This window comes from Apteryx mantelli, unplaced genomic scaffold, assembly GCF_036417845.1.
Source record: "Apteryx mantelli isolate bAptMan1 unplaced genomic scaffold, bAptMan1.hap1 HAP1_SCAFFOLD_63, whole genome shotgun sequence".
Taxonomy (NCBI): domain Eukaryota; kingdom Metazoa; phylum Chordata; class Aves; order Apterygiformes; family Apterygidae; genus Apteryx; species Apteryx mantelli.
Window position 1 is genome coordinate 573,081 of NW_027118792.1, and position 71,738 is coordinate 644,818.

The 71,738-nt window shown below is 48.3% G+C and overlaps 3 protein-coding genes across 3 annotated transcripts; all 3 read left to right on the forward strand.

Annotated features, from left to right (window-relative positions):
* The first annotated feature begins 29,666 nt into the window (after positions 1 to 29,666).
* On the forward strand, positions 29,667 to 32,447 carry LOC136996635 (olfactory receptor 14C36-like). The gene is made up of 2 exons (XM_067317523.1): positions 29,667 to 30,208; positions 32,132 to 32,447. Exons 1-2 carry the CDS (start codon positions 29,667 to 29,669, stop codon positions 32,445 to 32,447), a joined length of 858 nt encoding a protein of 285 aa, XP_067173624.1.
* Positions 32,448 to 40,800: 8,353 nt separating this feature from the next.
* LOC136996653 (olfactory receptor 12D1-like) lies at positions 40,801 to 41,697 on the forward strand (the record flags this gene model as incomplete). The annotated part of the gene is made up of 1 exon (XM_067317542.1): positions 40,801 to 41,697. A coding segment is annotated over exon 1 (897 nt), but the record flags the coding sequence as incomplete, so codon positions are not given.
* Positions 41,698 to 53,784: 12,087 nt separating this feature from the next.
* On the forward strand, positions 53,785 to 55,063 carry LOC136996646 (olfactory receptor 4E1-like). The gene is made up of 2 exons (XM_067317534.1): positions 53,785 to 53,796; positions 54,140 to 55,063. The coding sequence occupies exons 1-2, from the start codon at positions 53,785 to 53,787 to the stop codon at positions 55,061 to 55,063; spliced, it is 936 nt and encodes a 311-aa protein (XP_067173635.1).
* The last annotated feature ends 16,675 nt before the right edge of the window (positions 55,064 to 71,738 follow it).

Here is a 71,738-nt window from a genome sequence, read left to right on the forward strand (position 1 = left end):
TTAGCCATGGTAAGGGCTGTGAAGGCCACCGAAAAAATAGCGACCCAACAGAAAGTAATCTTAAGAGGGCCCTTCCACATTTTAGATGCTGTGAAATGAGGAACACCACCCCCTGAAGGTATAGCTCAGAGACAAACAGTTCGTAAATGGTATGCATATCTATCAGGAATCCAAGATAGCCTGAAAATAGAGGAGGGACCAGTAAAGATAACCAAATACCAATTACCCCTAACTAGCCTTGTACCAGAAACAGTACCAAGCTACCCAAGATCTCCCATTGCAGTAGCTGAACCACTCACTGAAAAGTCTGACCTAAATGGGGTATGGTTCACCGATGCCTCTTCACATAGGATAGCCACGGGGTGGCAATACAAAGCAGTTGCCTTAGAAATAAGCACAGGCCATACGATAATAGAAGAAGGCAATGGCAGCGCCCAAGTAGGAGAACTCAAGGCTGTCCGACTTGCCATAAGAAATGGAGCAACAACAGTGTATACCGATTCATATGCAGTATTCAAGGGGGCCACAGACTGGATAGGATTCTGGGAATGTAATAAATGGCAAATAAATAGGTGCCCAGTATGGCAGCAAGCAGACTGGGAAGAGTTGTTGGAAGAAGGAAGGAAACGGTCTATTGCAATAGGGTGGGTGAAAGCCCACAGCTCAGACGGAAGTCTGGCAGCTAAATGGAACGGGATAGTTGACAAGTTGTCGAGGGTAAGAGGAGTAACAGTAAGCGAAGTAGAGTGGGACAGAATAGGAGAATGGCTACATATACAGCGAGGACATTCAGGGGAAAAGGATTTAGTAAAAGAAAGTATAGCTCGAGGATGGCCCATAGATATAACAACTGCACGACGAATCATAACAGCCTGTCCTCAGTGCCAACTAAGATTAAAAAGGGATCATCCAGAACAGCAAGCTCCACTACATATCAGTAATAAAAAACAATTATGGCAAACCTGGCAGATTGATTATATAGGGCCTCTTAAACCATCAAGTGGGAGAAAATATATATTAGTGGGAGTCGAGGTGGTCTCCCGTCTCCTCCGAGCGACAGCTGTCAGAACTGCGAATGGAGAAACTACCATTAAGGTATTACAAGAATGGTTCAGTGTATTACCGGTACCAAAGGAAATACAAAGCGATAATGGGACTCACTTTACAGCCCGCGTAGTACAGGACTGGGCGACACAAGAAGGGATTAGTTGGACATTCCACACGCCCTACTATCCCCAAGCAAACGGGATGGTGGAAAGGGCCAATGGCTTACTTAAAAGATATGCTCAAGTAGAAAAAGCGAGTTGGGACCTACGCATTAACCATGCTGTGCATCTACTTAATAATCGATGGGGAACATTCGGTAGTCCCAGAACCCAGGCCTTTTGCCCTATCGATACGGGCATCGTTAAGGATAATCCTGACATTGATCCTGCACGTGGTAAACCAGGACAGCCTGTGATGGTAAAACTACCACAAATTGGAGTAGTCCCGTTAACATTGTCTAAACCCCGAGGACCCCTTGCATGGGAAGCACTTGATGCCACAGAAAAAACCCATCGAATCAGTTCTCGGTGGATAATTCCTGATTATTAACCACTTATTCCGAGGCACCCTGCCTCGAGGAAAACCTAAATGTGTTCTCTTACAGGATACCATGTGGAGACTTGTGTTCCTACTCCAGACGGCCCTGGTGACAACATTGATCTCAAACCCATGGGGCAGCAATGTCAATATTTGGGAAAAGTTAGCTAGAGAAATACTAAATACCACTCACTTTTGTCTAGAAGGAGGAACTTCGGCGGCCCAAATTTACACCACATTCAGTATTGGGTTCCCTATACCCCTAGAGACAGTGCAAAACAAGGCAATACTAGCAAATTTCAAAGTAACTAATACGTTTAATCAGATGTCTCGATGGGGTTCCGCCACAACACAGTATAACAAAGCAATGATAGAAATTAAGGTGAAAGGAATGTTTCCTGCAGTTGAGTGTGCTATGATGGTAAATTGTACCAGCAAAACCCGACTGTGCCACAATTTTACGGAAGATGGGCCTCCTCTTAAATGTAATCAAACAACCAATGTAACCTTTAACTATGCACATATTGTGCTCCCTACAGGAATGTTTTGGCTATGTGGGGTAAAAGCTTACTCCTACATTCCAGCCAATGCTACTGGTGGCCCCTGTACCATAGGTCGCTTGAGCATCTATATGCCAAGCAAACAAGAGATTGAGGAAGTAGCTGGGAATCAAACACGAAAGAGGAGGGAGGCCTCATCCCTCAGCCCTGAATGTAATTCAGAAGTAATCTTATTCTCAGCATCACAAATCTCAGCTGCAGCATTCCTTACACCTGGGGTGGGAGTTGCTATGAACTATCAAGCTATAAAAAAGATTGCATGTTCTTTAGCTAAAACTATCAACACCACTTCTGCTGCCTTATCAGCAATGCTTAGAGATGTGCAAGCCTTGCGTGCCGGTGTATTAGAAAACAGAGCGGCAGTTGACTATCTTCTTTTACGACACAACCATGGATGCGAAGAATTCAAAGGCATGTGCTGCTTCAACCTGAGTGACCATTCGACCCTGATTGAAGGGGAGATCACAAACCTTAAACACCTAGCTTTGGACATTAAACAGCATAATGATAACGGGTTTAATTGGCTGCAAAAATTGTTCTAAAATTTCGGACTGTCTGTATCAGCTTGGCTCGCGTCGGGCTTACAAACTGTCATAATAATTGTACTCATGATAATCATTATATGTATTGCTTTTGTCTGCTTGAAAGCTTTAATATTACGCACAATCTTTGCTAAGGTAAATGCTTTAAACACAGGCTACTTGCCTTTGCAACAACAAGATCAAACCCATGATTGTCCTTGAGGGGCAAAAAAGGGGGGGGTGTACGGCTGTGACTCTGGTCACGGGGTGGACTGACGGGCGAGTGAAGAGTTAACAGGACTGAAGTTTGTCAATTGATACGCAGAAGAACTGATAGCACAAGAGCTGACGTGCACAAAGCTGCTGAACAGAGGACTTAACAGGACTAAAGTCGTCTACCAACCGATATGCGCAAGGATTGATATGCGCAAGGCTGCGGAATGGCAGCATTAACAAGACTGAAGAGGTCTGCCACCTGGAATCTGCACGGACCCCCGGGGAGGGAAGAAGCAATACGGAGGTGTTGTGGTCTTGCCTCGCTAGCAGGGTCCCCCCAAGCAGACAAACAAACAGTCCTGTGATTGCGAAACTTGCTAAAAGTCAGCAAAAGCAGTGTTTGCCCAGAGCCCCAGCCGTATAAAAAGAGACTTGGGAGCTAGGAGAGTTTGAGCAGGGACAGGAACGTGACCTGACCATCCTCTCCGGCTGGACCGTGAGTATCCCCCCCCCTCCCCTTTTCCTGGGACGCTGGGTTAAGGTAACTCCTCGAGGTTGAGAGCCCTCTCACTAGGAGAGTGAACAAGAAAGCTTTCAAGTAGGGATAAGCAGTCCTTCCAATTAATAACGCAGTAATCGACGGTTTCAGGTTATCCTTTCTAAATTAGTAACTGATGGTTTTGTGTTATCCTTCCTAAATTAGTAATCGCATTATTTTAATGGATGTTACTAATCCAAGAACTTGTGTGAGGAAATAAACATCTTTTTTATTATTATTATATTACTGTCTCAGTCGTTGCTATCGAACCTTCATAGCATGACAGCGTGACAAGGTTAGATGAGTGGACAGTGAGGTGGACTGAGAACTGGCTGAATGGCAGAGCTCAGAGGGTTGTGATCAGCGGTGCAGAGTCTAGTTGGAGGCCTGTAGCTAGCGGTGTCCCCCAGGGGTCAGTACTGGGTCTAGTCTTGTTCAACTTCTTCATCAATGACCTGGATGAAGGCACAGAGTGCACCCTCAGCAAGTTTGCTGATGACACAAAACTGGGAGGAGTGGCTGATACACCAGAGGGCTGTGTTGCCATTCAAAGAGACTTGGACAGGCTGGAGAGGTGGGCAGAGAGGAACCTCATGAAGTTCAACAAAGGGAAGTGCAGGGTCCTGCACCTGGGGAGGAATAACCCCATGCAGCAGTACAGGTTGGGGGTTGACCTGCTGGAAAGCAGCTCTGCGGAGAAGGACCTGGGAGTGCTGGTGGACACCAAGTTAAGCATGAGGCAGCAATGTGCCCTTGTGGCCAAGAAGGCCAATGGTCTCCTGGGGTGCATCAGGAAGAGTGTTGCCAGCAGGTGGAGGGAGGTGATTCTCCCCCTCTACTCAGCCCTGGTGAGGCCACATCTGGAGTACTGCGTCCAGTTCTGGGTTCCCCAGTACAAGAGGGATGTGGCACTACTGGAGGGAGTCCAGTGAAGGACTACAAAGATGATTAGGGGACTGGAGCATCTCTCTTATGAGGAAAGGCTGAGAGAGCTTGGCCTGTTTAGCTTGGAGAAGAGAAGGCTGAGAGGAGATCTTATCAACGTGTACAAGTATCTGAAGGGAGGGTGTCAAGAGGATGGGACCAGACTCTTTTCAGTGGTGCCGAGCGACAGGATGCGAGGCAACGGGCACAAACTGAAACACAGGAAGTTCCATCTGAACGTGAGGAAAAACTTCTTGACTGTGAGGGTGACAGAGCACTGGAACAGGTTGCCCAGAGAGGTGGTGGAGTCTCCTTCTCTGGAGATATTCAAAACACGCCTGGATGCAATCCTGTGCGATGTGCTGTAGGTGACCCTGCTTGAGCAGGGGGGTTGGACTAGATGATCTCCAGAGGTCCCTTCCAACCTCAGCAATTCTGTGATTCTGTGTGATTCTGTGGGAGTTTGGGATATAACCAGAAGAACCAGCCCCCAAGTTCAACCAGTATGCCTTAAGACAGCCGTCAGGCAAAGGGCTTTGGACACAGGAATATGGAAATGATTCATGGTAGAATTAATTTGGATTCATCTCAAATACTATCAAGTGGTCGATGAAGTCAGTCGATAGGGAGGAAGTAAGTAAGTATAACACCGAACAAACACACTGGGGCAGAGGCTAACTAGGTTATCCATAAATGGGCATGCAGCAGGACCACGAGGAGGTGTAGCCTCTGCAGCTAAGCCCAGCTAGCAACTATGGCCCTGTCTTCAGAGAGTCATAGTTACTCCCGCCATTTACCTGTGCCTCATGGAATTTCTTCCCTTTGACCTTCAGAGAACTGGGCACAAATCACATTGCATCAACACCTGCCGTGGGCCTTCGCGATGCTTTGTTTTAATTGAACAGTCGGATTCCCCTGGTCCACACCAGTTCTAAGTCAGCTGCCAGTCACTGGCCAAGGTGGGGCGCCAGCCTGGGGACCCTGGCTCCCACCCTGTTGCCAGCAGCCATTTGCGTGCTGGGATACCCCCCAGTCCCCATGGATGGGTGGAGGAAGGGGGGCGGTGATGGCTGCTAGGGCTTTGTGGGGGGAGAAGGAGCAGGTGGTGCCCGCTGCTGTTCACATATAACTCTGCTCCACTGCGGCCTTCAAAGCTCTCCTTTGAATAGTTGCAACTACCATCCAAGATCTGCACCTGCGGCAGCTCCACCCGGGCCCGCGCCCCAGGCTTCAAGGCGCACTGCAGTGGCCCTCCTACTCGTCGCAGCGTAGCCCGCGCGGCTTCGCATCGCCGGCAACAGCCGGGTATGGGCCCGACGCTCCAGCGCCATCCATTTTCAGGGCTAGTTGATTCGGCAGGTGAGTTGTTACACACTCCTTAGTGGGTTCCGACTTCCATGGCCACCGTCCTGCTGCCTATATCAACCAACACCTTTTCTGGGGTCTGATGAGCGTCGGCATCGGGCGCCTTAACCCGGCGTTCGGTTCATCCCGCAGCGCCAGTTCTGCTTACCAAAAGTGGCCCACTAAGCACTCGCATTCCACGACCCAGCTCCACGCCAGCGAGCCGGGCGTCTTACCCATTGAAAGTTTGAGAAGAGGTTGAGATCGTTTTGGCCCCAAGACCTCTAATCATTCGCTTTACCGGGTAAAACTGCCGCCCGCGAGTGCCAGCTATCCTGAGGGAAACTTCGGAGGGAACCAGCTACTAGATGGTTCGATGGTTCGATTAGCACGGATGCTCATACTCCACCTCCCCAACGGAGCGGGCGAGACAGGCCGGTGGTGCGCCCTCGGCTCTGCCTCTGCCTTGGGATCCCACCTCAGCTGGCGCGCGCCGGCCCTCACCTTCATTGCACCACAGGCTTTCGAGCGAGCCACTGACTCGCGCATGTGCTAGACTCCTTGGTCTGTATTTCAGTTTGTGCCCATTGCCTCTCATCCTGTCACTGTGCACCACTGAGAAGAGTCTGGCCCCCTCAACTTGATACATGCCCATCAGATATTGATAACATTTACAAGATCCCCCTTAGCTTTCTCTTCTCCAGGCTGAACAGTTCCAGGTCACTCAGCCTCACCTTGCACGAGATGTCCTCTAGTCCCTTATTAATCTTTGTGGCCCTTCGCTGAACTCACCCCAGTAAGTCCAGCTCTTCCATTGTGCTGGGGAGCCCGGATCTGGACCCAGCACTCTGATGTGGTCTAACCAGTGCTGAGTCAATAGTCCCAGGCTGGGTTAATCCCTATATACAGTGTAATGCCCCTATACTCCAGAACCTCACAGACTTCTTTGTGACTCTGGAGTGGTTCTTTGGAGACAGTAATAGTGCAGCTGTAGCTGAGCTTGCCTTGCTGGAGCTCTGGCAGGGGACTCACTCAGCTGCTGACTATCCACTACAAGTGAGGAAGTTGGCTGGGGCAGTAGGGTGGGGAGAATGGCCAGGGTGGATCCTCCCCAGAGCCTGAGGCACCTCTCAGACCTTCCTCTTTCTGTGGACAGGCACCTCATGGAATGCCTGAGAGTGCAGTGGGACCCTTGGGGGAGCCCAGCCATGCTTTTCTTCACCTCCTCCCCCTTACCACTCCTTACTGCACCAGCAAATCTCCTGCTCCTACTGGTGCCAAGGGAGTGTGGTTGCAGGTGTACACCCTAGAGCCGCACCTCACCATACCCCTTATCATTGCCCTCCCTCATGGGCACACAATCCAAACCACTGCTCTGGTGGACTTGGGGGTTTGCCACACTCCTGTGGCTTCTGAGCTTGTCCAGAGTGCCCACAGCCTCACCCAGCCATAGCTGATCCCAAATATGGTCAGTGCAGTAGATAGGATGAGTCCCCGGGGGGTGGGGGTGGGGGTGGGGACCGTTGCCCATGAATCCATTCTTCTGACCACAACTATGACACCTGGACATTCTGAGATGGTAGTCCTGCCCCATCTGGCATACAGCCTTCTCTCCAGTCATCTTCAACTTGCCCTGGTTACAGAAGCACAACCCTAGACTTTAAAGGGAATGGGAATCCTTTCACTTCCCTGCAGGCAGGCATTACTCAAAGGGTGAGGGTAAGGGTCAGCCCTGGGATCGTCATGGAACTGCTCCCCAGCTACAGCACCCCACAGGGGTGGCTCTAGAAAGGCCTGTGTTTCTCGTGCCACACAACACCAACAGCTGTCTGGCTGCATGGCTGCCGTGCCTGTGTTTGAAATGAGCCCTGCAGTGACCTTCTGTAGGGCAGTGACCAAGCAATGGAACTGCACGAGGGTGGTACCAAATACAGCAACTCTGCATCCTAGCAGTGCCCTCATCACAGCACAGTCTTAGCCCCAAGGTTCCTGCCTCACTGCAACTTCCACTGGTGCCACAGACTGCACAAGGAATTAAAATAGGCATTCAGCAGAGCCCTGCTCCTAGTCCACCCAAACCCCAGCTGGCCTTTCATTGTAGAACCTGCTGTCTTGGACCCTGCCATAGGGACCACTGTGAGATCGGGTCCTCCAATGATGCCATGATGCACCTGCAGCTGGACATGGAGGGGGGCATCCGGGAACACAAAGCATCTGATTATCCAGGTCTACTGGTGACCCATGACACAAGCAGTTGTGACTGAGTGGATCAGATCCTGAAGCAATACAGTCTTTTCCTCCAAGATGACTGTGCCACCCTCTTCCCATTTTCGGAGTAAACATATAACAATCAGCAGACCCCATTTGTTGCTCAGTTAGGGTTCCACCCTGAAAGTCATCCACACCAGCACCTTCCCATCTACCTGCAGCTGCTGACCTGCTTGCACAAGTCCCAACATGCCCTCCTCATAACCCAGCTGGACAAAGTCAAAACCGCCTACAACAGACAAGCAGGAAGATAGTGTCACCCAGCCACAGCCTTTCCCACTGGTGATCAAGTGTGGCTTTCCAGTGAGCACATGCAGCTACCTGACCATCTGGCAAGCTGGACCATCACTGTCTGGGGCCTTTCACCATTGGTGACCAAATCAATGCAGTTACCTCCCACATGGAGCTCCCACAGTCCCTGAAGATTCACCTTGTTTTTCTGTCTCCCTCCTGAAGCCTAATCATCCAGACCCCTTCCACTGCCAGCTACTTCCCCACCTGTGGTCATGACACAAGGGCAACCACAACAGCAAGTGAGGTGAAGTTTAGTCTCTGAACTCCTCTGTGGGAAACTTCCTATCTCCTTGACTGGCACGGCAATGGACCTGAGGAGCACCCTTGGGTACCAGTGGACAAAGTGCATGCTGCAGCCAAGATCAGGGCTTTCCAGAGCAAGTTCCCCCTCAAAACACAGGCCCCTGTAAGGGCTGACGACACACACTGCTGTGAGGTAAGGCTGCTGTTAGGGCCCTGAGTGCAGTAGGAGGCCTTAATTGCCCTGACCAGCCTCACCTGGGGCCTCCACCCACTCCCTCTGACCAGGGCCTCCATTTCAATTCAGGCTGAGGCCTTCAGGCCTTCCTGAACTGTGTCTTAGGGGGTTCTGCTCTCACTCTCTTCCTGAAGTGCTGCTTGGAATCCCTGTGTGGACCTTGAATCGGGCCTGTTAATCCCACCTTTCCTGACTATCACTGGACTGTCAATAGGACCTGTTGCTGTCACTACCCTGCTCTGTTCACCTGCCTCTGGTGCCTTGGGACTGCACCCTAATGGTGAGGTCTTTGCTTGGCTTGCATTGTGGCTGCCCTCAGATCCTGGCTCACCTTCTCACTACTTAGATGGCAAGGCATTGGACTATTTACTCAACCAGGAATTAAACCATGGTATCTTTTCCAGGTTGGATTTGCTAGTTTTTCTCTCTACCCTCACAGACTTGTGATGATGTCATAAGAACAGTGCCACAATCTGCATTACCCTGTTTCAGTCCCAGATGAGTGAAGCCTGGTGCAATCAAAGCTATCTAGGAAAACCTGGTCTTCAACTCCTTCAGGTGTGTAATCTGTCCCTACAAATCTCTCCAGCCCAGTAACCAGCTATTAAGGCAGAAAGAGAGATGCAGAATGTTAAGCAAACTTAAGCATCTGTGTGAAGACTTTTGCTCTGCTTTAGTGGAAGGCTAAAGGTTCACTTAGCACACCTTGAACCTTAGACTTACTGATCAAATAGGCCAATAAGAAATCAAGAACCAACTATCTAATGCGCCTGGATGCAATCCTGTGCAATGTGGTCTAGGTGACCCTGCTTGAGCAGGGGGGTTAGACTAGATGATCTCCAGAGGTCCCTTCCAACTTCAGCGATTCTGTGATTCTATCTCCTTGAAGATTTAGCAAGAGGACTGCACAGAGCCCATGTCCTGAGGGAACAACCGTACATAGCACATGCCTAAGTCCTTTTGGATGCCTTCCTCCAGTACAATTGACCGGGTGAAGTTATCTTGGGAGTGGGTGATGCAATGTACTCTCCGAGCCTGTATATTTGGGATTGGACTTGCCAGCCGCGCAACCCCCAAGCCACCATCCCTAGCACTGGCATAAAAGGAGCCACAAGTGCTGGAAGGTAAGTGAAACCAGTTCTTCACTGCTGTTCTTATGGCCAAGTCAAGGGAAAGGAACTATATGGCCTTTGTATCAGAGTGATCCACTGAAGACACCAGTTGAGGGATCATGCATTTAAAATCTCCACCTTCTGTGGTGGTTTCCATGCCCCCTCCCCCCTCTGCTTCCCTCCCCCCCTTCATATTTACTAGCCAGGAGTGAAGTTTCTCTTGTAACTCCAATTTAGATAGGTCAACCCAAGGGTCCACCCAGAGGCCCAAATGCTTCTCGGAGTTGCCCAGTTCTATCATGTTCAGCTTCAAACTGCTCACTACCCATGGGTCACCATCACTGATAGTAGGCGAGTCTTTTGTGGTCCTAATGTAAAACCCATGGAACTTTTCACCTTGCATCCTCAGCCCTGTTAGTTTACAAAATTCCTCCACCACTCTGATGTTTCCTTGCATCCCATCCCAGGAGTCACTTAATAAAGCTAGATCATCTGTGAAGGCCACAGTTGGAACCTTGTTGCTCTTGTGCCAAAACCCTCTTCCCAGCTCTTCTATTCAGCATGACAATGGGTCTATTAACAGATTGAACAGCACTGAGGCAATGGCATCTCTGTTTTACTCTGGTGAGGATCTTAATACCATCTGACTGACTTTCCTTCACCTCCAGCTGAGTTGTGGTGTTACTGCACATATTGGTGATGATGCCTATTCCATGTTCATCAACACCTTTCTGTTTCAGGGCCTGAGGAATATGCTGATGACTCACCAAGTCAAGAGCTTTCACTAGAACCATGAAGACAACTCTCAGAGGCTTGTGTTCCCTTTTGGCATTTTTAATCAGTATCTGAAGCACCTGGAAATGTTCAAACACCTGGGGGCTGATATAAAGCCCCTTTGGCAGCTGTTAATCAGAGATGCCTTTGTCAGCCCTGCTGTTAAGATTCTTAAAATAGCCTCACATTAATCAACCTGATGGTAATGGGTCATCAGTTCTTAATATCTAGTTGTTCTACTGGGTCAGCAGATTTTGGCATTAACATAGTTCTGCATTCCTTGACCTTCTCTGGGATCTTGCTGGACACCAGCCAAAGATTATAGTTTTCTGCCAGCCTGATGCCTTGTGAGTCTTCTCTGATGAGATCCCTCAGACTTAGGCAGTCCAATACAGGTGCAGAGCTCTTATTCATTTCCATTACCTTTTTGTGAATTTCCTTAGCTGTAATCATCCATTTCTGAAAACAGAACTGTCTGCCTTTCCAGTGCCCAAAGCGTCACCAAGTTGACAAAGGGACTCACTACCTTCCACTTCTTCTTAGAGGTGACATATAGCTCTTCCAAGGGGAGCTTGCATTTCATTAACTCAATCTTATCTAAGATGATGCCAGCCAGTTTGCAGTGATCTAACTCAAACAAGCACTGGTATCTCCCAAAGAGCACCCATCTCACTCCCCTTTCTTTCCTCCATGTCTCTACTGACTGACCTTCCTCTTAACCATGTCTCTCACCAGACAGGATAGCCAAGCTTCAGGTGCCTCATGGAAGGCACCTGGGGCATTTCCTGGCCTTCTACTACCTTCTCAAAGGCCACTCTAAACTCAGAAGTAAGCCCATCTGCATGTACCCATTCTCCAACATTACTCCTCTACCAGATCTTAATCCCTTGCATTCTCCAATCCCCACTGGTTTCCTCTGTGCACTCTGGCAATCATGCTGCTTTTGCAGGGTAGAATCTTTAACCCTTGACTTAAACACAGCAAAACAGGGTTCAGGTGGGGATGTCTCAAGCATTTGCATGCAGGCAAGGAAGTGCCTACAAGATAAGGCTATGGGGAAAGCTCTTGCACCGCTCCCAAGAAATCGCTATGTTCAGATGCCTCTCTGAAGTGCCTGTACACAAATGCATGCAGCATGGGAAATAAACAGGAGGAATTAGAGGTCTGTCTGCAGTTACAGGGCTATGATCTCACTGTGATTCTGGACACATGGTGGGATAGCTCACCTGACTGGAATGCTGCAGTGGATGCTTACAGGCTGGTTAGGAAGGACAGGCCAGGAAGGCGAGGAGGAGGAGTCACCCTTTATGTGAGAGAGCAGCTGCAATGCGTGGAGTTCTGCCTAGGGGTGGATGATGGGCTGGCTGAGATCTTGTGGGTAAGGATTAAGGGGCAGACTAACATGGCTGGCATGATTATGGGCAATTGCTAAAGGTCACCTGATCAGGAAGAAGTGGATGAGGCCTTCAAGAGACAGCTGGAAGTAGCCTTGGAATCACAGGCCCTGGTTCTCATGGGTGACTTTAACCACCCTGATAGCTCCTGGAGGGAAGACACAGCAAGGCACAGGCAATCCAGAAGTCCATGGGCCCTGATGGGATGCACCCACGAGTGCTGAGGGAGCTGGCAGATGTTATTGCTGGGCCACTCTCCATCATCTTTGAAAGGTCATGGAGAACAGGAGAGGTGCCTGAGCACTGGAAGAAAGCCAGTGTCACTCCAGTCTTCCAAAAGGGCAAGAAGAAGGACCCAGGCAACTACAGGCCAGTCAGCCTGACCTGCATCCCTGGAAAGGGGATGGAGCAGCTCATGCTGGAGGCCATCTCCAAGCATGTGGAGGACAAGAAGGTGATCAGGAGTAGTCAGCATGGCTGCACCAAGGGGAAATCATGCTTAACCAACCTGATAGCCTTCTCTGATGGAATGACTGGCAGGGTAGATGAGGGGAGAGCAGTGGATGTTGTCTGCCTTGACTTCAGCAAGGCTTTTGACATTGTCCCCCATAACATCCTCATAGGGAAGCTCAGGAAGTGTGGGCTAGATGAGTGGACAGTGAGGTGGCTTGAGAACTGGCTGAAGGGAAGAGCTTGGAGGGTGGTGATCAGCTGCACAGAGTCTAGTTGGAGGCCTGTAGCTAGCGGTGTCCCCCAGGGGTCAGGACTGGGGGACACCACCCTCAGTTATTTTGGGAGGGCCAGAGCAGGAGTTTTCTGATGCCTGGGAAAAAGTAGGTGTTGCACCCATCTGCAAGAAAAGCATGAAGAAGGATCTGGGGAATTACAGGCCTGTCACCCTTGCCTCAGTCCCTGGGAAGGGATGGGAACAAATCCTCCTGGCAGCCATTCCTAAACACAGGGAGGACAAGAAGGAGATTGGTGAACCAGTATGGACTGACCAAGCGAACTGGTCAAGAGCATTGGACCATGAATGGCTTAATTCATTAATTCCCTGGATAATGGGATAGCATGCACTTTCAGCACACTTGCAGATGATACCTATTTGAAGGTGGGGGGGGGGGGGAGGGGGAATCCTTGAGCAATCTTACCTATTTCATCGTGCTTTGAGTGGGGTGTTTGGACTAGGTGATGTCCAGAGTTTCTGTGGTTCAATGAATCTTTCCTTTGTGAGCTGCATAAAGACAGAATAGGTAGAGGAAAAATAAAAGACAGAGAGGCAGAGCTACACATATATGTCAATACAAAAATAGAAGTTCCTCTGAACAGTGTTTCTCAACTCAACAGTTCTTCATTCTCCAATCAAGGTAGGAAGTTCATTTTGGTAAATGGCTATATATGTATATATATCTATATATGTTTGTGCGTGTATATATAGATCTCTCTATATATCATCATACAGAGAAGGTAATCAGCTTGCTAGTGCATGCTTATGGTGTTGTCAATAGAAACCTATGAAAAATTGATGAGAATTTACTTTAAAAACTCCCTTGAAATTCTGAAAATGAAGACTTTTTCAGCTATTAGACAGAGTTCCTTACTGAACAGATTTCAACTTTCTACTAAAATCTACGTTCTGTTGCACACACAGAGGTGGCTATTGCTGTCTGAGATACCCTGGGGAAGCTGCAGCACCCACCTGCGACTGGGAGATGTGACCCAGGACGTGCAGCAGGCCTTTGTGGCGCATTAGCTGATCTCTAGGAATGGTACTACAAGACATCTCGGTTGAGGCCACTTACTTCTCTCCGCTGACTAGAAAGGGAAGTCTAGTCAACTCAGTTTGACACAGACATCTGCATTGAAGATCTCTAACATTGAATGAGATCGGTCTCATCCCTGCCTCCACCTAAAATGGAGTCACATCTCATTTACCCTGCAGGGAAGGAGCAGGAGTGGGGCTTGATATTCTAGAGACCACTTTAAGAAGTCACTGTAACAGATATGTTGAGATGACTGCAAATCTGGCTATTCAAAATAGAACTCTACCCCCCCACACCCCCCCACCCTGGCCTCCAAGCTAGTCACCCTGCTTCTATCAGTTGAGAGAGTGCTTCCTCTCAGTCTGTGGAGGGTGACTCTCTCTGAACCAAAAGTGATGATTGGCATGCACAGTCCTGGGCAGGAAGTGCTTATGGGGACACTGGGCTCTGTGTATGATGCAAAAATAGGTTCTAATGGTGTAGGGCAGATGTACACAAAATGCCAACAAAAAATGAAACAACAAAGAAATTAAGAAAGAATATAGGAAGCAAAGGAGATGTTTTATTACACTTTTTTTTCTTTTTCTTTTTGTGTTCTTGTCCTCCTCCTTTTGTTCTCTTTTAATACATTGGACTTGGGGGTGGGGGGTGGGCTGTGATGTTTTTGTTTGCAAAGGAAGACAATTTTCAAAATTACGGTGGGTTTCAGTTACAGAAACACAGGCATCTTGGTGCCACTATAGACACCCTTTTACCCTCTGCCAGCCTCCAGCATCAGCTCCAGAGGGGCTCTCGTCTCCCCCAGGTCCTGCATGATAGCTGTCAGTCCCAGGGAAACACCTCAGAAACACTGGCGCCTCTAAAATTGGCACTAGATGCTTCATGTTTAGGAAACTGAGCTCTGCCTGGAAAGTCGGAGAATATTCCTCAATGGTTAAAAAAAAAAAAAAAAAAAAAGGTACATTTCACCACCTGAAATCATTGAATCATTTTAATAAAAAGTTAATGTTTTCCTATAGTGCCAAACTGGAAATTTCCAGGAAGCGCATTAACCTTAGGAAAAGAAATATTCATCTTCCCCAGTACTTGCATTACTACTGCTCTGTCTATTATACAGTGTTTTTATTCTAACTAATCTTTCATGTATTTCTGCACGTCCTTATTAAGTCGACCATTTCTAAAGTCATCTGTTCAGAAGACTACCTGGACATACCCATTAGGCATTGTCCATCCAGTTTTCCTCCTCCTGTTTTCTTTGTTCATTCAGACACATATCGGCTACCCAGCTGCTGCTTTGAATTACAGGGATTTTAAAGCGTGCCTCCTCTTTCAGTAGTTTGTCTAGTTTTCTCATTAGCCAACTCCTTAACTGTGTTTCTAACTATCATTTCCTATCTCTCTATCTAAAATACTTCCAGCAAGGTTATTCCCTGTGGAAAGTGGCCTTCAGTGGAGAAAATTTGCTCTTAATGTACAGCGGAGGGATGCATTTATTTTTTTTATTTTTTTTTATTTTTCACAGCCAAGACAAATCTTTCTGCATCCGTTTGCAGGTAGTTCTCTAAATAAAGCAGGTGGGTATTGATTCATATGAGCTGTAACATTCAGCTACAGTCTTCAGTGGAGAAAGGCTAGAAATGAAAAAGGAGTTAGTTGAGTCCCAGGTGGCTGAGAAGAGAAATGGAGGACCTGGGAGTGAAGATTGTCCATGCAGTGTCTGACCACAAGTACCCTCCTTTTCCTACATGTCTGAACTTCATTAGGAGACACTCTGGAGCAATGCCAGTAGTAGAATGTTGATAACACTTATTCTTCAAGCTGAAAAATGAAGAAAACAACAAAAGAATAAAGGAAAAAAAGAAAGAAACAGGGATCCTGCTTATTAAGTGCTCATTGAAACCTTCCTTTTTCAGCCACATTCCTGAAAGCTCTCCAATTAGCCACATGACACCTGAAGACCTGAAAACAATTATGGGAAGAGACATGGCTCCTTAGGGGTTTGTGTGTATGTGTGTGTGTTTAATGAGCCCTCTGGTGCATTTGTGCAGACACTGAAAGGAGATTGAACAAACCTCTCAAGAATTTAAAGTCAGAAGTCAGAAGCAAACTCAAAGGTTTCTTAGCGCATTAATGGGTCCCACCAAGGGCCATTACCAATGCAGTTGTTAATGGGAACTACAGACTGAAGTGCCCTTCCCTGGAGGCTGGCTAGAGTAGAAAATTAGAGGCACCACTTACAGTTAGTGAAAGAAACTGTACAGGAGGCTTCAATGCCAAGTAAGCCCTTGATATGCTTTGTCAAGCACAAATGTCCATCACGTCGGAAGGGTGATCTTTTCCCTCGCATGTTGCTCAGGGCTCTTCCTCAGTTGGGGAGTGGGGGGGTGGGAGGGGCAATGCCAAGTGCAGGAAAATGGTACAACACCTCCTGGGCTCCCTGGCAGATGAGAAGGCAACAAGGCTTCTGGAGCCTTAAGGAAATGGTGTCTTCTCGTAGGCCATGTTGGCAGAGACAGCAGCCATAGCCAAGGTGAGAAAGACCTCAGTTCTGTCAGGGGCTTTCAGCCTTGCCACCAGCCTTGGCTGTCGCCATCGCAGACATCCTCCACTGTCCCATGCCTGCTCCTGTTCCCCTGCAGACCTTAGCCACCTTACACACACACACACACACACACACACACACACTTCCCTTCTTTGTAAGGGATTACCATAACTATACCCAACTTAAAAATAAAGGGTGGACAGTGTGATAAAGTCATGGGAAAATGTCCTGGGGATAAAGAGCTGGGAGGAGAGGAGGTTGTAGAGGTTTGAGGTAGTCCTTTCAGGATCTAAGCAGGATGAACTTTGGAACTGAGGAAAAATGCAGCAGCTCTCAAAGATTTTGGAATTAGTGCTACTACCACTAATCACATTAACAGTACAATGTTCAGGTAGAATTTCTTCTTCTTCTTGATGATGATGATGTTGATAAACTAAAGCTCTTTAATTTTATTCCTGCCAGTCTCTTACTTCACAAATTAGCTGTAACTTTGTAATAGTAACCTCTTGCACTGAGTTTTCAGAACAGCACTTTCCCTCCCCATTGCTCACTCTTTGCTATCATTTGTATGGTTATATCTCTTAAACAGTATTACCCAAGGCTGCCACTGAGTATCACATCTGCAGCCAGTTCTTCTGAGTTTGCAAGTACAGATCCAGGTGACTCATAGTGGCAGCTGGGCTAAGAAATTGTCCTGCAACCCCTCCGGTACCTCCTGGACTGTTTGAGCCCTGCTGTGTTGCCCTTCCAGTGAATGCCGTGGAGATTAAAGTCCCCCATAACAACCAGGATCATTGCTTCGGAGACTTGCTCAGGTTGCTTAAAGAACACTTTGTCCACTTCTTCACCCTGCTGTAGTGGTTTATAACTTCTGCCACAATGTCACCCTTACTGGCCTCTCCTCTGATCCTCACCCATTAGCATTCACCCAGTCTGCCATCCTTCCCATAGAGGAGCTCCACACATCTGAGCTGCTCCTTCACACAGAGGGCAATTCCCCTCCTCCTCTTTCCTGTCTGTCTTTCCTGAAGAGCTTCTGTCCATCCATTGAAGCACCCCAAGCTGTGTGAGTGGTCTTATCACAAATCAGTCATTCCCACAATGCCAGCACTTCTGTGACCACACACACAGCTGCAGCTCCTCCTGCCTGTGCCCCAGGCTGAGTGCAGCTGGGTACATGTGGGCTGCAGAACCTCAGTTGTGGCACCAGGGCCGAGCACAGAATTGCCACGGTGAAACCTGTTGACGACAGCCAAGGACCCTGTGTATGCTAAGGCCCCATTTCAGAGCAGAGACATGCTGGCCTTAATGGCAGATCACCATGCCATGATGAAATGAGGTTCCCACTAAGAGAGCAAACCCTGCAGTCCCCAAAGCCAGGCTGAAACAGGGCTTGGCTGTGCAACCATGGCAGAAGAGGAGTTTTCTGCCTGAGCTGTCTCAGCGGCACTGGGAGGCCTGTGATGGAAGTGAAGCCAATCTCCAGGAAGGAGTAGGTCCTGCTGAGAACATCCCTGGGAGCGGACAGCCTGCAATCCAACTACACTGTGATCATTGTTAGCATGTTCCCTGTTTCCGTCATCAGGTGGGTGAGTGAGGTTCAGGGAGAGAGAAGCATCAAAGTTTGAGAACACAGACACACGAGTGCAGACCCTGCTGTGAAGTGTCTCCCATTGCTGCAGCACCCTTGGATGCAGATGGGATGGTTCTGGCCTCAGTACCATGGTGTTAGCATTCAGTTGTTGGCATACAGGCATCGAACCACTCTGAGATGTCCTGAGGTGTTTGTCCAATACCCATCCAAAAGGGCATGGCTTTCCTGTAGCTCCTGTGCTGTATTTTCCTGTGGTTGTGCTGGTCACCCCGGCCCCCTGACACAGCACTAGAGGCCTTTTTTATTCATTCGAATGAGAGCCCTGAGTTAGCTTAGGACTCTGCAATGCAGCAATGAGCACTTAGCTTTGTAGTAACTTGAGCTTTAATAAATATTGTTGACATCAATAAATATTGTTGATGGAGCCTAGAGAGAGACCTCGCTCTCCTTATGGTGAGCTCCTCTGCTTGGTCAGCTGAGTAGGTCTGCAGGCTGCCAGGGACTGGTTGATTAAGGCAGGCTCAGATGTCCTGAATGTACACCTCTGGTATCATTTCAGGTCACCAAGGATAGTTCCTTTCCAGTCCTCCTAGGCCATAGCTGATGCTCCAGAAGGATGTGGGTCTTTCAGAATTGCTCCATAGGAGCTTGAAGACATTTGAACATGTCTTGGATCACCTCTGGCACCTCAGATGTCACCAGCTGTTTGTGTGTGAGCAACTGATTCCTCCCCTCCATCTCCATGGATTAGAATGGGAGCTTAATCAAGGAGCTCCCACACAGACACAAATTTTGTGAGCGCCTGAATTGAGGGAAGAGGAATCCCACCTCCTCTGAGTCTGTGGCATGCACAGGAGGGAGATGAAAGACACCTGCATTGACTCATCTGAATCACTGCCCTACATGAGAAAACAACCCCCTCCCTATCACTTTCCGCATGTCCTGCCTGATAACTGGGGAGGAATAGGGATTTCCAGAGGGGGACAGTTTCATCTCTCTTAGACAATGACACCCTGATAGGAGAAATCATGCTGCTGGACTCCACTGCTCTCTCCACAGTTTAGAGAGAGAAGATAGGTGATTACTTTAATTTACTTCAAAGTACATTCTCCAGGAGGGACCCTGCTGCCTTTCAGGAGCTGTCAGCCCTGGAGCCTCAGGGACATCTCGAGAAAGCCCATGGGGCAGAGAAAGTCACTCCTTTGGTTGTGCCTCTGCTGCTGAGCTGGGCCAGGCTCCTAGGACTGAAGGAGCTCATGGAGACCTGGCAGGCTGTATAGTGAGAAAGGTCAGTCCAGGAGCAGCTCCTCTGCAAAGAGCAACAGGTCTCAGGGCCAAGATGAGACAAGACACAGCTGTGAGAAGTTAAAAGCAGCCTGGAGTGGGAGGAGGGCTCACTGGAGAACAAAACCTTCACAGCCCTTAACACAGTAAGTCTCTGGCCACAATGGGCAATGCAACTCTGGTTCCTAGAGGGTTTTTCTAAGCCTGGCACATTCCACAGCTTATGGGATCTGTCCGGATGGCTCTCCCGGTTTCTCCAGCGTGGAGGAGGAGGACATGCTCCGGAGCAGGGATTCCCTGCCACACCATCAGAGGGACAAGGCCTCACCATTACCTTCTCCCAGGGGTGGCTGCAGGGGCATGAAGCCAGGATGTGCACACATATCTGCACAGGGCTGCCATTCAGAGCAGTGTCCCTGTGCCCTGGGGTATGTGTGCCTGGAGCAGTGACAGCTGCATGCAAGGGTCAGCACTCAGCCTGCCCAGGGAACTCCCCACGGTGCAGCAGGGAGAGGTCTGGGTGGAAGGAGCGACCCCTGGCAGGGCAGGTTCATTCTCCTGTAGAGAGGGTACTGCATAGGTCAGGGCTGCTCACAGCTCACATGGAAATGAGACTCCTGAAATGTTACTCTGAAAGATCAAGAGGTCTGTGAGGAACCTCAGAAAGCCCATTCATTTCCTCCCTTCCCTCTCCATCCAGGCAGCACCAACATCTCCTTTGCAGTTATCATCATTCTCATCAGAGCTTTTCTGAACTGCCTCTTAGCAACTGCAAACACAGAGATGCTCCTGGAAACTGTCCTGCCTGGGAGGTTTCTGTAGGGCAGGATGGCATGCACAGAGGGTGGGATGAGGCCCATGAGCACTGACAGGGAGAAGACACAGGGACACAGCAACAGCTCCAAGCAGGAATAAGTCAAGGCAGTGGAGATGGAGTCAGGAAGTGAGGGGCAATGACTAACAGAGACTAACAGGCAACTCCCCTTGGCCTCTCCAATGCAGACACCTTCCTCTGAACAAGCACCCTTGTCTTCCCTCCCACCCAGGAGAGCCCTCTGCCCTCAAGGCCATGAGGTCTAGGGCATGAGTTGCCTCCTCTGCATCCACACCTGCAGCAGACCTGCAGCCTCTCTCCTGTGACATGCCCATTTCCTGCCGCAAGGCAAAGGTGCTGAGAGTGACTGGCCTGCAATGTCATTGTCTGGCACGTGGCATGTACACCTAGGAAAGGAGAAGGCTTTCCTTAGTGGCCATCTGTCTCTCTTTCCCCTTGCCTCCTTCTGTAGGAGGATCATGGTGACTCTCCTTGTTTCTCCACTGTCTGGGCTGCTTGGGTTACTGTTTTCAGGATCTCTGGGGATAAAAGGAGTAGAATTCAGCTGCAGTTCAGATACTGACCCTGGGGATCCTTCCATGCAGGTATCTTCATGGTAGTGAGATGCCCGACTGCCTCTCTAATGAGTGGGGCTCTGGGCAATGCAGTGCATGGGGTTGGGGAACGAGCCCACTCCCGCTTAAGGAGATCCACCTTCAGGACACCCAACTTTCTCCCTGGACTGTCCTGGCAGGCTGTGAGCAGCACTCCAGAGCAGCACAGCTCTCCTGTAGGGTCCTTCTGGGAACTGGCAGTCTTTGGTTTGGTCATCTGAGCCAGGAGCTCTTTCAAACCCTCTCTAACTTTCTCTCCCCATTTTGACTGAGAAAGAGAGAGAACTTTAGAGATGTGCACTTTGAAACGGGACTTCTCTGTTCTCTGCACAGTCCAGATTCTTCTTCAGAGTAACATCTGAGTGCAATCATGCTATAATGAGAGAGCTGGCAAGCAGAGGGCATCTGGGAACAAGACTAATGGACAGACCAGTTCTCCTGAGTCTGCACTAGATTGCAGTCAGCCTTTTTGCCTCTAATGACTCCCTAGCGTTCACATGGAGAACAATGGAAAAGCCAAGGATTTCTGCCATTGAAAACATCATGTGATGTAGGCATCTGAAAACTGAGCGCACAGCTAGACTCATCTGCTCCCCCTCATCTTCTGGAGAACAGAGTGTGAAAATGCTGAACCTTCACCTATGGAAGAAGGTGTACATCAGAGCTTGTCACCCTCTGTTATCCAAATAGAGCCTGGAAAAATAGCACGCGTGGTAAATTGGTGTGAGGTCAGGGACAAAGCCCTCTGCAGTGGGCCGGGTCACTCCCACCTTCCCTTGCCTTGAGAGAGGGCTGATGGTGTCTTGGATATAATAGCATTTGCTTAGCACTAGTAGCTACATTTACTGAAGCCTAAGGCTGCACATGGCTGAACTTTTCCCAAAATTGTTTGAGCCAGTTCGAACAAGGAGGGAACAAGGAGATAAGAAAGTAACAAAGCAGCTTCAGCAATGACCACTGAGTACCATAGCTCCACCTGGACACAACGGGGAAACCAACCAAGAGACAAGAAGCTACCACTTGTCGAGCAACCATTGGTGCAACAAATCGGAGAATGGACAAAGAACTTAACCCGCAGGGGTATAAATACCCAGTGAATTTTCCGTTGGGGGTCCCTCGGAGGAGGCACCCAGCTCGAGCTGTGATACTAATCACATCATTTTATCAAGAATTATTTTGTATCTTTTGGATAAAGGGGAAACCTAGAGTCGAACCCTGTTAAGGACACTGGATGCAACAGTTTCCCTAACAGTTTGGCACCCCAGATGGGACTCTAGGCAACCACCATCTGATCCTCTTCTCTCCAAACTTCCAACAGCCGGCATTGGGTGAGTTCACCTAGGAGCTTTGGTGACGGGAGGTACTGACTGGCGTGTGTTAAAAGTCTGCATCTAAATTTTGGGGAGAGTGAGTTCGAGGCCCAGCTCTGGGATTTGAGTGGGTTCAAGTCCCACCTCCGGGATTTTAGATGGTTCGAGTCCCATCTCAATCTGGCCGGAAGGGGGAGTGTGCGGCCTGATCAGCGTAAGGCACGCCACAAGAGTCCGATATACATGGGAAACATACCTGGTGTAGAGAAGGGGATGCCCTTAGCTGAGGTACTGGAAAAATGGAGAAAGACTGATGGTTAGGAAAAAAGAAACTAGTGACCTTGTGCCAGGAAGACTGGCCCCTCCTTACCCAGGAAGGCAGCCCAGCTGAACGGTGGCCACCGCAAGGGACTTTTGACCAACAAGAACTGACCTTTTTTATGACATCATCTAGAAGACAAATTCCTGGGACAAATGGATATTGGTATGTATGGGATAATTGGGCATTCGCTAGAAAAATGGAGACATCTAAAAACAAGAGAAATGTTTCTTCTCAGAATACTCTAAGTAGTGCAGCTGCTAAAATACTTGTGGAAACCACTCCACCCTATGCGCTACCCTCTGCTTCAGCTTCTCTATAACCGCCCCCCCCCCCCTTGGCTTCCACCTCCGCCTTTCAAGCCCCTTTGTAAGTCGATCCTGTGCCAGGAGTGGCCCCGCCAGCTCTGGACGGGGTACCTCGGGTAGCTACTGCGTGAGTTTACCGACCCTGGGGGCCCCAAGATTTGATTGCATGGAGTCAACAAACTCCCAGGCTTAGGGAGGACCCAGAAAAAGTTTTGCAAGTAAGAAGGGGAATATTTCGCACATATGACCACACCTGGGGGTGTGTGCAGATGCTTCTTGAAGCCCTATGCACTCCCGACGAGAAACATGTGATTCTAGACGCAAATTGTCGTTGGGCTGAACAGGGAGGAGTGGCGGCTGCCTGAACGGCATGACCGTCTGCGGATCCCGGATGGGATTATAACATAGAAGCAGATTATTGGCAGTTACAATTAGCTAAATAGGGTAGAGAGGAAGCCATACATTTGGCTGGACAGAGAACTGCCAGTTGGTCTAAGATCCGGGAGTGTCAACAACAAATTGACAAACACTCCTCGGCATTTCTGTGCAGAATGTTTAAGCAAATTAGAATGTTTGGGGGAGGGATTGACCCAGAGGTGGAGGCTAACAGACCCCCAGTAGCTTCTACTTACGTAGACCTAACATCCGCAGCTATAAAAGAAATATTTCTCCAAGCATGTTCCCAATTGGCCAGGAAAATCCACGGACAAAATAGTGCACTTGGCTACCTTTGTATATAATGGAAGGGAAGAGAATAAAACTAAGGAGAAACAGCAACAGAGAAAAGAGGGAGTGGGTATGCTAGCGGCAGTACTGAGAGAGGGAATTCCAGGGAACAGGGGTAGAGGCCGGGGAAGATCTGGGGGAGGAAGGTGGAGTCAGAATGTATGAGACAGGCAACCAGGACAGAGAGGACACTGCCATTACTGTGGGGAGCAAGGGCACTGGAAACGAGAATGTCCCCTAAGACCCCACGGAAGGGGCGGATTACAAGGAGGGACCAGGAGTGGAAACAGGCCACAACTTTCAGAAGCATGACAAGAGGCAGGGGACCTGGGGAGTCCTGTGGAAATGGGGATGAATGCATGGAATACAGCATTGGATTTTAAAGGTCGAGTGATGGGAAAAGTTGGAGGGCATGAAGTACCATTCTTAGTAGATACAGGGGCTACTCTTTCCATTTGAATTTTGAGCCCAAGGGACACAAATCATCAGACAGAATTATAATACAGCGGGTAAGTGGGAAAGGGGAACGACTATTGCCCAAGCCTATGCTATTCACGATTGGAGAGAAGGGAGTATGGGGTCATTTTGTAATTTCTACAGATTCGCCTTCTTGTCTCTCGGGAAGAGACTTACTAGAAACGATGGATACTCAAATCTCTCTCCAACAGGAAGGGGTAAAGTTAATCTTTATGGGATCATGTATTTTGGCTGAAATGGGGGACAAAAGGATAACAGAATTACCAATTCCACCTGAATTAAAATTAGTCCCACCCAAATTGTGGAGCCGCTCGGGGATGGACATAGACCTGTTAAAGTCAGCCAGTCCAGTTTCAATTAGAACAAAGGAAGGACCTCCCCCTGTGGTTAAACAATACCCTATTCCACAGGAGGCGGAAAGGAGTATCCAAAACTAGATAGACTATTATCTAAAATCAGGTATTCTACAAACCTGTGAATCTCCGTATAATACCCCAGTTTTACCAGTTAGAAAGAATAGGTTAGATTCTGATGGTGACCCCGAGTGTCGATTTGTACAAGACTTAAGAGCTATTGATCAATATGTAATTGCTCCTCAGCCAGTGGTTCCTGACCCTTCAACTATATTGTTACGAACACCCCATTGGGCAGCGTGTTTCACTGTAATTCACCTAACAGCAGCCTTTTTCAGTATACCGATAGCTGAAGATAGTCAAGAACTCTTTGACTTTATCTGGAAAGGACAGCAGTTAACTTGGACACGACTGTCAGAGGGATTTACCGGTCTCCAACTATTTTTTCACGAATACTTAAAAATGACTTGGAAGACACTGGGCTTCCAAAAGAATCCGTGCTAATACAATATGTAGATGATATATTGTTAGCCAGTAGGAATTAGGAAACATGTTTGAGGGACACTGTTTTCTTATGTACTGCCTTAGCAGAAAAAGGGCATCGTGCATCCCTATCCAAGCTTCAGCTGTGTCAAGGAAGTAAAATATTTAGCTTTTATTTTGAAAAAAGGACAGAGACTAATTGATCCGAATCAAGTAAAAGCAATTCTTGAGTTGTCATGCCCAGTAACTAAGAGACAGTTAAGGGGATTTTTAGGGGCTGTAGGATTCTGCAGAGCATGAATTCCTGGACTAGGAGAAATTATTAAACCCCTAGTCCAGACAAGAAAGAAAGAAGAGGCGGAGCCACTGGCCTGGGGTTCAGAACGAGAAAAAGCTTTTTTATCTGTGAAAAAGGCCTTGACTTTGGCTCCAGCATTAGGGTTACCAGATTACAGTAAAGACTTTGAACTGTTTGCCCCTGAAAGACAAGGAGTAGCAAGCGGACTGCTCACTCAGAGGTTAGGCCCTCATCGCAGACCGGTAGCCTGTTACTCAACCCAGTTAGACCCAGGAGCTAAAGGCACCCCAGGGTGTATTACAGCGATAGCTGCAACTGCAGCCATTATCGAGAAGGCGCGGCCCATAGTTGTGGGCCATCTGATGACTGTGTACGTACCTCTTGAAGTAGAGTTATTGCTAACGCAAAATGCTACCCAGCCACTGTCACCACAGAGAGCCCACCGATATGAACTTATGATTCTACATGCAGATAACGTAACCTGTAAGGGTCCGGCGGGGACGATGCCTCGACTCCCGACAGGAACAGATACACAAACACAAGGCACACTAAGGTCAATGCTGAGCGTTTATTACCTCTGCGTCTGAGTGGGGGTTCCCCAGCGATTTCCCAATCGAGGCAATAAAGGAGTGGGAGAGTCCCTGGCACCGCTGAGCGTCGGTCCATGGCAAGGAACGCTGGGGGGGGCACTGTACGTGGGTTTTGTGTACTATACACATGCGCAGTGGGCACATTGAGCTCATCGCTAATCTCGAGTCAAAGCCCAGGTGCACACCACACTGGCATAGGCCCAGCTACATGGCTATGGGTCAACATGTCCTGTTGATGCTCCTTTTCCCATGGAACGGTCTGGCTAGCTTCCATCACCTATCTCCTCGACATTCTTCCGCACTTTCCCATACATAACCCTAAAAAGGTGCAACGTTTTAAATCCAGTTACACTATTGCCTCTACCCGAAGACGAGGCACGACACCACTCCTGTGAACAGGTGATTATCAGCTCCAGTAAACCCCAAGAGGGCCTTAAAGAGGTACCCCTCGAAAATCCGGATCTAACCCTCTTCACTGATGGTTCATCTTACTGCCTGAATGGAAAATGACGTTCAGGGTATGCTGTTACCAGGCTCTTTGAAGTCCTCGAAGCTGGTCCTTTGCCCCCATCCATTAGTGCTCAAGGGGCAGAACTAACAGCTCTTACACAAGCCATGAAGTTGGGAGAAAACCTGTGGATCAACGCCTATACTGACTCTAAATGAGCTTTTGGGGTATGTCATGCTACAGGAATGCTGTGGAAGGAGAGAGGATTCTTTACATCGTCTGGGAAGATGACTGCTAATGGACAAGAAGTGCAAGGGTTGTTAAAGGCAGTTGAACTCCCTAGAGAAACTGACGTTATATATTGCCCGGCCCATACAAGAGAAGTATCTGATGTGGCACAAGGGAATAATCTAGCAGACAGAGCAGCTAAAGCAGCCACCCGACAACCCTTTTCTGTAATTAACATAGACTCACACAAGAATGGCCAAACATATTAAGCTCAGCAAAAAATCTATGAAGATATATCAAAGAAGGGAAAAGAAAATTGGAGAAAATGGGAACCAATTCAAATGAGGAAGGAATTTGGACCATAGGTAATAAACCCATCCTTCCAGCGAGGTATGTACTCCCCATAGCTAGGTGGCACCATGAACATGGACACGGAGGACCATCAGCTATCGCCTCACAAATCTTACAAAACTGGGCAGCTCTGGAAGTTTATGCTGTTGCAAAATGCGTAACCACCACCTGTGTGATGCACCAGAGGTTTAATGATACTCGACCAAAAACTGAGGAAGGAAGTTGCCTGTGGGCATATTTCCCTTTCCAATGCCTACAAATCGATCGTGCTGATCTCCCACCTGCTGAAGGCTACAGACACCTTCTTGTGATCGTCAGCCAGCTAAGTGGTTGGGTAGAAGCCTTTCCTACTCGCAAGGCAGATACAGCCACAGCAAACAAGGCTCTATTAAGGGAAATTGTTCCTCGACATGGAGTACCAGGATCTATAAATTTGGACAAGGGTTCTCCTTTTTCAGCTGGAATCTTAGCAAAACTATATCAAATGATAGGAATCCATAGAGAATTACATACACCCTACCACCCTCAGTCCTCGGGGCAGGTAGAAAGGATGAACAGAACCATTAAGGCTGAATTAGCACGAGTACGTACACAAACCAATCTTAAATGGCCAATAGCTCTAAATTTAGTTTTGTGGGAAATTAGAACTACCCCAAGACAGCCGGTAGGGTTGTCCCCAGTGGAAGTTTTGTTTGGACGACGGTTAGTTGTACCTGGGACTTATATCCCAGCAAAGACCAGCCTCTTGGACGGGGATGAGCGGTTAACCAAATATGTGTTAACTTGCATGGAACCAAGCCCAATGGGCTCAGGCCGTACCTACGGAAATCAAGATACATAATACTCAACCTGGTGATGAGGTTATGCTTAAGGTACACAGCGGAAAAAATAAACTTGAACCAAAAGGGGAGGGCCCCTATACAGTATTATTAACCTTTATTTTGCTGTAAAGGTTGTGGGGAAGGATCATTGGATCCATCATTCCCATGTCAAGAAATCACCACCTTCCCAGGAGAGTGGGACCTCTACCCTGGAAGATAAAGCCATTGCAGCTCCCCAAAACTGAAGGAATTCCCAGTATGTGCCGCTCTTGTTTCCTTTCCAGGGCCACATGGACACGTGAGTCGCCGGTTGCTTGGCCGAGCCAACTGTCTCAGAGCGTGAACAAAGAACATTGCCCTCACTGGTGTCTTCATCACCCTTACAGGAGTGTCCTCCTCCTGAAGGCTGCTCCAAGGGGGGGAGGACTGAGATTTTACCAACACGGGTGGCTCCGGGCGACATGTAATAATTGTGGTCCTTGTGGCCCTTGTTGGTGTGACCAGTGTTACCGAGGCCAGTGGATAAATACCTCTCAAGGTTGGAGCTGGAGAAGTGTAACTAGGCCGGGGCGGCGGGACATATTAACTGCTGTTGTTCCTGCCCATTACATCAACCATGGGCTATAGAGGCTAGAATACATGCATTAACAGTATCGGCTAACTGACAACTCCTTTCAAATTATCAAAATGATTAGGTTGCTAATAAGCTTACTTACTATTCGGATGGCCCACTCCAAATTATCCATAACAGAGCCTGAGATTATGCTAAAATTAGAACTAAAAGCCACCCGAGCCCCAGAACATGGTTGCACCAAAAGAGGTAGCTCAAACCCTAGTCAACCAAGGAACACAAGATCATACCCTAGAGGGTGAGTGGACAAGTAATGTGTCCACCAGTCAGGGACTCTCCTCGTGGTTGAGCAGCCTATAAGGTTCCCTAATTGAGATGTTACTACCAGTAACAATCATACTGTTATTGGCATGTTGGGTTACTACCTGTGTACGTGATTGCTTACAAAAGATGTTACTGCGTTCTATGCAAGGATACCAGAGAATGCTCGAACAGGAACAATTCTAAGAGGGCAGGGATGCCCACAGAAAACAAAAGGAGGGACTGTTGGATGTAATAACATTTGCTTAGTACTAGTAACTACATTATACTGAAGCCTATGGCTGCACATGGCTGAACTTTTCCCAAAATTGTTTGAGGCAGTTCGAACAAGGAGATAAGAAAGTAACAAAGCAGCTTCAGCAATGACCACTGAGTACCATAGCTCCACCTGGACACAACGGGGAAACCAACCAAGAGACAAGAAGCTACTACTTGTTGAGCAACCATTGGTGCAACAAATCGGAGAATGGACAAAGAACTTAACCCGCAGGGGTATAAATACCCAGTGAATTTTCCGTTGGGGGTCCCTCGAGGAGGCACCCAGCTCGAGCTGTGATACTAATCACATCATCTTATCAAGAATCATTTTGTATCATCTTTTGGATAAAGCGGAAACCTAGAGTCGAACCCTGTTAAGGACACTGGATGCAACAGCTTCCCTAACATGCTGATTGATTTAAACACAGATAAATCCTCCAAAGAGGGGAAAGTAGCGGATGAATCCCTTCCTCTTTCCTCTAAGAAGCAGCTGGATATGGTGTTTATTTCATCTTTTGCAATGGTAAATGAGATTATACCCTTTGGGTCGCAGGACTAACTCCCCTTCACTCAACTCAGGGCATCCAGCCCCAGGAACTGTCACCACCATGTTCCCACTGCTGTAGAGCAGGACTAACTCCTCTGTTGCCCACGGGCAGAGGTCACTGAGCCTCATGGTGCACTCAGCCAACACAAACTGGAGTTCAAACTAGGGAACTGACACAAAGTCCTCCAGAGTCATGGAAAGTGAATGTGGAGGGTTTCTACATGAAATGGAATGGGTTTTGCTCAAATCCTTTCCTCCCTGGACAGTCCCCAATGCCCAGAGGGAGGCAATGCCCAACAGCAGCTTCCTCACCAAGTTCCTCCTCCTGGCATTTGTGGACAAGCGGGAGCTGCAGCTCTTGCACTTCGCGCTCTTCCTGGGCATCCACCTGGCTGCTGTTCTGGGCAAAGGCCTCATCATCACAGCTGTAGCCTGCGACCACTGCCCTCACACCCTCATATACTTCTTCCTTCTCAGTCTCTCCCTCCTGGACCTTGGCTCCATCTCTACCACTGTCCCCAAATCCATAACCAATTCCCTGTGGAACATGAGGACTAATTTCCTTTTTTTTTTTTTTCCTTTTTCTTCTTCATTTCATCAGAATATTATCTTCTCACTGGCAAGGCCTATCGTTGATACATGGCCATCTGCAACCCCCTGCACTATGGGACACTCACAGGGAACAGAGCTTGTGCCAAAATGGCAGCAGCTGCCTGGGCCAGGGGTTTTCTCTATGAGGTGCTGCGCACTGGAAGCACATTTTCAATTCCACTCTACCAAGGCAATGCTGTGGACCAGTTCTTCTGTGAAGTTCCCCAGCTCCTCAAGCTCTCCTGCTCTGACTCCTACCTCGGGGAAGCTGGGGTTACTGTGGTTAGTTTTCATGTAGCTTGTGGGTGTTTTGGGTTCATTGTGCTGTCTTACGTGCAGATCTTCAGGGTCATGCTGAGGATCCCCTCTGAGCTGGGATGGCACAAAGCCTTCCCCATGTGCCTCCCTCACCTGGCTGTGGTCTCCCTGTTTGTCAGCACTGCAATATTTCTTTACCTCAAGCCACCGTCCAGCTCCTCCCCAGCTCTGGAGCTCGTGGTGGCCGTTCTGTACTCAGTCATACCTCCAAGAGTGAACCCGCTCACCTACAGCATGAGGAATCAAAGAGACACTGATGCAATTGATTCAATGTACAGTATTTTAACAGTGATAAGCCACCCTCCTCTCTTCACAAATGGTTCCCTGTTTCTTTCAGGCTGGTTTTTGCCTTTTTTTTTTTCTTTTTTTTTTTTTTGGTTTGGTTATTCTAGCTGTGAAAATCATCTCTCTACACAGATATTTGTATTTATCACATTTCTCCAGAGGCATGAACCTGGCCTGTCTGACCAGTGGCCTTCTGCGAATGTGTCTGTCACCGTGTCAGAGCTGGCTGCTGTAATAGCATATCTGTGATAAAACAGGATCTTCTCAGCACAGTGCCTGAAGGCTGGGCTCTTCCTACACTGGGAAAGGAGAGCAGGAGTTGCTTGTGGAGCCATAGCATCAGGACACTTGTGCTGGCCTGGGGAGCGGGGCGGGTAAGGAGGGGCTTGCAGGCAGCTGAGGTGGAGGTTGTTATCCTAGAGACAAGAGCAGGGGGGCAAGAGAGTTACTGGCCTCCATTTCCTCGTGCCATTGCTGGCCTCAGGCATCAGGGCTGATGGGGAGGCTGACACTCACTCTCTCCCACCCCAGGAGCTGCTGTGCCCATCAGAGGGGCTCAGGCTTGGTGTCAAGTGCCCAGATCCCTGCAGCACTCTGTGGTGGGCACTGCTGTGGGGTAATTCCCAGACTCTCCTACTCTGCTGGGATGGGCTGGGGAGAGGCGAGAGGAGGTGGGGAGAGCTGGAGAGGGGGCTGAAGTGGGCTGGGAAGTGCCTGGGTGAGGGAAATACCAGTCTTCAGGTGACTTATATGAACAAGCACTGCAGGGGAACACACCAGTGCACTTGCAATCCCGAACCAGACTTCACGGCAAAGGAACTGAGACATAAAGAGTGCAGAAGAGTGTGGTCTGTGCCCTCTGCCTGCTTCTCCTGCAGACCTGTGGGGCACAACCAGAAGAGACTTTCAGATGTAGCTGAAGAATGGCTAGTGTTCCGCCCTCTGACTCCAGTCTCCCACTGACATCTTTTCTCCTGAAGGCTGGCTTCCACGGGGCATCTGAGTCCCTATGCCAGAGCTCAGTATGAAGAAAAAGCATCTTAGGAGCCGTGACACACCTTGATGCTTCCTGGAGACACCCAGTGCAATGCACAATTGCCTTTTCCCATCCTCCATGCAGGTGCATGCCACAGCAGGGCATCATTTCCTTGGTGCACAAGAAGTCTAGGCTGGTCTCTATGACTCTGTACTTGCTGTCCTGAGAAAACAATTCAGAAAAGTGCCATGGGTGGCATGGCCTGGCCACCCCCTGGTGGGGGCTGTGCTTTGCTGGAGTGGCTGGCAGTGCCCAAGGGCACGGGAGGAATCTGCTGGAAGTAGTTCGGGAAGCTGGTGTCCTGGTCACCCAACAAAACCCAGTTTGTCCAGCTGCACGCATTGCTGCAAGGAGTGCAGTGGAGGGAAGGCCTTTATGGTGGTGGACGGGCAGAGCTGGAGGTTTCAAAGTGCTGCTGCGTGCTTTAGTTGATGACAAAAGAGACCTCACAATGAACAAAACGGGGCAGAAGGGGGCCCACCCCAAGTGCGTGCCCACAAATGAGGAATGGTCAGAGGGCAGAACTGGGGGGCAAGTTCTGACCCTATTCCTGCAAAACCAGCATGCCTGCCAGAAGTGCGTGTACACTAGAGCACACAGCATGAGGAACAAATGGGGAGGGGTGGGGAATGGAAGTCGGTGCGCAGTTACAGGGCTGCAATCTCATTGGTTCCAGAGATATGGTGGGATAGCTCATATGACTGGAATGCTGCAGTGGATGGCTACAGGCTCTTTAGGAGGGACGGGCAAGGAGGAGTAGTCACCCTTTACGTGAGAGAGCAGCAGGAATTCACAGAGCTCTGCCTAGGGACAGATGATGAGTCAGTTGAGAGCTTATGGGTCAAGATTAGAGGGCAGGGTGATGTGGTGGCAGTGTGGTGGAGTTGAACCTGCTGGGGGATGTGAAAGGCAACAAGAAAGGCTTCTGCAGGTATATCAGCAGCAAAGAGAAGACTAGGGAATACGTGAGCCTAGTGCTGAATGGGGCAGGGGACATGGTAACAAAGGACATGGAAAAGGCAAAGGTTTACAGTGCCTTCTTTGCCTCAGACTTTCCTGATAAGACATGCCTTCAGGAATCTCAGGTCCCCGAGACCTGTGCTAACATGGTGGAAGAGGATCGGGTTAGGGAACATTTAAACAAACTGGACATACACCTGTCCATGGGACCTGATGGGATGTATCCATGAGTGCTGAGGGAGCTGGCCAATGTCATTGCAAGGTTACTCTCAATTATCTATTAAGGTCATGGCAGTCAGGGCATGTTCATGGAAAAAGCAAATGCCACTCCTGCCTTCAAGAAGGGCAAGAAGGAGGATCCGGGGAATTACAGGTCAGTCAGCCTCACCTCGATCCCTGGGAAGGTGATGGAACAAATCCTCTTGGAAACAATTCCCAAACATATGAAGGGCAAGAGGATGACTGGGAGCAATTGGCATGGATTTAGAAAGGAGAAATCATGCTTGACCAAGCTGTCAGCCTTCAACAGGCAGAAGACTGGCTGGGTGGATGAGGGGAGAGCAGTGGATGTTGTTTATCTTCACTCTAGCAAGGCTTTCAAAACTGTCTTCCATAACAGCCTCATAGACAAACTGATGAACTGCAGACTAGATGAAGGGACAGTGAGGTGGAATCAAAACTCTCTGAACTGCTGGGCATAGGCGGTTGTGATCAGCAGCATAAAGTTCAGCTGGAGACCAGTCAGCAGCTGTTTACCTCAGGGTCAATACTGGGTCCAGTACTGTTTAACCTCATCTTTAATGACCTGGATGATGGGACAGAGTTCACCCTTCAGCAAGTTTGACAACAATACGAAACTGGGAGGAGTGGCTGATACACCAGATGGTGGTGGTGCCATTCAGAGGGATCTCAACAGGCCGCAGAAATGGACAAGCAGGAATGTCATGGAGCTCAGCAAAGGGCACTGAAGAGTCCTGCACCTGGGGAGAAATAACCCCATACACCAGGACAGGCTGTGGACTGACTGTCTGGAAAACAGCTTTGCAGAGAAGGACCTGGGGGTCCTGGTGGACAACATATCCAACCAACTGGCTCACATCCAACATGACCAGCTGGACATGAGCCAGCATTGCACCCTTGCGGCAAAGAAGGCCAACAGCATCCTGGGTTGCACTAGGAAGTGTCGCCAGCAGGTCAAGTGAAGCGATCCTTCCCCTCTACTCAGCACTGGTGAGACCACCTCTGCAATGCTGTGTCCAGTCCTCAGCTCACCAGTACAAGAAAATCAGAAGGTCCACCAGCCTAACGGCTGCTCAGTAATCAAAGAACCAGAATGAGAGGGAGAGTGCCTGGGGAGAAGGGGTGTCCCACCAACCAGCATGGGCCCAGCCACAGACTGGTTCCAGTAGCCTGCAGACAGCCAGGATACCAGATAGAACGAGGGCTCTGACAGTCAAAGGCAGAGGTGAAGGATGCCAAGAGGGACTCCATCAGCCAGAAGACTTTACCCAGTTAGCTCTGCACTAGCCTCCTTCCCCACAGCCTCTGTCTCTTCCTGGCACACCAGTGCAGGCAATGAGAACACCTTGAGTCCTGCCACATGGCTGGACCCTTGAGAGCTTCCACAAAGTGCTCTGTTGCCACAAAAGGAAGTCTCTACTTCTCCCACACCTTCTCCACATCGCCCCGCTCTTCAGTGTCCAGTAGCACCAGAGTGTGTCCAGGCCAGCAGGGCTGAGGCACGCACCACATCCAGATACCTTTGGTATGGGGCTGCATGGTGAAGCCCAGGGAGAAACCTGTGGAGAGGACACGAGGGGCTCAACAGTGTTAGATAGAGAGCAAGAAAACACAGGCACCCTGGCTATCCAGAGCTGGGACCTGCCTGGATCACTACCTCTCTCACCCACCCTCTCACGAGCCAGCCTGTTCATGAGGTGGGACTCTCCAGTGCAATACAGCCCTGTGATGGCCACTACCACCACAGGCTGCAGGAATTCTGACAGCACTTGCTGGGTCTTCTGCTGCACCACCAGGCCCTGCCTCTGTGTGGTCTCAATCAGGCAAATGGGCACCGCCATGCAGATTCCAGATGCCTTTGCTCATGACAAGCACAGCCAGCAGAGGGGACAGGGAGACAGGCTGGTTAACAGGGTGTGGATACCTCACAGTCCAAACAGGAACACTCATTTTCATCCTACCTCATTTTTCCAGTCAAAACATTCTTTGCACCAGCTTCCTTCTGACTCACCTCTTCCTCTTGCCCTCTTGCAAACGCTGCCATGGAAGCAATGCTGACATTGAGTAGAGGTGCAGAGCCCCTTCCCATTTGTCTCACGACAGAAATGCTCAGCTCAGCTTCTAAAAGCCCACGGCTTAAAGGCCCAATTCTGCTACATTCAGTCAGGTGATGGGGGCAGCACTCCACACTATGCCACAAACAGAGATGTGAACTTTGCTAGTTTGCTGAGTGGCTAAAGAAGGGTGCCAACAAGGGTGGGGAACAGAGCAATGGCTGCAGGCAGGGACCTAGGACAAGAGGGATGATGGGAGAGAGGCTCCCAGCACAGACACACCAGCAGGGAGCAAAGCATAGGTTAGGACACATCGTTGAAGCTTAGGGGAGCTTAGTTAGTTGAGAGCTGAGCTGCAAATCCACAAACAAATGGCTTACGGGGTAAGGGGGTCCAAACTCAGGGGCTGAGCACTTAGGAGAAGGGGTTTGCATGCAAAGACCAGGGGTGTTGAGAACAGGGTCCCAGCCATCTCTTCCCCTTGCTCCATCTCAGGGCAAACCCAGAGCAGCAACTTCGGACTTGTTTCTATCCCCACCTGCAGCTTGCTGGGATGAAGAAAAGTCACACCCCAGCTTGAGTGCCCCTAACTGCTTGCATAGGGGGATGGAGGGGAGGAACTGGGGAAAGGGACTCACCTTCACCTCTCTGGGCTGCAGCAGCTTTGCTCTGCCCTGGCTCCTGTCCTGCCTTCTATGCTGTTGTGTGCTTGGCCAGCCTCTCTCCTCCTCTTCTGGGAGACAAGGCTCAGATAGAAAATGAAAGTGAAAGTCAGGCACTGGGAGGGAGGAGGGAAACCTGATCCAGGGGCAAGGTGTGCTGTGGTCCACGCCTTCCCTGTTGTATCCATCAAGACACATCCTTCTCCATGAGGCCCCTACATCCCTGTCGCACACAACTCCCTTCTCTGCTTCAACCCCGCCACATCCATGCAGTGAGAAGACACATGTGCGTACGTGAATACGCCCTCCTTCCCCTGTGACAATCCAGACCTATTCCATGCAGGGTACCCCTGTGTGCAGACTCCCACCCCACACATACACAAACATTCCTCTGCCACAACTCTGAAACATCCCCACACTGTGTGTGCACACCCGCCCCCCCCACCCCTTTTTCTGCTGTAGCCCCATATGCCCCACAATGGTTCCCTCACCTCCCTGTCCCTGCAGCCTCCCACATCAGGTCCTCCCATCTTCTCTTGGACCACCATTTACATGCTTCCTCTTCTCTTTCATTCACAACATACTGTATTCTCCACAGCAGGTCTCTCTCACACACCGCTACTGTCCTGACATGGCTCCCAACTGGTCCTCCATATACACATGCTCCCCAAATACTTCTCCCCATGCCCCTCATCAACAAGCCAAAACCCTCATGCCCCTCTCACTTACAAGTGTGCCACAATCCCCAGATACACCACAGTTCACCCATAACCCCCTCTCCCCAACCTGTCCCTGTACTTCCCCATGCAGATGCGTACCACGTTCCCCTCAGTCATGTTCCCTCTCTCTCGCCTTGCACAAGGACATGCACCACTCACACACTGACATGCTCCTCATCCTCCCAACAAGAAAGCCCCACCCCACCCCATTCCCCACTCACACCTTGTCTCCTCAATCGTACCTCTCAGAAACGCCCTGTCCCCCATTCCCCTCACATACCCATGTGCTGTCCCAGTTCCCCTCACACACAGACGTGAACCGTTCCCCCAGCACACAGACGTGCCCCACCCCCATTCACCCCACCGCCATGGACATGCCTGGTCCCCTTTTCCCTCCACACAGGCATGCTCCCCTGGACATGCCCGAAACCCTCATACACAAGGACAAGATTTGTCCCCCCATTTCCCTCACACCCACACACACCTCATCCTCCTTTTTGCCTCCAACAAATGGGGATGCCCTGCCCTGCTCTCATACAAGTTTGTGACAAAAATATTCAGACTTCAGTCCCTGGGAAAATCATGGAACGAGGCCTCTTGGAACACATTTCTAGGCACATTAAGAAAAGCAAGTTAGTTTGGAACAATCCGCATGGATTTACCAAGCATAAATCATGCCTGACCAACCTGATAGCCTTCTATAATAACATGCTTAGATTTATGGATGCAGGAAGAGCAATAGATGTCATCCACCTTGACTTTAGCAAGGCTTTCAACACTGTCTCCCACAACATGGTCTCTTCTTGTATTCAAGTTAGGACATTACAGTCTGGATAGGTGGGCAACTTAACTGGTTAAAAAAAAATGGTTGGATGATGGCACTCAGAGGGTCATGGTTAGTGGGTTGTACTCTACTTGGAAGCCAGTAATGAGTGGAATACTGCGGGGAATTATCCGGGGACCTGTCCTCCTTTACATCTTTATCAGTGATCTGGAGGAGGTCATGGAATGCACACTTCTCAAGGGCAGCCAGTCAATATGCTTAAGGGCAGAGCTGCCATTCTGAAGGACCAAGAGAGGCTAGAGGAATGGGCCAACAGGAACCTTATGAAATGCAACAAAGACAAACACAGAGTCCTGTGCCTGGAAAGGCAGCACCCCTTGCAACGGCACAGGCTGGGGACTTACTGACTGAGCAGCAGCTCTTTGAGGAAGGACCTGGAGATCCTAGTGGAGAGCAAGCTTAACGAGAGCCAGCAGTGTGCCAGGAAGTGCAGAAGGCCAACAGCATGCTGCGCTGTGTGAAGAGGGGCATAGCCAGTCGATCAAGGAAGGTGATTATTTCCCTTTGTTCAACACCTGTTAGAGCACATGAAGGATACTGTGCCCAGTTTTGACCCCCCAATACAAGGAAGGCATTGATCAGCTGGAGCAAATTCAGCAGAGGGGCACTGAGATGGCCAGGGAGCTGCAATACTTGTCCCATGGGCAGAGGCTGAGGCAACTAGGCTTGTTCATCCTGGAGAACAGGCAGCTTGAGTGGGGGGACCTAATAATGGTCATCCAGTGCTTTCAGGAAAGTCTTGAGAAGAACAGAGCCAGGCTTTCCACAGTGATGTGAGGTGGGAGGATGGTAGACAATGGTCATAGGTTGAAACCAGAGAGCTTCCAACTGGATATAAGGAGAAACTTTTTCAACGTGAGAACAGTCAGGTACTGGAACAAGTTTCTCAGAGAGGTTGTGAAGTCTCCATCCTCGGAGGTTTCCAAGACCATCATTGATGTTCTCTATGAGTGCTTCAGCAAAGTGCTCTAAGTTCCTGGAAAGGCTGTCTTGGCTGAGGCCAGCGGTAAATGCAGCCATGCTCTGGAAGGAGACGATAGTTGGGATGCTAAGCACAGTGCAGATTTGCACCTTGAGGACAGCAGTAGTGGATCCTTTTGCTGCAAGACCCTAGAGTCCCAAGAGGCGTCTACTGGCAGGCAGTACCTGATGGCATAGAGGTCATCACTGACGTCCCTGTAGCTGGACCTGAGTCTTTATATACACAAGCCTAGAAGGATGGCTAGCCACTGCTCTGCATGGAGAAGGAGGTGTAGGGCTTTTTCTTGGGCTGGAACAAGCATGTCAGCATGTGTCCTGCTTTGTGTGGGTCCCTTCTGCTAACCTTCCTCCCTCATTCCTCTCACACCACCTCCCTGCTTCCTAGGTCTGGGCCAGCCCTGTCTGTTCTTAGAAACCAGACTGCTTCAGCTTTCCTTACCAATGTTTGGTCTCTTTCATAATTCTCCCTCTTACTTCGGCTTCCTTCCCAGCCCCTTGATACACAACACAACAACGGCTTCTTCATTGACACGGTTCATCTGTAAATCCTACTGGTGACTTTTCTGCCTGACACTACTCCTTTAATTACTCACTCTGTCTCTCTCTTTTCTCTTCTCTCTCTCTCTCTCTCTCTCTCTTCTCTAAGACAAGAAAGGGCATACAAGTCATGGGGAGGATTCTTGTGTGTAGTGAGAACGCCTGCGGAAGATCTGGCGAGGAGCCAGTGACTGGCAGTGTGTGTGGTAGCAGGCCCAAGTGTGGAACCACACACTGACCAAATTCCCATCATGGCCAGGCATGCATATTCCATTTTGTCAACAACGTCTAGCTGCTTCCCGGGCAGGAGCTACTCAAGGTTAGCACGGCTAAGATAATGAAATAGTTCTAGTAGATTTAAGGAGCCCTTAGGAACGAGTCGAGTCCCGCCTGGACATCTGACTCCTGCATCTGACTCATGACTCCAGCAGCCTCCCACTGGCAACCCCTCCTCGCAGTTCCTGGGGCTCCCCATGCAGCTTGTAGTGTAAGTAAAAGTCCTTTATGAAACCTATCCTGTTTAACCCCTTATGAACCTTGAGTGTCTCTTTCCACCAGTATCTGACCCTCTCTTGCCTGCCTTGCAGTCACATTGTGATATCCAGGAAGCCTTAATGCAGTCTCAGTGGATATGGATGCTCATATCAATGTAACAGCACTGTTGTCCATGGAAGCATTCACAGGTGACTGGCAGGATGGTATTCCAGGCACTGAGGTCTTGTTGCACTGTGCCATTGTGAGAATGGAAAAACTTCACCACATGAAGATGCTCGCTTACAGGCACTTATGTGCAGTAGGAGTCAGGGGCTGTAAACACCTTTGGCATCCTGAGGGCATTGGTGGTTGTCAAGCTGAATTACACTCAGGTGCTAGGACCTCTGAAACAACACTGCATTCCTACTTCTAGAGCTGATTTGAGTTTCTGAATGATTCTAATAAATTCCTGTTTGCCTTCACGCGTATCATATCCATTCGTACCACAGACTAGCAACAAGTGCCTGTCTTATAACTAAAATATTCACACATAAATAGTCTCATGTATGTTATCAGAGGTTGTCTGCTGAAGTTTTGAATGAGAAACTACAGAGAAATGCTTAGATATCACCAGAGTAATCCTAAAACCTTTTTGTAGCCTTAATCATCTTAGCTATCCTGTGCACAGAACAGCACTGAGAACAATGGTTCCAGTACAAGTGTTCAGGTAATGGACTGAGTCATGGGTATGAGATCTTATATCAGCTTCATCTCTGAAGCATACATATTCTGAAAACACTCCCTGAATGCATGTGTCTACCATTGCATTATCGGGTGCTATTTTAGGTATTTGAGGTCTTAAAAAAAAAAAATCATAGTTTGTTATCTCCATCTTTAGAAGCTAAAAATACATAAATAAATACATAAAATAAGGACTATAAAGGGGGCAAAAGTTGTTAAGTCAGAGACAGAGGTGAACTGTGTAGTTGTGTCAGGTCCAATGAAGCCATGATACCTACTCAACTTATTTTACTTGGGAATTTCAAAAAGATGTAACCAACTTGTTGGAAATTCCCCATTAAAACTGTTAGTCTTCCTGAGAATTAGGTGTTATAGCCTTGCACATTTCAATTTCATTTTTTTTGATTCGACACCTTCCTCCTGCTTATGAGAGCTTGCTGTACAAATAATCATTACTAATATTAACAGGATGTGGCTAGAAGAAGAGGAAAACTAACTGTTATTTTATCAGTGATCAGTTCAACTCCCCACAACATCATTAGATTTCTGTGTCCCTAAAACACTATGCCTTGATGTTTTCTGAACTGAAGTCCCGTAAGATTCAGAGGCTTGATCCCAAGAGGAGTTATCAGAGAGACAGAAATTTTCCTTTGCTGGAAATAAATGTGATTGTTTCAGTGGCAGAGAGTACTCTATAAAGGTTTTCTGACTCCACTGAACAGCTCTTCAGAACTAATCCTCTTTGAAAGCAGTGTATTATATGTGATCTACTATACTACCATAGTTCTTTCAGTTTTGGGAGAGATACAGTTTGTTCAGCTAGGAATAGGAATGAAGAAAACAATATTAGAGGACCCTTCTTTGATTTAAAAAAGGAAAACCTGCAGGATTTCAGAGTAATCTTCATGTAAACATTAGGTAACCAACCTTCCTTCCTTCCTCCCTTCCTTCCTTCTCTGTTCCTCCCTCCCTTCTTCCCTTCCCTTCTTCCTGCCTGCCTGCCTGCCTTTCTTTCTTCCTCATAATTTTCTTTGCTTGCTATTCTCAAACATGCCATTCCTTTCAGAGAGCTGGTACACAGGTGGCAGTTCCAGCATCAGTATTGACCACATAGGTTACAACAGTTCCAGTATTTGTTGAAACAACTGGGGTGGGAAATCAAGGAATTCTTTTGTTTCCCCTTCCAGACTCAGTATCTGATCTTTTCCATTTATGAGGCAGCATCAGCTGATGATGCATCTTATGGAAGAGGAGGCTGGGAAATGGATGCAGTAGCTCAGGACAGAAAGATAGCAAGTTACTGCTAAGTTATTTTCTCTTTCCCTGCAGGGATGGATAACCAGACAGAGGTGAGGAAGTTCATCCTCCTTGGCCTGACCAGCCTTCAAGGGCTACAGAAATTCCTATTCATGCTGTTCTTACTGCTGTACCTGTCTACCCTGCTGGGGAATATGGCAATCATGATTGTAGTGGCATGTGAACCCCGGCTACACACCCCCATGTACTTTTTCCTCTTCAACCTCTCCTGCCTAGATATTTTCTACTCCACAGTTGCCGTGCCCAAGATGCTGGCTGGTCTCCTCTCGGGGCACCAGGGCATTTCTTACACTGGCTGCCTAAGCCAGCTCCACTTCTTCTACTTCCTGGGAAGCAGCGAAGGTTTGCTTCTGGCTGTCATGGCCTATGACCGCTTTGTGGCCATCTGCTACCCCCTGCGCTACACCCTGATCATGAGCCCACGGGCCTGCCTGCTGCTGGCTGTAGGCACTTGGACTATTGGCTTCCTTCATGCTCTGATGCACACAGTCATGACCTCCTGGCTCCATTTCTGTGGCCCCAACCACATCCAGTACTACTTCTGTGAAATTAAGCCCCTGGTGAAACTGGCCTGCAACAGAAGCCAGCTCAACCTGAACCTTCTCAGCATCATCACAGGGAGTATTGTGATAGGCCCCTTTGTCTTCACACTCTTTTCTTACCTATACATTTTTTCCTTCCTCCGGCTGAAAGTCCAGTCCAAGGAGGGAAGGAGGAAAGCCTTCTCCACTTGCATCTCCCATCTCACAGTAGTGGCCTTACTCTATGTCCCTGTTATTTTTAACTATGTGCCACCTTCCTCAGGGAGTTCAGCCAGCTGGACAATGATAGCCACGCTTATGTATAATGTTGTCATGCCAGTCCTCAATCCTTTGATCTACACCCTGAGGAATGTGGAGGTGAAGCGTGCCCTAAAGAGAAGACTTTTCTCCAGAGAGTTACTAGCACAGAAAATGTTCTGCCTTGCAGCTTGTGTGGGGTAGTAGGCAATGGACAATGCAATGAGAGGAGCTTTTGGCTCAAGAATGTGTTGTGCAGAAACTTGTTTTTCACTGTCAATGGCCTGGGTCCCTTCAGAAATACCCTACATACTGGATATGGTCTCATCTCTCCTATCTTGGGCAGTAGCAGTGCTAAAAGATGAACACATATCGGTGGAACAGCCACTCCCATTCATCCAACCGGAAAAGAGAAGCAGCTCCAGAGAGTGATACTCAATAAAAACACCTTTATTCGAGTGATTTACCTGCAAAGTCACTTGATTTTTCTTTTTTCTCTTATTCTTTTAGGCAGCTGAATCCCACCCCCAGTCAGAGCTGTCAAGAGAAGTCAAGGCATGATTCATCTTATCCTAAAGCCCATAGACAGGGAGGGATTCATTTCTTTCCATGGGATTCAGTTGGCCACATACAGACATGTATGTCATGCCGCTTGAAATACTCCGGGTATCTCAGCTGGTGTCTCTCTGCTGCTCCAGAAAGGCATAAGTCTCCCATAGGCTCTATGCCAGATCGACCAGCCCTGTATGGATGTCAGATAACCTAGGGCCTCTGAGATGGTACTAGACACCTTTGCGTAGGCAACTTCATTTGCCAGTAACTCACACAATACATTGTGTCTCTTAATATGGGCGTTCTGTACAGGAGGACAATAATACGGGAGCAAGTTTTGCTCTCCACCAAACAATGCCTGCTGATCTCTTTTAGGGTCTCCCCTCTTCCTCTAGCCAGGAATTCCCTGGTAGCATTTACATTCGCTCATAATTACAACACAGTTACAAGCTTCCTATGGGGAATGCCCCTATGACTTTACTGCCCAGCATTACTGAGAGTGTCATTTCCAAAGCTTGAAATACCACAACCTTGACAATGTAGCTTGGTCCATTTCACAGATTCCTCCTTCCTCCAATTCTGTAGACTTGGGAAGATAACTTTTGGAGAGGGATCTCCCATTCTAAGACCACCTCGCCCTCTTCATGTGTGACTGGGATCACTTTGATCACTGTTTTATCTAAAACTGATGGTCTCCCATGTTTGCTGCACTCAACTGCCACCCACAGTCTCTCAAAATATTTATCAATACCTTCCTTTAGCTCTGCAGATCAAATAATACTATATTGGGAGTGGGTAGTTCTATGCAGCCTACCAGCCTGCACATCTGGGATCAAACCAGCCAGCTGAGTGATCCCTAAGCTACTGTCTTTAGTATTTGGGTAGAACATGGAACGACAGGTACAGGCAGGAAGATGTAACAAGCCTTTAGCTGCTGACTGAATACTCAGGTCAAGCCTGTGGAGGTACACCATGGTGCATTAGATAGATTGACTTTGTGACTGTTTAACCCTTCAAGATATTTACCTTCTGCAGTAGTATTAATGATGCCTTTCCAATCCACCTTAAACAGGACTCAAGTTTTTTCTTGCAGCTCGAGTCTTCATATCCCATTTGTGAGTGCTGTAAGATCTAGGTGGAGAGACAAGAGTGAGTGGGCCCAGAAACTGGAGTCAGACCTCAGGTGATACTGGCTCTTGTGTCTGTGGTGCCAGTAACTGGGGCAAGAGAGGGTCCTAGCATCAGTCACCGGAGCAGGACCATAGGTTGTTGGGCCAGTGTACTTGAATATCAGCTACTGAGGGGGGCCAGGGTGAGTGGAGTGAGGGTCTCAGTGTCAGCAGCTGGAGCAGGGATCACAGGTCATAGTGCCCGTGTACCTTGGCAATAGCTGTGTGGGGAGGGGGACAGAGTGCTTGCATTGTCCCTTAATCTGCTCTGTGTGTGTTTGTGTATGTGTGTGTATGTGTGTGTGTCTGAGATACACACTCAGCCTCACTACTGGTTGAATTTACAAGCAGGAGAGCAGCAGCTGTGCTTGGGCTGGAGAGGTCTGCCCTCAGTGAACCAGGCTGAGCTCCAGTGCCCAGGCAGGAATCCTTGGGTCCCAGAGCCCGCTGGAGGCAGCGCCTTTATAACATCCCTCAACAAAATTACAATTTTGTAAGGGGGTGGGGCACAGAAAGTTGACTTTTGCATTGGAGATACCATTATGTCAATATCTAAAGAACCACATGGCCAAGACACAGTTACTAGTTGAAGCAGCATTGTTCACTCATGCAAGCTTCATAATAAAATCCTTTGCCTATTTGCTAATCCTAATCACAAAGACCTTGCCAACAGGCAATAAGATTTTGCACCCGGTAGAAAACTAAACAATATAATTCTGAGTAATACAGCCAAAAACATTGATTTTTTCCTTCCCCACTCAGGAAACTGGCCAGCGTCTTGGGCATGACAGTGGAACATTGGCAGATTTCCCAAGCAGAAGTACATGGGTTATGAAAGTGCTAATCAGCCACAAACAGCACAATGATGAGGATGTTCCCAGACATGGTCACAATGTAAATCATGAGGAAACTAGAAAGACAGGTATTGACATTTGTAAAGGTTTCCAAATGCCAGTAGGATGATTTTCCTGACCTGGTTTTAATGTCCTCATTCATTTTTTGTCATGAATTGCACCAAGAAAAATGAAAAACAGATTAAAAATCAGGAAAAAAGCATTAGTGGGAGTAGTTCTACATGTATTCTGTGTTTGAAACACACTGTAGTGTGTTCCATTCAGTGAAGATCAAAACTAAAGAGGACTCATTTTAAAAGAGGTATTTGATGGGGGTGACGGAAGAGTGTGAATTGTCCTCAAGGTGTTTCTCCTTTTGCACTTACTGCAGGAAGGGTTTTTATGATTTAGGTTCAGAAGAGCAGACCCTCACTCCAGCAGGAGTCAGGAGACTGACTCCTGAAGGATCCATCTCCCTTACCTTCAGACATCTCCAATACAGACATCCACAGCTGGTGTTGTTGTTTCAGGTTCATTTTACAAATGAAAGAGGACTTGCCGCCTGCCTAGACACACTTTTCTTGTGACACCTGAGATGCCATACACTATCTCCAGGGGCTGGTAAGTACAACACAAGGCAGACCCTTGGCTTGTGGAGCAGAAAGTGGAGGTTAGACAGAAGACCTGGGGGCCTCCCTGATGGTGCAAGATTCCTATGTGTGGACAAATAGATTGAGCCATAGATTTCCATGTACTGTAACAGGAGCTTTGGAGGGATAGCTCACATGTGCACACATATCCTGTAGACACAGAAATGCAGATAGGTGAACCTGGTTGTAAAGCCCACCCCTACCTCAGGAGATGAATCACACCTGAGATATGACCAATTCTATCCATTACCTGCACAAAGGCAATACAAGTTTTGGTATAGATATCTATACACTAGAAATCTGATTTGGGATGGATAAATCTCCCATCAAAGGCTGGAGAAAATAAATACCTTCCTCCTTTTTAGCATTTATCTACCACATAACTTACATTACAGCAGTGTTAACACTTCGGTGTGCTACACACAAAATAGTAGAAGATGTTATTGATTCAAAGAATTTGCAATCTTAGAGTCATAGGATAATTGGAAGAGACCCCCAGAGGTCATCTGGTCTAAACCCCTCCTCAAAGCAGGTCTAAGAAGATGAAATTGTTAGGGATTTGTCTGGTTAAGTCTTGAACACCTCCGAGGATGGAGATTCCATGACCTTTCTGGGGAACTTCTTCCAGTATCTGACCACTCTCATTGTAGATAATAAGAACAATAATACCAAATTAAATAAAAACATACATCTAATAAGAATTTTCTATATTCCATCTTGTGTCCCTTACCTCTTGTGCTATCACCGTGCAGATCTGAGATGAGCCTGGCTTTGTCTTCTCTGTATCTGCTGATCAGGTAGTTGTAGAGAGGAAAAAAGGTGTCGCGTTAGCCTTCTCCTCCTAAGGCTGACCAAGCCCAGTTTCCTCACCATCTCCTTGTACATCATGTGCTCAAGTCCCCTGAGCATCTTGAGAGCCTCCACTGGACTTGCTCCAGTATGTCAATGTCCTTCATGTACTGGGGAGTCCAAAACTGGACACAATGCTCTAGAGGTATCCTCACAAGCACTAAAGAGAGGGTAAGGATCACTTCCCTCTGGGCCTGCTGGCTGCACTCTTACTAATACACCCAAGGTGTGGTTGGCCTTCATTTGCTGCAGTGACACACTGCAGACTCGTTTTCAAGCTCTTGTCTTTCAGAATCCCCAGATCTTTCTCTGCAGACCTGCTTGCTAGATAGTTGGACACAGCCTGCACTGTTGCATGGGGTTATTCCACCCAGATTTGAGCCATAGTATTTGCTTTTCCTTCATTTCAGGAGGTTCCTGTTAGCCCATTTCTCCAGCCTGTCAAGGCCCTCTGAATAGCAGCCATGCCCTCCAGTGTATCAGGTCCAACAAAGCATCTCTCCTAGTCAGTTCATCAATCAGCTTCACCAAGAAATTATCTTCTGTGAATTCCAGAAATCTGCTCAGTTCCTTGTGCCCAGCTGCGCTGCCCTTCCAGCAGACATCGGGGTGGTTTGAGTCACCTGTGAGTACCAGGGGCTGTAACTGTGAGGCTTTCTCCTGCTACAGGATCATCTTATGTCTGTGTCCCCCACCGCAGCACCTTTGTGAGTTGGTCCAGAGATTCCCACGTCCCTGGCTCTGCACTCTGTGAGCGGTTTCCTGGTTGCATGGCTGCCATGGACTTGATTGATGCCAAGAGCCCTACAACACTCCCCTGGAAGACAAAAAACAAGGAACATAATTGCACGCTAACTGGGCCAAGTATGACACCTACAGACCATGGCTTTGTTCTCACCACACACAGCCTCAGAACCAAGAGCCCTGCACCACCAGAGCTCTGCCAAGCCCCACAGCCTGCCGCCCTGAATCACCCAGGCTCCAGGACTGTAACTCTGCCTCTGCCTCACTCACTGCCCTACTCCCTCCAAAACACTATGAGTGACTTTACAGATGTCTTTGACAAGAAGGTGGAAGAAATGCTACCACTCTATGACACATATGACTGCCACATTGACCTGATCCCAAGAAAGGAGATGCCTTGCCACCCTGAATTAGCAGCCCATCAAAGGATACCTTGAGGACAATCTGGCACAGTGATTTATCTACCTCTCCTAGTGGCTCCTCATGCCAGAGGAGGGGAGGAAGACTACGGCCCTATATAGATTACAAGAGGCTTAACAATATCATGGCGAAGAACTGGCACCCCCTGCTCCTCACCCCAGAGCTATTAACAATCCTCAGAGGTCTCTGCTTGCTTTTGAACTTCGTTCAGTTTCTGCCACTTAGCAGCTGCTCAGGTCTCGTCCCATCTAGGGTCAGGAAAAGTGAGTGGCCTTTTCTAATCATTCCATAGGTAAAGCCTATTCAATCAGTGTATCCATTGCTAAGTCTGTATCGTTCTGTCTATGGCAATTAATGTGATAATGTAGCTCAAGCAAATGGCCCAGACCAGCTGAGCTGTGGTTCAGTCTCAGGATATGGGAAGCAATACACAAACTCCTCAACTTGTAAATTACACATCTACAGTTTAATTGTAAAAAATAAAAAATAAAAATCCTACTATGTAACTTAAATGACTACCACAGTATAAGCACTTTTTAAGATACACTCAACATACGGCAGTAATTGTGAAGCTACAAACATTTATACATTCAACACACAATAGCAGTTTGACAGTACTGATCAGCCTGTTCCTACTGTCTATGTACTAAAAACATGTGACCTGAGAGTAGTCACATGTTGCAGCTTTCTGGCATGGGTGTGGAAGCTCCTCTGCAATGTCTTGCAGCAGTTTGGAAGTCAACCAGGAGGGCTGAGCAGCAGTCAACTACCTTCCAATCCTCTCCCACACAGATTTTGCAGTTGGAGGCTTTATTATGAGTGAGTCATTCTGGAGCATTTGTTCCTTTGTCAGAGGTGGGATGTCTCCAGCTGCAGCTACTCTGTTTCTGGCTGGCTGTCATTCTCACTGTGGCTCTTTTGGACACTGCTGAGTGCTTATGTTTCCACTTGTGCACAAATCACCAACCACAGGCAATATGATCTTGCATGTATTGAAATTCAAGGTCATCTCCCACAGCTTCCTGTGTTGAGCTTAGACCTGACTCATCACCTTGCCTGGTCTGATGATTATCGGACTGCTGACAGAACCCACTGCTATCCCCAACTGAGATCTGCTTGGGTGTTGCGGGTCTGTGCTCTATTGGTGCAGGTGCTGCCCATGCTATGGCCACCCTGGGCTCCCAGCTCACCTTTGCTTGTGGAGCAGCCCCGCTTGCTGCTTTCTGACATGTTCTTAGGAAAGAGCCCGTGACTTTAGTAACTCTCCCAAGCAGTCACTCAGGTGTTGGAGGGACTGTCACAGGATGTGTGCCTGTGTCTGTAAGAACTTGAATATCTCAGTAATGGTCTCTGTGCTTCACTTTAAAAGTCCCGGTTCCCGAAAGTTGAGAGGAACTGTTCTGAGTGATTGCACTTAGGCTGAAACAAGAACTTATGCATTTGGGGAGGAACACAGGACTGCAACTCTAAAAGAAAGAAAGATAGCAAGATTTTTCTTATGCTTCTCTATGGGGGGAAGTCTGGCTTAATTACTTGGGAGAAGAATATCTGGCTGAATTCACTACTCATAACACCATTTACACAATATCTTGAGTTTGCATTTGCTACAGTCTGGCCTGAAAGCTCTGTATTGACAGTCTCTTAATCCAGGTCAACAGTTGCTCACTGCATAAGAAGTAGCAAAGAGAAGAGATTCCAGAACTCCAAAGCAGGGCAGAATTAGTAAGAGTACCGAATTATTTTTCATGCTCTTCCCAGAGAAGACTCATATGTAGCTAGATGCATTTGTAGAGAGAATTTCAAATATTCTTTGGGTGCTGTTTTCACAGGTATTTTTATAAAGGAAATATGATGCAGTGTATTTTTTCAATTTTACTATTCCGCCTGTCAGCCCAAAGTAATTCAGCCTAACACCACCAACAAGATTGCAAATATCCCACTTTATTAATAGAATACTGACTCTTAGCTGGTTTCATTATAAATGTATCACCTACTCTGATCTTCTAGTGAACACAGGGCTGAATTCAACTTGTATTGCAAATCAAGCAGGTTTTTCAAGAAGAATATTCAGTCCTGTCATTTGGGTTTCTTTATTATTATTAATAACAATAATAATAATAATAATAATTTTCTTGTGCCATTTCTCAGCGATGGATTATCCATCGCTGCCTTTTGTAAACTACTCCAGCTGACAATTAGTCTATTGAAAATACTCTGTAACCACTGCTGCCTCACGGACCAGGTGAATACCTTTGCTACATCAAAAAGCCTCCTGGTCTCCCTGAAGGCAAACAGAGGCTTTGATCAACCTATTCCTATACTTTTTTTTTGGTAAATAAATAAATAAATAAATAAATAAATAAATGAAAATAACTAGATTGATTTCCTTAAGTCTTACTAGCAGGTATGTCCTATCAAAAAGGAAAGTTTACTATAAGAAATGTAACTCTTTATTTTATAACTTCGGGCTTTTATGTGGAAAAGAGTAAGGGTTTCTTATGTAGTAGGCTACAAAACAACACTGACAACTAAACCTGGCTCCTGAATTAATAGCCTTTGCTATAGAGTTATGGAGTTCACTAACACAAGACAGCTCTATGACCAAAAATGTAGCAGGATTCCAAGAAGGACTCAGCATGTCCAGGGTAAAGGAAAGTAAAAAGGCTGGGCTTTAAGAGCCAATATAAATGTGCTGGTTACTTCAGCTGATGATCTCAGTGTCTTTTCACAGTTAGTGAGTCTACAGAGAGGTATAAATTGGGAGGCATAAATCCCACTCAGCAGGTCTCTCCATCCCTTTATTTTCTAATTTCTGGTAGCAATATGGGAGGATCAAAATAGATCTCAAGGACTAACACCCTCACCCTCACCCCCTGGGGGAAAAAAAAAAAAAAGAAAGAAAAAAGAAAAGATGTTTCTGTGAAAAATTTCCTTCCCTCTGTCATGACCAAAAACATGGCAGAAATGACACTGAAGCAGACCACAGTGAGAGAGTTCATCCTTCGGGGACTTCGCTCCAGCTTAGAGGCACAAATGATCCTCTCTGTGGTGTTTCTGCCCCTCCACCTCATGACTCTGCCTGCCAACCTCCTTGTAATGCTGTCCGTTGACCATCACTGATACTTTCTCATAGCCACATGCCTCTTCCTCAGCAACCCTTTTTTCCCCCAGATCCACCATTTGTCTGTTACAGAGCCTGAAATGTTGGGTGACCTCTTCTGTGCAGAGAAGATCATCTCTTTGGAAAGATGTGTGGCCCGGATGTTCTTCCTTCATCTCTGTCTGTACAGAGATCTGCCTCCTCACTGCAACAGCCTATGACTGCTACAGGGCCATCTGCAACCCCATGCACTATCATCTCACACTCATGCAAGAGTACGCCTACAGCTGGCTGGGGCTGTGTGTGTGGGGACAGGGATCCCCTGTGGCCTGACTGGAATTATGATCAAGCTGCCCTACTTCACAAAATTTGACAGCTTGGTCTGTGATGTGCTGCCAGTGATCAAGGCGGCTTGCACGAATGCCTACATTATTGAGATGCTGAAAATCTCCAGCTCTGGGCTCATCTAGGCTTGCTTCATGGTCCCATTGGCCTCTTATGGCATCCTCCCAGTCTTGCTAAAGAAACATCTGTGCAAAGGTGTGCACAAGGCCCTCAGTGCTTCTGCCATCGGGCTCATGGTTGTAATGCTCTTCCTGGGATACTGCATCTTCATTTACTCCTGCCCTTGCACCAGCTTCGCTGAGGGCACTGTGATATCAGCCTTCTTAAAACAGCCTTCACCTCCTGCTAAATCGCATAATCTGCATCCTGGGAAATGAGTACATGAGGTGGGCACTCCCCAAGCTATTTGGGAGAAAAGTAGCCACAGAGGAGAAATAAAAGCTAGAGCAAAAGCAGCTGCACTTTCCAGGGTCAGCTGCTGTTTTTTTCAGCTTTATCAGCAATAGGCGAATTTCATTGTGACAAATCAGCTTCTAACCTCTTTCTGTGCAGATAATCCTGGCACTTCACTTTGTAACTTTTAGGCCATGCTTATCAGCCTGTGTTTGAACTCTCTTGCCTCACCGGGAAACGTAAAAAAAGGGGGGTTTCTTCCAAGATTAAGTTACCATACAAAAGACATCACTTTCTACCTTTTTTTTTTTTTTTTGGAAGTGTATTCAAAGCAATGTGCAAGTTTTCATTTTGAGATAAGATTTTAGGAAGCTGAGGCTTGGTTAATTCCTTTGCTTGATTTTCCCCCTTTTCCCCACACTGTTCTCAAGCTGTTCTAAACATCCATAGCTCTTACTGACAGAGCAGCTAAAGATGCAAATGAAGAACTGGAGAAAATAATCCTGCCCATACTTGACTTTTTGTCACTGTTGCAAGGAGATAAGAAACATAATGCTTGAATGCCATTCATTAGGCATATTGTTTATTAATATTTCTCTCTTTTTAAGGAAAATCCCTTAAGATGAACGCCTGAAGCTGCAATCCTTTGTCAGTTCTCCATCAGTGCTTTTGATCACTCAGTTTGCACTCGTTGCAGTGTGCAGATTTTCAGCATGGCAGCTCTTATTCAGAGGCCTTCTTCCACACTGAGTTAGTGATCCCTTTCCTAAGTCCAAGTCATTTGGGCAGAGCTCATGGGCTGTATTCTGCTCTCCCAGTGCGTAAACTTGGTGTTAGTTCACCAAGAACACCTTTAAGAAGGCAAAGCGAGTTATGTGGCATGGGTGAACATTTGTTCTTTGTCTCCAGAGGCCATTGAAATGGACTTTGAACAATTGTGTGAGCTACTATAGCCACACAGGTTTTCTGGGTGACTAACTGGACCCACAGCTCTACTCCCAAGGGACTTATTAAATCTCTGCCAAAGCTTATACTGTCAACAACCTAGGATGATTTAACAAATCCCTTTGTGACTCTCTAGTAAGGCATGAATTTAACATTTCTTGAGTCCCAAATCTGTCTTTCAGACAAGCACACAGCCCAAGCTTTATCAGTTCTCTATGACTTCATCACAGCACAAAAGGTTCTGTATTTGGTGTTCAGAGTAATTGAGTAGCACATGCTCTTGCTCTCCAGAACTAGCTGTTACGGGGAAGGGTTGAAGGTGTAAGTCACCTCTGCATCCCTGTTTATCTTGTCAGTGTTGAGCTTCAACTTCTGATTTGGGGGCAGGTCTTCTTCGTATTGGCAGGAATGCTTTGTAAGTAGGCAGGAAGTTCAGTTTCTATTTTGATTTTTGCATTGTTCATGAAGTAACCAATCAAGATTTATTTTATTTTATTTTATTTATTTGCTTCTTTATTTGTTTGTTTGTTTATTAAGTAAAGGCTTGAACTAGTTAAATATCAGGACGATCTTCCAGTATGAGGGGACCATCTGCACAAGATAACTTGGGTATATTAGAGGGATCCCCCCCCTCAAAAAAAAAAAAAAAAAAAAATCCAAACCAAAGCAAACCCTGCCTGTTCAGTTGCAGGAATTATCAATTCCTCTGGCTAGCGGAATTTACGGATGCCAATCAAAAGGAAGACATTTGTTTATCCATCTCCATTTTTTAGACCAAAAATTGCTTTTTCTTTTATGGAGAAAAAACACTGGAATTCAACTCACAATCATTCTTTTTCCGGACACCGCTGGAAACTACATAAGTAAGCTCGGTTTTTCCTCCCTACTCTGTTTGCTTTTGGGTTTGTTGCAGGGAGAAGGGGCTGAGACATTGACTGGAAGGAGAACAACACTTCTGTTTGGTTGCTTTTCAGTCCTTTTTGCAAGACCTTGAGTACAGGAGGAAATCAGGCATCTGATTCTACCAGGTGTCTTTGGAGACATCAGTATCTGTCTCTCAGCAGACTCCAAATGAAGACAGGAGCCTCTGTGCAGGTCCTTGGCAGCTTTAAAGCCCTATGAAAATGTTAGTCGTGGGAGCTGTAACAGGCGAAAATACTAATGTAAATGTACATTTTACAGGCTTGTGGCTCCACTTGTAACAGCTGCAGACCACTTTGGGGGTATTCAGCCACTTCTGGAGCGTCCACATGCTGTTAGAAATGTAGCTATCGTTCAGGTGCTTGGTTAGCCCTGTTCTCAGAAGCTCAGCGTATCAGCAGCAAGGAAACCACAGAGACATTGATTTCCAAATACAAGAACCCTGGGTTCATACTCAGAGATGGCTTCATTTTCACAAAGTGGGGAACTTTGAGAAGTCCTGCCGTTTCCCACATCATTATTTCTGTTGTATGACTGCCTTGAACCATGCGCTGTAAACAAGCTTTCTCCTTTGTTGGACAGGGTTCGTATTCGATGTCCTCTCGTCTCACTCCTGTTCCAAAGACAAGATTTTGTGTTTGTGTATGTGTACTTTTGATTATTTTGCCAAAATTTTTAGATTTTCATTTCAAAATGAAAATAAAATCACAGGAACACTGGAATATGGAATGGGCAGAGATATTCAAGGTCACTGAATTTGTGACTGCAGGTGTTGCATTGCTTGATCCCTCATAAATACATCAGCTATCAAGCAGCTGAGGTTTCTGACTGGCTTCTGACTGAAAAGCAGGTGAATCTGTTCTCCCCAAGCAAGGTTGCAGCTGGGGAAGTGAATGCCACACTCAAATGAATTTGCAGACAGCTACCTAGCAGGAAAAGGTGGTGTCATACCGCATTTGGAGACTGTGCTGGGTATTCTTACTTTTGGGAGGAGGCTGGAAAACCAGGCAAGACTCAGCAAACAGCAGCAACAAGTATCTAAGGTCGTAAAAATGATCTTTTAGTGAAAGCCTAAATCCCCAGTCTATGAGATCTATGAAGAAGTTAGCAGTGACTTCCCTGAAGTCTATTCAGATGTCATCTCACTAAACTGCAATGCCCAACACAGAAGTCTTCCACTAATCATTTGGTTTCCTCTACAGTGAAGGAAGAGGAATAACTGCAGGCACAGATTCATCCGTTTTATGTCTGACAGTTGCAGACAGGTAGCTTAAACTAGACACTTGGAATCAGGAAAGATGGATCCTGAGGTACATTCTGCCAGGAGGCAAATCTTCCTGCAACCTGATAGCTCCTTAGTAAGTCAGAGAAGTAAGTCAGCTTGCATTGCATTGTCTGGAAACTGAAGAAATCCCACAGTCTCCTTTGGAAACTTGTTCCAGTACTCGCTTGTCCTTCAAGCTTGAATACTTCTGCTGATATTAGGCATCACCTTTTGGGTGAAACTGTTAGGCTGTTCTGTCTTTATTCCTCCATACAGCTCAAGTTTGTATGATTGTCATCATGTTCTGTCCTCTCATACCATAAATTTATTTCTCCTTTCACCGTGTCCTTTCTCCTAGGTGCAACGCAGCAGTAAACATGGTGTGGCAGAATCACACTAGAGTGAGTGAGTTCTTCCTCTTGGGCCTCACCACCAACCATGCTGTAGAGCTGGCCCTCTTCACCTTCTTCATGGTCGTCTATGTGCTGATTATTTTGGGCAACATTCTCATCATCTTCACGATTGCACATGACCAGCGTCTGCACAGTCCCATGTACTTCTTCCTCAGCAACCTCTCTGTCATTGACGTCTGCCACTCCTCAGTGGTGATGCCCAAGATGCTGGCTGACTTCCTGGTGGACAAGAAGAGCATCTCCTTTGAGGAGTGTGTGGCACAGATGTTCTTCCTCCACCTCTTTGCCTGCACAGAGATCTTTCTCCTCACCATCATGGCCTATGATCGCTGCATAGCTATCTGCAACCCCATGCATTATGGCACCATCATGAGCCGGAAGATGTGCCTCCAGCTGGCCACAGTCATGTGGATGGGAGGACTGATGCATTCTGTGTCCCTCACTGCCCTGACCCTCAGTCTCCCATACTGTGGTCCCAGTACCATTGATAACTTCTTTTGTGATGCCCCTTTGATCATTAAGTTGGCCTGCACAAACATCCATGTCTTAGAAATGCTCCTTGTCGCCACCTCAGGCCTCATCTCTGTGGTCTGCTTCCTGGTGCTGGTGACTTCCTATGTGGTCATTTTGGTCTCACTAAGGAACCATCTCTCGGAAGGGCAACACAAGGCATTATCTACCTGTGCTGCTCACCTGACAGTGGTGACATTTTTCCTGGGACACTGCATTTTCATCTATCTCAGGCCAGCCAAGAGTTTAGCTGCAGACAAAGTTGTGTCAGTTTTCTTCACGGCCATTACCCCTCTGATGAACCCCATTATCTATACCTTTAGGAATGAGGACATGAAAAATGCTTTGAGAAAGCTATGCAGGCGGCAGATTGATTCCCAAGACAAGTGACACTGTTGGGAGTGAACGGAAGGCTGCCAATCCCTGTGTGCTGTCTGTCCCTATCCCCTCCCTCCAGGGTATTCTCTGGGCATGTATCTTCAGATTTTGACTTCTCTGCACCCTTAGCACTGAGGTGAAATCAAACAATGGCACTGGCTCTCATCCACAACAAGTTCTTTGAGGGATGCTTTAAGCTCATTTGTCAGAGGACAAGTTTTGAAATAGAAATGCCAAGGACATTCTAGATTGCTGTGCTCTAAGGACCCAGCTCCTTTGGGCTCTTCATCTAAGCAGCCTAAGTGTATTTTGCAGGAACACTTCTTCCATTCTAAGGAAAATTATCCCTTCACCCTACGTACTCCTAGAAGAAGTTAATGCTTTAGCAAACACAAGACTACTCATTCGGTTTCCTCTTCTGGCCTGTGTAGTTAGGCTGAATTTGAGAGTTTCAAACTTGTCCTCATTCAGATAAGGATTTCATGGATGTACAGGTTTTGTGCAGACAGATATTTTTAGCCCAAACCCTACTGCCTCTCTTTCCCTGTATGCAGCAGGACAGATCTTTTCTTTCCTCAGGATGTTGCTAAATAAGCAGGTGAAGGCAGATCGGAGCTCTTTGCCCATTTTCAGCAGGGTGTCTGAATCAAATGATACTTTTAGCTTAGATACATCTACTTATCTATTTTCCATATGGCTGCGCAAATGTGTTAGCACGACTTTGGGTGCAGCTTATGATTTGGAACAAGGAGCGAGGAGAGATAGAAACTCCCAAGTCTCCACTGCCATCAGGGAAAAGAGCAGATAGATACATGCTATGCAGACAGATGATGGTACTGTAGCATCAGCTGAGGAAGCTCATAGTCCTTGTCCTCTGGCCCACAGGCATACTCCTCTCTGGGGCAAAAGCATTGCACATATTCCTCCTGTGACAAATTGCCAAGGACCATAGTGGGGTTTTGCTTGCATGCTTTTAGACTGAGGTAGCTGACCAATGTTAATGCTTAGCTCTTGCAAAACAGCCTCCTTCATCAAGAGACATAAGAAAACAAAGAATACTGCCCTCACAGCCAGTGGCTTTCCTTTGCTAGCCACAGGAAATCAGTGGGAAGAGAACCTGTCTGATGGGCAAATGACTAAAGTTCAGCAGTCTCCCACTGTTCCCCACTGCTCCTAATCTGTGGAATTTCGTCTTAGGCTAAAGAAAATACTGAGAGAGAATGGGGCATTATATCCTCCCGCAGCCAGATCTTTATGCAGTGCTGCACATTTAGAGGGCTCCTGAGAACCTCTTGGGTTATGCTGAAGGAGGTAAAGGGGCTTTTTTGTCTCTTGATCAAGAACAAAGCTCCAGCACAGATGCTTTTTACAGTGTCCAAAGGTACTTTGGAGGCCAGACTAGCTTCTGCCTGCTCCCAGCCCTTCTCAGCTGTATTTCTTGTAGCACATTAAAGCACTTTGCATGTGAGTGAGAGATTTCCCTTGCTCTGGTGCTGCTGTAAGTCTACACCACCTCACCCGAGAGCTGGAGCAATTCATGAGCCAGCTGTGCTGACCCCATACTTTCAAAGAGCTCACAGTCTACTTCTACGGGGTAGGGATTGGTCCCTGCCCTGCCACCATTTAATTCCCACTCTTCCTCTGCCTCCATCATACGAATTACAACTGGTTAGAATAGCTAGTTCCTCTAAGTCCTGCTGTAAATCTTTCACTAAGGTTTTTTTCTGCTTCATGAACAAGCAGTGTACATCCAAATTAACGACGGTCTGATGGGGGGATGCAAGCCTCAGTGTCTGCCTCTGCTGTCAGGAGGGCACATGTAATGATCTCGTTGCCAGCAGGAGGGCAGATACAAAGTCTGCACATGCTGCAGGTGGCTGCGTCCCTACCATGTCCATTATGGACACAACTGGCCTTTGAAAGCCGGCATGACCCAAGGAGGAGAAGCAGTCTAGGAACTCATCACGAGGTCAGCTCATGTCCATGGGCCCAAATCAGTCAGTGAAGCAGGCAAGCTCTAGGCCCAGGAGGGTAGGAGGGGTTCACAGGTGTCTGGGGATGGTGCTTGTTGTGGGAAGGGGTGTGTGCTCCATGCCTGCCCCATCTCCCCCAACTCCTTCCTCTACCCTTTGGATCCCTGCCCAGGGGGTTCTGGGATGGGGAGGAGAGTGCCACACACTGCCTCATTCTCCATGCAGTGGGGGCTACACCGCAGGCATCCCAGCAGCAGGGAGGGTGGGGACGGGCACAGCTCCAACCATCTACTCCACCATTGCCAAGCAATGGGGAACAGAGATGGCCCCCATGATGCCATATTCCTACAGTGGTCCTTTGCCTTTTTCAAAGCACGGTCTTTGGTCGCCAGTGCACAGGTTTTGATTTTCTCCAGGATCACCACACTGAAAGTGTTAAGTGCTCATCTGAGTGGTGGCAAACAAAGCACTACAGCAGATGAGGGCCCTTGCGGTTAAGGCACATTTCCACATTTAAGGTTAATTCCTTCTCATTTCTGCAATTCAGAGGTTTCAGGTTTGTGAACCAGAGAAGAGGACCAGGTTCACCTAATTATCATTGTTAATTTGATCCAGCACTGATTTCCAATTGTTTATGTACAGGTTTTGTGTGTCAGCGTTAGTGGCTAAGATGCCAGTTCTACATGTCCCCAGTGATTCTTTCCTTCTGCTCCAAGGACAGCTGTGGCAGAAACCTCCAGTGGCTCCTTCTAGCTGTGAAATGTGGCTGCGTTTAGAACCTCTTGATAGGAACGGGAAACATTTGATTTCCCGTGTACTAAGAAGGTGGCATTAAGCTTGAGCTCTGCAAGAAAGAGGTGTTCTAATCTGGAGTGCATGTTTATGACAAAGTCCTGCTTTCTGGGAACACACTTTCCTTCCTCTTTCTTTCCTTCCCATATATGTTGTTCCTTTGTCCATGTGAGATTCCCAGGCCATCCAGAACATCCACTGAAATACCAGAAAGAGAGGTCTTGGGAAACTGTGCTTTAAAGAGCCAAATGCCCCTACCTTGCTTCAGATGGAGAAGGGGGCCAAACCTCAACAAGATGAAAAGTCCTCTGAGCTTGTCACGCAGCCTGCATACCTGTTTTCAAGCTTGGGACAATTCATTTTCTGGAAACAGTTTCAATGAAGCGGTGTTGGCTTCCAATAGCTCATTGGGCCAGATGTTCAACACCCACAATCCCATGGGCTCTGATGAGAGATATCAATGATCCCTTATGGGCATAGCTCCAAAACATCTTCTGGTCCTTGCTTCCTTTGGCACTGATGGCCTTTGGGGTGGCTCTGAGCTAGTGCTGTCAGGGCTGGCTGTGTCCAGCTGCAGCCCTGCAGCAGGTGCACCGGGATGTCACAGCTGTGATTGTTGTCATATTCAGCAGGGACACATCGGTTCACTGCTGAAAGGCTGCTGAAGGAGCTAGAGTGGGGTGCTGTGAGGTGGAGGAGGGAGCAGTGGGTCTTGGGGAGAGAATGTAATGATGCTGCAAGTGGCCTGGGAGAAGTTTGCTTTGCAGTCCTGCCACACACACACGCCTTTATTTTCCTTCAGGTAGAAAAGGAATTCCCACAAGAAAATCCCTCCAGGACCCCATCAGGAGTCCTCATGGTTGAGACCACAGACCAGACAGGATGCGTATGAGTATGGAAATTGAGTATGACAAGAAGGGAAGAAAGCCTTCCAAATGAAGCCTCACGTTCAATCACAGAATGGTAACTTGACCATTGCCTCTCTGTTTTTTTTTTCTGTGGAAGCCAGTGAGAGTAGGATGCTGAATGAAGACTCTGTGCCAACGTCTGGAAGGCCACAGAAGGAGGAAAGTCCCCAAGCCTTTCCCTTTCTGGCTTGGTGTTTCTTCTCTACAGACCACTGTCCAGGGTCAGTGCAGCTGGCTGTGTGTGGGTGGATATGGGCACTGGGGAGCTCCAAACTCCTTATGGTATGGGGGAGGAAGCAGGGGAGGCAGCTGGGAGAGCATGAAAGGGAGGGCTGTGCAGATGGATGAAGTTAGCTGCTTGTTAGTGACTTGATCTGGGAATCTGTTGCATAACTCTCTGCTTGTCTATCTTCTTTCCCCTTGATGTAGCATCCTGGGACAATGAAGGAGCCAAGGGGATTATGAAAGGAGGCATATGTGCCAATCCCATGGGACCAGACGTGATGGCTCTGCATGTGCTGGACAGCTGGCTGATGTCATTGCAAGCCCACCCTCAATCATCTTGGAAAGACAAGAGTGATCAGGAAGGTTCCTGATGCTTGCTAAAAGGCCCATGTCATCCCCATTTGAAAGAAGGGCATCAAGGGAGATCCAGGGAACTCTAGGCCTGCCAGCCTTACCTCAGTTCCTGGGAAGGTTTTGGAGCAAATGTTCATGGAAGTCATTCCTAAACACAGGAAGGACAAGAATGAGATTAGTGAGCCAGTATGGATGACCAAGGCGATGATTGTCCCAGTTGCTCACCTTACTTTGACTTTTTTCACTCCAGGTCTCCCTCACTTTACAGCACCGTCTCCATGCCCATTGGGTGTTGCCTGAAAAACAAAGCTATGGGCTTCTGCAATTTGCTGGTGTCTGAGCTCCCCAACAAGCCATTTGGCTTCTTTCCAAGCCCTGCTAATGCTCCTCAGTCACCTAAGATGTTCCAGTCCCAAACTTGCTTGTGTCCTCAAATTCATACTATATCCCAGCAGTGAACTGCACATCCTTCTTCTTAAACATGACCACCGCATGCTCTGTGTTCTCCATCCTGCCTGTACCAGCCACATTCCTGCGTGCACACAGCTCTTTTCCTGTACTCCTATCCCAGCCCTACACAGTGGCAAACACTGCCTCTCAGCTGTGACCCATTGGCCCTTCAGAAGAAGCCTTGGACTTCCTGGCATTTTCTGGTGCTTATTACAACTTCTCTGGCTTCCTCCAGAGATCTTAGGAGGGGACAATTTACTATTGGTTCTACTAAGGTTCTTTATGACAATCTTTTATGAAATGTTTGCATTTTTATGATTTCTGTGCATGCGCGCGCGCGCGTGTGTGTGTGTGTGTGTAGGGACTGGGGGTTGGTACACAAGGGGAAGGGTAGTCACGGAAAAGCACCAAGTAAACTACATCAGGCACTGACTGGGCTGCCAAGAAGAACCATTTGAGATATCCCCAGGCCTGAGGCTTCAGGGCAAGACTTCTCTCCATAGAAGCGGACCCAGCCTCTGACACTCTCTAGAGAGGGAAATCAGCAGTGTCCATGCCATCTGAACACTCAAGGGGTGGGTTTTGAGTTCTGAGATCACCCTTCTTCTGACCCATTTTAGATATGTACTTCAGGATGGGGAACCATGCCTTTTATTGGTCATGCTGATAACATTGGCATTGCCTACTCAAGGTGCCGCACTACCATTCAGAGGGACCTCGACAGGCTGGAGAGGTGGGCGGAGAGGAACCTCATGAAGTTCAACAAAGGCAAGGGCAGGGTCCTGCACCTGGGGAGGAATAACCCCATGCACTAGGACAGGTTGGGGGTTGACCTGCTGGAAAGCATCTCAGCAGAGAAGGACCTGGGAGTGCTGGTGGACCGTGAACCAGCAATGTGCCTGGTGGCAAAGGTGGCAATGGTATCCTGAGCATCATAGCAGCAGGTAACGTTGCCAGCAGGCGGAGGGAGGTGATCCTCCCCCTCTACTCAGCCCTGCTGAGGCCACAGCTGCAGTACTGTATCCAGTTCTGGGCTCCCCCATACAAGAGAGACATAGGGCAACTGGAACAACTCCAGCAAAGGGCTACTAAGATGACTAGGGGACTGGAGCATTTCTCATATGAGGAAAGACTGAGAGAGCTGAGCCTGTTCAGCCTGGAGAAGAGAAGGCTGAGAGGGGAATCTTATCAGTGTGTATTAGTATCTGAAGGTAGGGTGTCAAGAGGATGGGGCCAGACTCTTTTCAGTGGTGCCCAGAGACAGGACGCGAGGCAACAGGCACAAACTGAAACACAGACAGTTCCATCTGAACATGAGGAAAAAATCTTTTATTGTTAGGGTGACAGAGCACTGGAAGAGGTTGCCCAGAGAGGTTGTGGAGTCTCCTTCTCTGGAGATATTCAAAACCCGCCTGGACAGGATCCAGTGCAACGTGCTGTAGGTGACCCTGCTTGAGCAGGGGGGTTGGACTAGATGATCTCCAGAGGTCCCTTCCAACCTCAACCATTCTGTGATTCTGGGAAGCTTTACACATTTTCTCGACCAAGAATGGAAGAATCACACCCGGCACTTGGAAAGGGGTGAAGTTGTGGGATACATGGTTCACTTCAGAAGGCATTCAGTATGCTTGCAATACAAAAAAGGTTGTGAAGGCGAATGGGCATGAAAGAAACATCCAATGGAGCTGCACAGAAGGAGGATGGAGCTGTACATAATATGAGGTGATACAAATCAGATCAGCACGTAGAGAAGACTTCTGCAGGGAAGGCTTTGTGAGGGATTACTGTAACTTTACTCAACTTAAAAATAAAGGGTAGACAGTGTGATAAAGTGATGAGGAAGTGTCCTGGAGAAAAAAGAGCTGGGCGGAGAGGAGGTTGTAGAGGTTTGAGGTAGTCCTTTCAGGATCTAAGCAGGGTGTAGTTTGGAGTCAAAGAAAAATTCAGAAGCTCTCAAGGAAGTCTTGGAATTAGTGCTACTAACCACTACAAGAACAGCACAACGCTCTAATAGAATTCTTCTTCTTCTTCTTCTTCTTCTTCTTCTTCTTCTTCTTCTTCTTCTTCTTCTTCTTCTTCTTCTTGATGATGATAAACTAAAATTCTTTAACTTTATTCCTGACAGTCTCTTATTTCACAAATTAGCTACAACTTCTCAATATTTAACCTCTTTCTTACATAAGGTTTCAGAACAGCACTTCCCCCCCCCCCCAAAAAAAAAATCTTTGTTTGAGGTACACTGGCATAACGCTATGGCACTCCAAGTGCCTTACCCCCACCACCACACAGAGGCACAAGTCACAGGCATATTCCTACAATGCTTCTACAGGCAGGGCTCTGAGGGCTCAGACTTTCTGAGGATAACCATGCCAAGAGAAGGTGAGGTAGCTCAGAGTGGCTTCCCATTGGCTTATTTTAGATCTTTTCCATGGTTGGAATTCATCCTGCCTAATTTTAAGAGTGCGATTAGGTCAACCAAATTTAATGATTTCTATTTATGTGGCTATTTATCAAACATCCCCTCCATGTGTCACTCTTTTGAGACACTGCATCTGTGAGCTGCAACTCCCTCCAGCAGAACATTTCCTGGAACCAAATCTCTCACTTCCTGCTTGATGATGGCATTAGCCAACTGTCTATAATACAAATGTGGGCCCCAGATGAACTCCACCCCAAGCCTTACAGAAACATTTGGATTCAGAGAGTGCAGAGGTGCCTAAGGGAGGTCTTCACATCACTCAAATGTGCTTCCTAGCCTGGGATTTTCAGCTTTATATATGTTGAATAGAGGGACGCGGTCATCTGCTGAGGGGGAAGTGGAAAGCCCTGCTTAGAAACCTGGCTACTGCCTGGTGCAGGTTCAGTGGATCTCCCTCCAGAATCAGAAAGCTTGATTCAGTGACAAAGCCCAAGGAAAGTGGGAGGGCACGTGCCTGCCCACCCTTGCTCCAGTGGGTAGCACCTCGAATATGACAGGAATCCAACTGGAGAGGACACCACCCTACCTGAACACTCTACAGCCCCAAGCCCTCTATGACAGTGAGCAAAGAAGAGCTGACCTGCTGGCAGCCCTCTCTGACACAACCCAAGTGGCCTCATCGATTGGGGAAAATAAACATTCAAGTTGTGAGCCAGCTCAGGTGGCCAGCATAGCTCCTGAGGAGGGACCAGCAGCAGGCACTGCATATGGGTATGGATCAGCATCTCCAAGAGAGTGTCCACTACAGCGTGAACATTGGCACCCCTACAACCCACGATGGGGAGCAGAGAAGCACCGACCCACCAGAGGGCTCCCGGAATGCCTCAGCAGACTGTGTGTGTGGGTATGGATTGGCATGCAGGAGAGGTTACGTCTCTGGCCTCAGCACCTGCACTGCCACATTCCCTATGACAGGGAACCAGTCAAACTCCCTGAAGCCTTTGGTAGCTGGTGGAGGTGCACAGGGCACCACCAGCCATCTGCATTCAAATGGCATGAACTGGAACTGGCATTGGGCCTTCCCATGCTGCAGTGTCCAGCTTAACCCTCTTGCAAGTGGGCAACAGCTGCTGGAACCTGCCACTGGCTTGGGATCTCCATGGTTCCTGATACCTGGCAGAGACTTGTGGAGCTGCCAGAGAGCTACTGGGAGACTCCTGCACCAAACGGGAAAGAAAAAAGGTTTTCTAAAGAACCAGTTTAGGAGCTGCTCCTACCTGCCCTTGGGAGCTGCCCTACCCTTTTCTCATGAGCCAGACACATGTGCTGGAGGTGCCTGGGAGTGCTGCTTTGGAACACAGCAGTTGATCACCCTCTGGCCTATGGACGTACAGCTACGTCCAAGGGGTCTGGAGAGCTGAAGAACAGCGGCCCCTCCCACCAGCAAGGAGCTCAACAGTGGCTTCTACCCATTGTATCTCATCCTCCACCATGCACCGTGACAAAGAGTGTGGCTCTGTCTTCTTGGTGACCTCTTGGTAAGCATTCAAAGGCTGCTGTCAGGTCCCCCTGAAGCTTTCCCTTCTCCAGGCTGAACAATCCCAGCCTCCTCAGCCTCTCCTCATAGGATAAGTGCTTCAGCCCTAGACCATCTGAGTAGCCCTCCACTGAACTCGTCCAAGTTTCTCCACAGCTCCCCCTGTATGGAGGGGTGTGTGTGTGTGTGTGTGTGTGTGAGAGAGAGAGAGAGAGAGAGAGAGAGCAAAACTGGATGCAGTATCTAGATACAGACTAGCAAGTACTGAATAGAGGTGGATAATCACTTCCCTTGGTCTCCTGGCTGTGCTTCTGTTAATACAGCCCTGCATGCTGTTGGCCTTCTTTGCTGCCAGAGTACGCTGCAGGCTCACGTTCAGCTCACACTCGGCCAGGATCCCCCCGTCCCTTTTCTGCAGAGCAGCTCCCCAGACAGGCAGTCGCATGCCTGTATTGTGGGAGGGATTCTTCCTTCCCAAGGTCAGGACTTTGCATTTGTCCTTGCTGAAGTATGCTTTAAGACACCTAACACCAGACTCAGCACTACATTCAGCAGAAAATGAAAGCACCTCTAGGCACACAGCATTTTTCAGGTGCCAAAGAGAAGTACTTCTTCCTGTAAATCTCCTTTCATCTTTCTTTTATTGATTTCAGTAAGGAAAAAAAAATCATGTATAGTGATGTAATTAACCCACTTAACCCTTAATGGTCTTTAAATACTTCTGGATTTTATTGGATCTGCAAAGGATCTTAGGCATACTAGAATGTACGGATATGTTTAATTTGTCACTATGGATCATTCCCTGTTTTGCTCTGGAGTCCAGTTTTCCTGACCATCCACACTGCAAGGGTTCTAGACTGTGCTGGGAATGATTTTGTCACTTCACTACTTCTCTCTCCAGAGATGATTTGGTGTTAGGTGAGTGCAGAGACCAAGCAGCTGGCCAGATGGGATTTTGTTTCGTCTCTTTATCCAACTCAGTCCTCCACCAATGCTCCAGAAGGTATCATAACTCAATTACGCTCATGCCATGACTTACTGAGCCTGAACATTCAACCATTTTTTTTCAGCCTACTTATCCACCCATTTAGATGGTAAGGACCTTCTGCGGGTACAAGAATATTGTGGCAGATGGTGTTAAAAGCCTTACTAAAGTCAAGGTAGTTGACATCTACTGTTCTTCTCTCATCCAGAAATCCAGTCATTTCGTCATAGAAGGCAATCACAGAATCACAGAATCACAGAATGGTTGAGGCTGGAAGCAGGGTCACCTAGAACACATTGTACAGGATTGAGTCCAGATGAGTTTGGAATATCTCCACAGAAGGAGACTCCACAAGCTCTCTGGGAAACCTGGTCCAGTGCTCTGTTGCCCTCACAGTGAGGAAGTTTCTCCTCATATTGAGATGGAACTGTCTGTGTTTCAGTTTGTGCCCGTTGCCTCATGTCCTGTCTCTGGGCACTACTGAAAAGAGTCTGGCTCCATCCTCTCTACACCCTCCCTTTAGATACCTGTATACATTGATAAGATCCCCTCTCAGCCTTCTCTTCTCCAGGCTGAACAGGCCCAGCTCTCTCAGCCTTTCCTCATGAGAGATGCTCCAGTCCCCTAATCATCTTTGTAGCCCTTCACTGGACTCTCTCCAGTAGTGCCATGTCTCTCTTGTATTGGGCAGCCCAGAACTGGACACAGTACTCCAGATGTGAATGAGGTTGGCTGAGCATGATCTACCTCAGGTAAATCCATGCTGTCTGTTCCCAGTCACTTTCTCCTTTGTGTACTCTCAAATGTGATTCAACAGGACACGCTCTATGACAAACCCCTCACCAAAGTGTGGTTAAACAGCCTTTAGTTCCCTTGATCATTCTTTTGGGCCTTTTTGAAGATGAATGACACATGCTCTTTTGGCCACTTGTCAGGTACCCCCCCCAATCTCCATGACCTTTCAAAGGTGATACAGAGCATCCTCACTATGATTTCGGCCTATTCTCTCAGCACCCTTGGAAGCAACCTCTTGTTCCCATGGACTCTTCAGGGCTAAGTTCGCTCAGTCAGCCTCTGACTTGATCATCATCCACTGCTGGTTATTTTCTTCCTCTCTTCCTTGCTTGCCTCTGCACCAAACCTCTAACAAACACCCCAAACACAACTAAGTCCCATTAGAACTGAGTAGACCTCATGACCGTTTCAAAGGTGGACCCGTGCACTGTGACTTCCCACAGCCTTCTGGAGTCAGGTAGGCCAGCTTACCATTCAAAATCCTGAAGCTGCGTAGACCAGCAGGCTGCTATGAAGATGGCCTCCTGGACCTGGGTAGACCTGCTCACCACTCTGAGGAAAGTCTCCCAGAGCTGGGGAGATCTGCTCACTACACTGAAATCCTGGAGCCAGGTGTGACATGCCACTAGAGGGGCATCCGGGTTTCACTTGGATTCCAGGGTTAGTTGTGCTGAACTCGAGAGATCATCATTTGTCAAGTGTGAGAATTTATTAAAGATAAGAGGCTATAACAAAGATAAAAGTATAGTAAAGCTGAAACTATAACAGAACTAAATATATATACACATATGAGCTTTAGAGTTCAATCATGGATGCATGATACAATGATGACTCTCACCATTTCCTCGAGGGCCACCCCTCTGGTATAGTTTTCCCCAGATTCTCTAACAATGGGTGCACAGTACAGTGACTGCTCTCACACCTTTTGGGCACCCTTCTGGTCTAATTTTCCCCGGTTTCTCCTCACCACGCTGTTGACATCAGGGGTATTCCCATTGATGGGTGGGTCCTCAGGTCCACAGGCCAGCTGAGAGTGGGTCCCAGTCCACAACAAACATATGTGGCTTCCTCTCTCTTATAGCCAGTGTGGCGGGCAAGGGAGGTTATTAGTATTCTATTCTTACCACTCCAACGGTTTCTTGTCAGAGGTTCTCTTAACTCCAGAAGAGTAACCTTGAGAGACGTCCCAACTCAAGAGGAGATTCACCGCTGTGCAGCCTGCTGCCGTGCAGGAGAGCTCAACGGGCTTTAGCCTGCAGCGCTATTTATGGGCACAGAGTTTGACTAATGGTCATACAATATTTGGTGTGGAGATGTACTTTTTTTGCTGACCTCATGCCGTGTTGGGGAAAATATACCCTTTTTTGCTGATCTCATGCCCATTTCTGGCCTCATCAGTTGCAACCAGTATCACCTAGTTCCTCCTGGTCAGCCCTGGGTGCTGTCAGTTATTTGCGGTCAGCTGGGGCCTGAGATGGATGGGGTGGGGGGGCAGAGTAGTTGTGCTCCACCACACTTTGGGCCCCAGATGGGGCGGGGGGAGGTAGTTGCGCTCCACCACAGCCAGTCAAAACAATGCCAGCCCACAGGTATACAAAAGCAGTATGTCAATAACAGTGTGCATCTCAACAGGTAGCCTCCTGCTCAGCCCACAACACTGCTCAGTGGGTAACAATGCGCCCATTAACAGGTCGTTCTGAGGGGAATGGCTCCACAGCACTGAGATGTTTTTGGTGTGGGTCTGCCCTGTCACTTCTCCTTTGTCTGGACTTGTCAATCATGGGGTCGCGAGAAGGTGTGCATCCAGGCTGCAGCAACCCCACAGTGTCGTGGCTCCAGTCATGGTGCACCTGGGGTTCATTGACTCTTGGGGAACACCCCAGAGCAAACCCCTCTTCTAGGGGCTGCACCATCCAGAGTCTCATGCTTGCTTGTGTGGCGCCTGTCACCCGGTAGATCTGATGACTATTTCTAATTGCCAGAGCTCTGTAGACTAGCTGACTGCTCCAGAAAACCAAGCTGGGTAGACTTTCTGGCTGCCCTGAAGATGGCCTCCTGAAGCTGGGTAGATCAGCTGACCGTTCCAAAGTCCTGGAGCTGGATAGACCAATTGGCAGCTCTGCAGGCAGCCTCCCAGAGCCACTTAGACTGCCTGCCTGCTCCAACGAAAGCCTCCTGGACCTGGATAGAGTGTCTGGCTGCTGCAAGGCAAACGCAGCAGGCTGGCCACTCCCAGGGAATTCCCCAACCATTTTTTGTTTCCTTGGAGGATTTTATTTTCTCTCTCTTCCCTTTTTCTTGCTTTCTTTGCTTTGCTTTCTATTTTGTTTTCTTTTCCTTTTCCTTTTTTTTTTCCCTGTTTTCTCCTTGGTTTCATTTTGCCTCCCCCCAGCCCTCCCCTTTCTCCTGCCCCAAGCTCCCTGGGAGACCCACTTACTGCTTCACAAACAAAACAACACACTGTCCTACAGAAGGCAAAGGTGCTGTTTATTAATCTACACTCTTTCTCTAATTGCTCACTGTTTTCTTTTTCTTTTCTTTTCTTTTATTATTATTTTTTTATTTTTCTCTGTTGCTGTTCCTTCACTTTGGGGCCCAGATGTCACTTAGGGCTGAGGAAGAATCCCTGACCTCAGGCTGCCTGGCACCCCGAGGCAGCAGGGGGCCCAGGCAAGCCCTCACCACCCCGCAGCCCTTCTCTCACTGCACAGGAGGAAGGCAGCTGTGGCTGCATGGGGCTGATCAGGCGTGGCTCACCAGGATCTGTGAGCTTTCCAGGGAAGGAGATTCCATGCACGTCATCTGCCTCTGTCTCCCCTATACACCGTCCAGCCATCAAGCACTTTGGGAGACGCGCTTATTACCAATCCCAGAATGTGTGGGAAGGAAAGAAAAGATAAAAGAGACTGGTACTTGACCCCAATGCCTCCCCCTTGCTCAGCATTCTCCCAAACCACCACAGGAGTAGGGTAGCACCAGGCCCAGGGGTGGGGCAGGCGGTTTGCCATCAAGACAAGTTCTACCCAGCTCATGAGTCTTAAGCATCAGGGGCCAGGCCTGCCCACCTGCTGAAACTGTGTGGAAATGGCTGGCTGGCTGCCACCCATGCTCGCCCATCTGCCATGGCAGAGCCAGTAGAGTGATGCCAGGTCTACCCCACACCCTGCAGAGGGTGAGGGGCATGCTGGAGCTGGACCCAGTGACCATCACACTAGGGGAGGCTGAGGGTTGCAGCTGACTTTTCAAGCTCTCAGGTCAACTAGCTCCTGAGCAGGGGAGGTAAAGAATAAAAACAAGATGGGAGCTGGACCCCTCCTGACACAAGAAAGGGCCTCCTGCTTGCACCCTCCCCCTCCACCGCTGCAGCCCTCACCACCAGTGGTGGCAGGGAGGATTGGCTGTGCAGGAACTGAAGGGAAGGCCACCCAGCTACCCAGCATGTGCTGGGGGCCAAACCCCCACCCTGCCTCAGATGACCAGCAAAATCTTGTGTCAAGGACCACCTCCGCTATGTACAAAACCCTGACCCAGAATCAGGTCATCTATGAATGATTTAGAAGCGGATTCCCCACTAACATGTGGATCACAATGAGTGAAAGGTCATGCCACATCTGTCTGCACTCCGGTCCCAACAATGAGCAGCACGTCACACCGAGAAGTGACTATCCTTTGCTCAGCACTCATTAGACCACACCCAGATACAGCATCCAGTTTTGTGCCTTCAATAAAAGAAAGACATCAATACACCAGAGTGAGTTCAGCAGAGGACCATCAAGACAGTAAGGAACTGGAGCACCTGCCCTCTGAGAAGAGGTTAGGAAGATGGGCTTATTGAGCCTGGAGAAGGGAAGGCTTCAGGGGCATGTCATAGCATTCCTCCATTGCAAACTTACCATGAATAGAGAGCCAGGCTCCTCACAGTGATGCATGGCAGAAGAATGAGAGAGAATGGATATGAGCTCAACCAAAAGCAATTCCAGCTATGCATAAGGAAAAAGAAAAATCACTGAGGCACCTCTACTCTGTGGTATCACTATGTATAGGGGGATTCTGACTTGGAGGTATATCCCACACTCCAGTGGCTACTCGGCCAAGCACATACAGCAACTGTCTGAAGGACTGTGAGGACCCACATTCATGGTCTGTAAGCATACTGAAAATCAAGATCAAGTGAGCTTTTGCCCTTCTGCTCCACGGGAGGTTTCTGTCCTCCCTGAGCTCACCTTAGGATACCTGCATTATGGTTTGACGCCCCAGTCAAACTCGCCACCTGACACTGTCCCACAAGCACGTAACACCACTCGCAGGCATCAGCGGCAGGAGTTGGGCACTATGTGCCAGAAGTGAGAGCACCCTGCCTCACTGCGTAAGCAAAAAGTGATAGGAGTAGTGGTGTTTCACTGATGGCCAGGGCGTGGTTCTCACATGCAGAGCTCCCACTATTCTACACCTCTCATGTCTCTTCACAGTGCCAGACTAGAGACAAGCTTAACGGAGTCTTCTTTCCCCACTGCTTTCACCAAGCCAGTTCCCTTGGCTGTGGTGCCACCTAAGAATGTCAAGGCCCTGAGTGCACTAACAGACCTTAGGTGCCCTGACTAGGCTCACCTGCGACATCCACCAATTCCCTCTGACCAGGGGCTCAATTTCACTTCAGGCTGGGGTTCTGCGATTGTGCCAGAGCTAGGTATTAAGTATGTCTGCTCCTGTATGTGGTGCTACAGGACTTGGCAGTGTTGGTGAGGCCATTGCCTGGCCTGTGTTGTGGCCCTCCTTGACTCCTGGCTTGCCTTCCCTTAGGGTAAAGCCCCACTCTTGCTGCTCCCTGAGAGTTAGCTCAGGCCACCTCAGCCCTAAGCCGAGCACCGTGATGCCTGGCCCTAGAGTTGCATTGGGACTGGTCCTCCACAGTGGTCCTGCAGTCCCACAGTGACTTCTGAGTCCTCCAGGAGGCTGTGCTCAGCATGCAGAGGCAGATAACAGCCCTCCAGGCTGCATTAGCTTCCCCTGTGCCCAGAGCATCCCCTGCTCCTCAGCTCCCTGCTTCCTCTAATGATGCTTGAGCAAGGGAATGGGGGTTCACCAGTAAGACCTTCCTAATGCTCCCTGCTTCCTCAGAGCCCTTCCCAACACATATCAGCTGCTCGGCTGCCCTCATCTCCTGGCTCTTCAGGATGGCTCTAGACTGGGTTTCCCCCTGTATGGAGTGCAATAACCCTATAGTACCCTGAGAACCTGCTTGTGTCTCTGGGCTGGTCTTTGAGGACAGCAATTGTGCAGCTGTGGCTGAGCTTGCCTTGCTGGAGCTCTGGCAGGGGACTCACTCAGCTGCTGACTATCCACTACAAATGAGGAAGCTGTCTGTGGCAGCTGGGTGGGGAGAATGGCCAGGATGGATCCTCCCCAGAGCCTGAGGCAGCTCTCAGACCTGCCTCTTTCTGTGGACAGGCACCTCATGCTATGCCTGAGAGTGCAGTGGGACCCTTGGGGGAGCCCAGCCATGCTTTTCCTCACCTCCTCCCCCTCACCACTCCTTACTGCACCAGCAAATCTCCTGCTCCTACTGGTGCCAAGGGAGTGTGGTTGCAGGTGTACACCCTAGAGCTGCACCTCACCGTACCCCTTATCATTGCCCTCCCTCATGGGCACACAATCCAAACCACTGCTCTGGTGGACTTGGGGGTTTGCCACACTCCTGTGGCCTCTGAGTTTGTCCAGAGTGCCCACATCCTTATCCAGCTCCTGCTGACCCCAACCACAGTCACTCTAGTAGATGGGAGGAGTACCCAAGAGGGCAGGGGGAAGTGTGGGAGGTGGGGCAATTACCCATGATTCTGTTCCCTCGACCACAGCTATGACACCTGGACACTCTGAGATTGTTGTCCTTCCCCATCCTGCATACACCCATCTCTCCAGTCATCTTTGGGTTGCCCTGGTTACAGAAGCACAACCCTAGAATTGACTGGAAATTGGCATCCTTGTACTTCCCTGCAGGAGAGCATTACTCAGAAGGTGAGGGTAGGAGCCAGCCTGGAGATCCTCATGGAACTGTTCTCCAGATACAGCATCCCACAGGGGTGTTTCTAGAAAGTCTCATGTTCCTGGTGCCACACCACACCGACAGTTGTCTTGCTGCTTGGCTGCTGTGACTGTGTTTGAAGGGAGCTGTTTCTGGTGACCTCCTGTCATGCAGGAACCAAGCAGTGGAACTGCACAAGAGTGGTACCCAGTACAGCAACCCTGCATCCT

Excerpts from the sequence above, each read along its gene's own strand:
- LOC136996635 (XM_067317523.1), top strand. The coding sequence starts at position 29,667 with ATGGCCATCTGCAACCCCCTGCACTATGGGACACTCACAGGGAACAGA. Across the intron at positions 30,209-32,131 it reads ACTGATGCAATTGATTCAAT|TGTGGTGGAGTTGAACCTGC; the intron begins GTACAGTATTTT and ends ATGTGGTGGCAG.